This window comes from Cavia porcellus, unplaced genomic scaffold (assembly GCF_034190915.1).
Source record: "Cavia porcellus strain 051 isolate PalLab524CR breed Dunkin Hartley unplaced genomic scaffold, mCavPor4.1 scaffold_19, whole genome shotgun sequence".
Classification (NCBI taxonomy): domain Eukaryota; kingdom Metazoa; phylum Chordata; class Mammalia; order Rodentia; family Caviidae; genus Cavia; species Cavia porcellus.
Window position 1 is genome coordinate 17,127,709 of NW_026947502.1, and position 72,089 is coordinate 17,199,797.

The 72,089-nt window shown below is 35.3% G+C and overlaps 1 pseudogene; it reads left to right on the forward strand.

Annotated features, from left to right (window-relative positions):
- Positions 1 to 31,251: 31,251 nt before the first annotated feature.
- Positions 31,252 to 33,526, forward strand: LOC100734364 (cullin-1-like; annotated as a pseudogene).
- The last annotated feature ends 38,563 nt before the right edge of the window (positions 33,527 to 72,089 follow it).

Genomic DNA, 72,089 nt, shown 5'->3' on the forward strand with positions numbered 1-72,089 from the left:
TATTGTAATTTTTCCTTCTTTTCATCATCTATTAATTCATAACCAATACCTCCAATTCCAACACCACACAATTTGATTCCCCTTTACTATATTTACAATTCTGTTTTCTCACATCATTAGAAGCAATGATGTCCATTAGCTTTATTGTGGTGCTAATTAATCTGTAATGATATAAACAATCTTAGTCACTACTGTGCCCCCTGCTGGCCTAGCTGGCCTCCTCACCTCTTTTAGGGTCTGAATCCCTGTGTAGTGCAAATTCTTAGGGAAAATCTCCTTCAGCTGCTCAGATGCAAATGCCTTGTTCTGATACAACTAATGGTTTTAGAACTCAATGTTTCTCTAGGTGGGAAGAAAGAAAATAGGACTAAAGCAAGGGTGAAGAAAAAGAAGAAAGGTATGCAGAAGAGCTATCTGCATTTATGTCAGCAGATGACTTCCTCTCCCAGCATTTTATTATTTTTTCCCTATTCTGCTATGCTCTCATGCATTTAAATCAAGTTAGTCATACACATTGTCTCATCAGAGAGCTGTGATATTTAGGGTACATATAAAATAATTGTGGCCACATATGTGCCATACTAGTAATGGTTCTATGTTGTTATATTTTATATTTCTACATTCATAGATGTAGAGAATTATAGAGTCAAAATTCAACTAATGCACCATATTCATTTTTAATGTGTAACAGTGGTAATTTCTCATTTATCCCAAGGTTATAAGGTTGCGGATGATTTAATATAATACAAAGTAGAATATCAGACACTGTCTAGTCACTTTTTCTCCTTGCTGAAATAAAATGCTTGATATATACAAAATTAAAGGAGGGGTCAAGAATTTAGCTCAGTGGTTCAAGCACTTGCTTGGAAAATTCAGGGTCATCACTAGTACAAAAAAAAAAGTTAAAGGAGGGAAAGTTTATGGTTTTCTGGGTTTAGAGTTTGTAGAGGTTTCAGATCCTAGTTGGCTGAGTCCGAGGCAGGGTGATATTGCAGAGAAGAAACAGATTATGGCAGGCAGAAGGCAGGAAGGCAGCAAAACAACAAAGTAACAAGCAGTAAGCAACAAACGACAGCAACCTGCTTTCTGTCCCTTATATTCTATTTGGGCTACACTCAAAGAGGGTGGTACTCACATGCAGGGTGGGCCTTCCCATTATGCGTACCCAAGAATATGCCAAGCCAACGAGTGGATAATTTAGTGATCACTCATCTTAATCTCAGAATTAGATACTCCAGATCAAGTCACTTTTAAAGAGCACCAACTATGACTCCAGTTGAGAGGCCATCTAGGCACAATGTATATAATTAACTTTAGGAAAATATAACATGCTTATATTCAAATGAGATATCATTTAATACTTTAGTTATTTAGTTGGAAGAAAATCCTTCATATGTCTCTTGGATTTCAGAAAGTTTTATGAAAAAAAGAATTACTATTAAAAATTACTATTTAAAAATTACTATTAAAAATTACTATTTAAAAAAATTACTATTCCAAACTATGTTTAAGAATTTTTGTGTAGAAAATAGCCTTGGAAGATAAAATCTCACAGAACAGACAAAAGGTATCCCTAGTAATGGGAGAAATATCTCACCTCAAGGAAAAAGTTGGAAAAGTTTCCCAGAGGATTCCTTATAAAATTGGGTTTTCCAAAACATGAGGTTTCTCAGAATTCATCCTCTGCCTCATGCTTCTGGCACTAGCAAGCTCGGGACAAAAGGAGCCAATGGAAACATGAAGTTCACTCGACCAGCTGAGCTGTGAGTAGTGGTGTTGGTCTCTGACCCCAAAAGTATCATGTCTTCTGCCAGTCTCTGAAAACAATGTTTTAACCTGCAAGTAAGCTAAAACCTCATGTCTTTTATTAGTTATTAGTTTTTAATAATTTTATACCACTTTTTGTCTTTTATCCTATCCTCAATTCTCCCACTGCAAATTTGCAAATTTTCTTACACAAAATCATGGAAAAATATATTCATTGGACTTACTAATACTTTTTGATTCTGTTTTTTTTCAAAGATCTATTTATTGGAAAACCAAAATACAGCTGACAGGATGTATATATATATATATATATATATATATATATATATATATGTTTCAATCTGCTTTAGCACACAGAAATATACATTTTATAGAATGAGAAATTCTTTTAGAGCCAGGATTATCATATTTTCTCTGTATTGTAGGCAGCTTTGCTCTTTATCATACTACTGCCCTTCCCGGACAGCCTGAGTGCTTGTCTTATAGGAATTGCTTGTAGCTTAGCAAGCTTTCTTTAGGAGATTCAAACTTCCAGTGAAGGGCTTTACAGAGCCCAAGAACAACTACTATTTCAAATGCTCGAGCTCATCTTATTTGAAAATTAAAGCTTCCCTAGTACCTTCAAGTGAAGATTTCTAGATTCTAACAAGATCACAATACTTGTAATCCATTCTTCCTACAAGAGACTCCCATGAATTCTAGAGACTGAAAAGATCCAGGCAGAAACCGCATACTTCAAGTTGTTATAACATAACTGTAGCATTACATACATCAAGACATGGACTTATTCATTAATCCAAGACCTTCAGCAAGCTAATTCCACACATTACACATTCTTAAATATATATTTCAGTCTGTTGGCATACAAATGAGAAACGTAGTTAACCACTTACTGAAAAGTGGAAAGTGGCTGTTTTAATGCAGACATAGTATTGGTTTTCATTAGTCCTAATGGATCACATGTCATATATCTTCATGAGAATAATCCCACATTCTCACATCCTTGGGAAGAAAGAATGTCTTCTTTCCAAATTTATATTCTATCCTTCACCACCTGAAGGTTCTCATTTATTTGGTGACTCAACAAATTTACACTAAAATTTCTCCATACCCATTTTAAGTCCTGAGAGCTAGAATGCTGCATATGACAGATTCATATTCTTCTGGATTTACAGCTGTGCAGGCTAACAATTACCAACAGCAAAATAATAACTTTCATAAGTGTGCATGTCAAGGATGTGTGACAAGGATGAGTGAACGAATTTTTAGATTATAAAAGCTCTTTTTGGAGAAGTCAGCTGTGGGTATGGATCATTGTTTAAGAGATTTTATGGTCCACATGAGCTTTCAAGATCATAACCTGTTCACCTTTCTAGCCACCCCTCTTATACTCCTACATTCATCTCTAACCCACCTTACCCACTTGCAAAACAATAATCAAATGTATTTAGAAAACTATTGTGACATTTGTGTTGTATAGCACGTCAGATCTGAGATGTAAACTATTGTTTAGGAAATCTGTGCAGGAAAACTTTTAACATTAGTACTTAGAGAAGAAAAATGATGCAAAAGAATCAGACTTAGACAGGAGGAAAGACTGAACTCTGATAGAATCTAAATAAAGGCTTCTGTCAACGAGATAAGTGCTCTAAAGCTGAGGGATCCTTCAACATTAGGCTGAGTTTGATAGAGGGGTTAGCTTTTGGTACCCATAGTTATACAGTCATTAGATGAATGGAGTCTGTTCTAGGAAAGGACTACAGTCATGAGCAAGAAACTCTTCTGGAATGAAAGACTCCCCAGAGAATGCTGTTAGTGGAGCTTTGTCTGCTGGCAGCACTTCCAGCAGCCAGGGAAATAAATCCTTTATTTCTAAGAACAGACATGGGTGGTGCATCATGGAATGCACTGCTTTCTTATCTCTCTTGCATGAAGAGCTGTTTTCTCTGCCTCATATCGTTCACTCTTCTGCAGTCTTAAAAGAAATGTCTTTCTCTTGCAAGTTTCTCTTGATAGACCCTTCTGTATAGGACCTTACGGTTTTTTTTCGTGCTGTAGCACTTATAATAATGCATTCTAGTTGTTTAACTCTCTATACTTTTACCCTGTACTGTATTTTATATTTTGTGCCATTGAGGATATGAGCAATTCATTATTATATCATTAATGCCTCACCTCATTGCTGCTACAAAACACAATATTGATAAATACTGAGCTCCAAAGACAGTCGTGTCGTTTAAATTCCATTTATTTAAAAGCTACCTGTGTGGCTTTGGTGATGTTAATCTCCCTGATGCTTTTCTCCTTTATAACTAAAATGAGAATAACTCATACCAGTAAAGGGTCGTATGAGTCTGTTCTCCAATAGATGCCAAAAATATTCTAATTTCTTTTTTCTTCTACTTCCTTGTGAATACGATCCAAAGTGTCTTCACACTTTTTTGTGAGTCTACATGAAGAATATTTTTTCTCATAACATAGAAAAATGTAATATTGTCAGTTGAAGAATGTGGAGTATGCAGTATGCACGTAATATTTCACATTAATTCTAAGAAGCAACTACTTTAATAGGGTAGAATAACAAAATTAGAAGAAAATTGGATAAAAGCATTATAACACTAGGTCTCATATAATCTTTGTGAAGTCTGTTTATTGCTGCCAACTAGGGGACCATGATGTATATTATAAGTGTAAAGTTTCCAAATAACTTTAAATTCGTGAATATATATATATATATATATATATATATATCTTCAGGGATTCAAAAATGGCACAATTCTTTTTTATTTCATTCACAGATGTTCAGGCTAACAAGTTACGTGGATTCTAGCTTCTGGAACAATATAACTTACAGTCTCATCACAGCTATGCTATGGCAAATCAGGTTTTGTGCAGGATTTATGTTAGAAATAGTATATTTTATGCCCTGTACCTGAGCCTTGTCCTGTGGTGGACACCATCTCAGAGGTTTCATAGCTGGGTCTGAGTCTGTCTCACTAAATGTCACTGAATGACAAAAAATAAGTCTCCTGCTTTTCTTCTCTGTGTTGTTCTGCTCCAGCTGTCTTCGGAACAGCTCTCCTCCAGCTCTGAGACCATCCATTCTTCGCACATGCCTGGTCCACGAGATTAATGGCAGAGCAGCTTCTCACATCAGTAGGCTGGCTGTGCTCCAGACTTTCACCACGACTCATCATTTTTCTCTTCAAGGACCAGGGAATGCTGTCACCAATAGTAATGAGGCTGCCCAAGGAGCCGGACACAATTCAAGGTCTAGGGGTTTCTGTGTGAATAGCTGTGCAGGAAGCATTTCCTGAGCATGCTGTGATTTCCTTTCCTGCAAGACTCTCAGTGCTGTCCTTTCAGCTTCGTTATAGTTACACATTTCACCGTCACTTTTTAGTAAGTTTCTTACTGGATAACGTAGAAAAGTCTTTAGACTGACATCAAAGCCCTTTAAATTTGACTTCACTAATCCTTTAGGTTGTGTCTGCGCTCTCAGACCACTTGGTTCAAACAAGGTGTCCTTATGTTTCACTCTACTTTATCATTTCTTACCTACACTTCTTATCTCCTGGTTAACTATTTGTTGACACAGAAAACAAAGTTATTTTTTAAAATCATGAGTTAGATCGTGTAATTTTTCTCCAAAAAGCCTCTGTTAAATTCTTTCATCAGTCAAGTAAAAAAAAAAAAAAACCTAAACAAATGCCTTTGCTCACAAACCCCTCTTGTATTCTACATTCCTTCAGACTTTTTATAGCTTTAATTACTCTTTAATATATTTCTATTTTAATGTTTTGTATTTACTTTTCTTTTTATCCAATTGTTTTTTTCCCTTAAATTATACTTTTATGATTTTTTTCCCTTACTCAATTTTTGAGTCACAATTAAAATGCTTCCCCTGGTGGAGCAGGATTTGTTAACGTTTCCACCTACTCCTTTTCAGTACTCATACCAGGTTAACAAGTCACTGCATAAATGGAACCTGATTTAGGGAGGGAATATGACCTTGAACAAGGAAATTTCTGGATCAAGCAATTTCCACCAAGTGCTGTCACGTTCCATGCTGGTCCCTCTCCCTATCTCAATTGTAATTTTCTAGTCAGGTCTTTAAAAATATCTTTTGTGTGACTCATAGCTCCATCTTATTTTACATATTAACATACTATCATGTTTACATTTCTATCTCTAGCATACAGCTCTAGGCTTAGCCTTGGTGTAAATTGTTAGAATGACTACATAGAAGAATACACAGTTTAAAATACCCTTTTCTTTTGTGTATTTTCTCTGGCTTTCTATTTTCTGTGCCTGCCATTCCCTCTCCTTTCTGCACTCTTAGCCTGAATTTTCTTCTAATTTCACCCAGTTTCTCCTTTTTATTATTACTTGTAGGGCATATTCATGATGAGACTGACTTCCTATAGGCTCTTAAAGTGGGTGTTTTCAGTGGCAAATAAATTTGGAACTTATATAACATATTACTATTTTCATAAAACAGAAGTTTAAGATATTCTGGTGCAATAACATTCTTTTCCACATCTTCAATTTCTTCTGTCTCTGAAGTTGATAACTGTTTATTGAATCTGGATAAATAATATTAATTGCATATACATTTGTAATGAAATTACAGTCACAGTCAGTCTTTCCTGAATAATCTTTTTAGATATTATTAATCATGTTTTATTCTCTCTTAGGAATCAAATAAATTAGTTCTATAAGAAATTACATTTAATCAATTAAAATGTGTTCATATTCTGGTGTTGAATCAGTCATAAATGACTACAAGCTTCTAATGTTCTGAATTATGAGTAACTGGAAATTTTACCGTGGTCTGTAACAAAAAACATAATGTTTTTAACAACTGTATATAACATAAAATGATTTCTAAATAAATCAAAAAATCTTAAAATTTGACATAATAATATTAATATTGCTGATTCTTTACAACTTCCACTTCTCTTAAGGTCAATAAAGAGAAAATCTCTATGTACTAAATGATCATAATATTCCAGTAATGTCTCTTGAATCTTTGTAACATTAACCTTTATTGTTGATATTAATTTAAAAATGTGTTCTGTTTAAGGTTGGCTTTTTTTGATGGACAGGACATGTCTTGCAATTGTAAAGTGGAAACAATTGTATAATGGAAACTATAGTTCAGAAGTAACCCAAATAAAACAAAAGTACATGTGTAACACTCAGCACAGATACTGATAACACTGAAAATTCTACAAACTAAGCTACTTTTAATATTATTATTTATCCTAGAAAAGAATTTAGGTTGGTTGAAATGCAAATAAAATACTCCATAAGTACTATAATTATATAGCTGATGAATATAGAGAGGGAAGAAAGGCTTTCCATGCCATTTGAAAAGTCAGTGATCTCATGGAGGACATATGTACAAGCATACACACATTATATTCACCCTGATAGGCTTTGTATAGATATTATACATCTGGAAAAGAATATCTGGACTATCTGGAAAATATTAACTGAGTGGTGGGCAAGGATCAATATGACTTGAACTCCATTTCATCTATCTCTGCGTTTTGTCTTCCTCATAGTATGAAATAGTTGGTCAAATTTTTTCCATTGTTAGATTAAATACTTGAGCATAATGACATGAAGTAATATAACCAAAATTTCATTCAAGTGGAAAAGAAACATTCTAATACATTTCCCCCATTTCATTAATGTCTTTCAGTAGACAATGGCAACTGGAAATTTTGCTTTCTAGGATAAGTTTTAGGTCCATAGTGGCATGTGAAAGATACTATTCAAAACATAAGGCAAATCTAAGTTTCTTTTGGGAGATCTGACTGAGGAAATTTGTCAATATTTTATGTTCTCATCATAAGACAGGTAGAGATATTAAAGAACTTGACCTATATGCTGAAAAAACTTTGACAGTCATAAAATAGACAAGAGTACCTATAACATGCATCACCATTGCCAACACATTACGATTTGTATTGCAAAAATTGAAGCAATCTCTTTGTCATTACTATGTTCTGATGTTGGTATTGGTTATTATGTCTTGACAAGAAATAAGACTATCATTTTATAACTGTCAAAATATGTCTCATTTATTTTATTTTGTCCATTAACTCTGCAGTATATGCTTATTCCAATTTACCCAAACTTATCTTGTAATTACCAAAACCAAACATTACACAAATTTGATACAGAAAAGTTTGCCATTCTTATGAAGAGTAAGAAACAGTTTGCTAGAAGGCCAATCTTGATAAAATCAGTTCTGGAAATATTAACTGAATCAGAAAGATTCAAGCCTATCTACACAGTTTTTTAAGGGAGTCAGAACCTTTATCATATCATAACTAACATGATATGTTCAATGGTATAGAAAAAAGACAGCACATCAATTTTTACGGAAGACATCTTACTATTCAGTTGAATTCAATTAAATTGATAATCAATGTTAACAATTATTCTACTTTCTTATATGCTGAATATTGTGATAAGCAGCTGATATATTTTATTTCACCCTTTCTGTAAATGTATGACAAACTATGATATTTGAATATAACTTACAGAATTAAGGGAATTATTTCTAAAATACTAAGACTAAGACATTAGACACATGAAAAAGTTCATACAATGTGTAGCATAAAGACACCCATTACACCAAAATTTGTTCTATTAAATAACTATAACACTAACAGGTAAGAAAAAATGGCACACAGACTATTTTTATATCAGAACCATACAAAAAGAAAATGTCAAATGGTGCTTGAAATTAACTAAACTAAAAGGCAGAGAATAACTGCTTCATTCATTCCTGAATCTCTTCTCAGTAATAAGAGATATGAAGATATCTCTGGAAATAATAAAGTTTCCCCTATCATTTTATCATTAAATATAAAAGGCAACAAAGCATACTATGGACATAGGTATTTCTAGGCCATGTAGTTAAAATTGTTAGCCTTCCATTTTTTAGTTTTTGTTTTGTAATAGTATTACTGTTCAAGTCAGAAAAAAAGGTTGCCCTTGCCATGTAATGCATACTATATTTTAATTTATTAATGATTCTCTTTGATGACATATCTTCTGAAGTATTAGTTGTTTAACTATTAGATATTGAATACAATCTATTATTATTATTATTATTAATTATTATTATTTTAGGTTGGACACGGTACACGATTTAAAACCACAGTACAAGGTGATCTACAATGGTTACCATGATGTCTCTTGTTATCTTCAATATAATTGCCCATATCATGAGGCACAATAAAATTGAACATAGCAGTACAGAGCAAAATCAATAAAAACAAAACATTGGAGACATTATAGGACTTCAGAAGAGGGTAACAGACAAACTAGCATGGGTAGCATAGTGAATCTTATTGTTTTCAGAGTAGTTGCCTATACTCTCAGATTTGATACTATCAAGTATAACAGATTCAAATAAAATCAGTCAAGGCAAGACAACGAATGCACAACACAGATTCAAATAAAATCAGTCAAAACAAGACAGTGAAAGTACTACAGGGCTTCAGATTAAGTTAATAGGAAGTTAAAAATGGTTACCGTAATACTACTATCCTGCTATCTTTGGAATAGCTGTCTATGCCCTCAAATCTAGTACAAGTAGACCAACTGGAACAGAATATAATCACACTAAACAGAGTCATGAAAACAATATAGGTTTCAAATCATGATAAAAGATTAACAATGGCCACCGCCTTCCCTTTTTAGACAATTCCTCCCTTTCACTTTTACAGGGTACATTGTACATTTTGTATCCCACTAACTCCTTTAGTTTTTAGGTTAGAAAGGCAACCCACTCTTTACCTAAGTTTTTCTGAACCTTTTTACCTCTGAGCTTCATCTCAAGTTGTATTCATTTATCTACAAGAGCCTCAAGGTTTTCCTTCCTTACAGATGAGTAGTTCTCCATTGTACAAAAGTGTTTCAACTTTCCAACCAATCTGCAGCTGATGGGTGAGCTACTCCCACTTTTTTCTAGTTCCCCATCACATAGAGCATTATTTTCTCATCTGTGACTTTCAGTCCATAAACCCACTTTCAGGTTAATTATATTTTTTATATAGAGCATCTTGATGGACCTTATCTCCTAATCCACTCTGCATGGGTTTCTTTTTATTAGTATATCAAGGCCATCTTCTCTGCCTCATCTTTGCCATGCTATTTTTCTGCTGTTGGTTGTCTACTTTTCCCCTTCATTCCATTGTCTACCCCATTCAGTGAACCCCCTCTGCCACTGTTCCTGAAACCATGGATTTTATTTTTCTCTCTTTCTAGAATAACCTTCAGTATTTTTTGTAGACTTGGATTGGTGGTCACAAACTCCATCAGTTCCTCTTTGTCATGGAAGCATCTTGTTTCACCATTAATTTTGAGAGATAGTTTTGTAGGGTACATCAATCTGGGATGGAGACCATTTTCTTTCAGGGCTTGGAATACTTCACTCCAAGCTCTTCTTGATTTGATGCCTTGTGTTGAGAATTCTGCTGTGATTCTCATGTGTTTTTCTTTATAGGTGATCCATTTCTTTTCTCTGATAACTTTTAATATTCTGTTCTTGTGTCAAATTTATGGGATCTTGATTATTATATGTCTGAGTATACATCTATTTTGGTTATAGCTGGCTGGAGTTCTATATGCCTCATATATCTGAATATCATTTCCTTTCCCTTTGCTTGGGAAGTTTTCTTTAATTATTTCTGTAAATAGCCTTTGTATTTCATTTGTGTTTACCCTGCTTCTTCACTCATATTTTTATTCTTAAGTTATAGTTCCACTGTCATCTTCCAGCCTTTGTATTGTTACTTCTTGATTCCTTGTTATTTTTAAGAGATATTTCCTTTTGCAAACCTGTCTTCAAGGTTTGACAGTCTATTTTTAGTTTCTTTCAAACAGTTTTGCCAGCTTTCAATGGAGATTTTAATTTCCTGGTAGTCTCTTTAAATCTGTTTCATGTATTCTAATTATTTTTATATTCTTCATTGAAGTTTTACCTCCTTTTTCTATGCTTCTCTATTCTTCCATCTGTGTTTTCTTGAGAGGTTCTTAGCATGTCTTTTATTATTTTTCTTATATGTTCCTTTACTTGTATTAGTATTTCTGTTTTGAGTTCTTTTATAATGTCACAAAAAGATATTTCTTTATTTCAGACACTGCAAGTGTGCAAACCCTCCCCCCCTTCCGTGTTTACCTCTCCTGGGCCAGTACTGTTTGGGTTGGAGGCTGGAGACTTCATTTTGTTTCTTCCTCTTGTCATGTTTCCGGTTTCTTCCAGACAAGTAGACAGTGGGAGTAACCAGCACTTCCTGTATTGGTTAAATTTACTCTGAAGTATACTGCCTAGGGATTGCTGCCCTCCCCAGTCTGCTGGTGTCACACTGAAATACAAGCAGGGGTGGGGCAGGCTGACCACTCCCTTCTGAGCTGGTCAAATATTGGGAGTTTTCACCGTGTTAGTGTGTGCCAGGAGAATGGGACCAGTTAGGGATAGCTTTAGGGAAACCTCATATTGGTTGCACACAGGGGCGGGCTTCAGTCCAAGCAATTCTTACCAATCTTCTCTGCACTAGGAGTGGCTGACTGAAGCCCCTACAGTTCTGGTTTCAGGCTTATCCTGAGCGACTTCAAAATGTCACCCAGCCAACTGCCCACTCCCATGGGAGGACTGAGATCCCTGCACTCACTATGAGCTGGTGCAAATCTCTGAGCCAGTGTTGTTCTCCACTCTGCTGCTCCCCTCCACAACCACATCTTTGGCTATTGGATCACGCACAGTTGTGGGACTCAGTCCAAGTAGTTCTCACCAATCTTTTCTGCATCAGGAGTGACTGACTGAAGCCACTTCTGGTGCTGGGCTTCTCCTGCCTGACTCCAAAATGTTACCCAATTGCCCTCTTCCATGGGAGGACTGAGTTCCCTGCCCAAGCCAGTACTGTTCTCCACTCTGCCACTCCCCTCCATAACCTCATCCTTCTACTGAGGCCCTTGGGCTCTCGAACCCCTAACTTCATCACAGCCATGCATCTTTGGATTCCATGCGTTTCTTACACAGTGGGACCAGCTCCAGTGAGAGCACATCTGGCTACAGCCTTCCATCCACATTTTTCTTTTATTTTACTTTTTCTTTTTTTTCACTTTAGCTTCTTCCTGGGTAAAGAGGATCCATCTCCTTCCATCTCCAGGATGCTATATTCCAGCATCTGAGCTGTTTCTCTGAGAGGCTCTTTACTTTGCTGCTTATTGATCTGCCATCTTCCCAGCTCTCTGAATTCTCTACAATTTATTTTTGAAAAGACAAATCGCCAAGTTGAAGGGCAGGATATTTTCTTTACAAATGATTTATTTTCTTGGTCATACAGTAGATACAGAAAGCTGAGCCATGTTCTTCAACGAAATTCAGAAGCAGAAAATAAAGCATGCTTCTGTAGTAGAGTAGTAATATTTCCTTTGTGGCTCACAATTCCATGTTGGAGTTTGTCTTAGTTATTTTTCTTTCTGCTGAGAGAAGCAGAGGAGAAAGTTTGTGGAGGGCAGAAGACAGCAAAGCAATAAAGACAAGACAAGCCTCTTTCTGTCCCTTACATTGCATCCAGGCTCTCAGGTATAGGACAGTGCCAAATCAATCAATGGATGGATTTAGTAGTCGCTGAGCCTTAATCCTAGCAGCCTTAATCACAGCATTGAGCTTCGAATGAATCACATACTTTAGATCCAGCCATTTCTGAAAAAAAAAAACCCACCTATCACTTCAGGAGGCTTTGGGGGGACATCTATACCCAAACAATAGCAGAATAATTTTAGAGCTAATTCACCATGAATATTTCGGAGAAAAAAAAAAAAAAACAACTAGATTCCTGACTAAATAAATCTGCACAGTGCATTTACCATTTACCTCATTTTTTCTTGAACTTTTACAAAATTCATATAACATAGATGGCAAAATTCTCAATAACAGTTTACAATCTGAAGCAACAAGAAGATGGAAATTGAGTTGTGAGTATTTACCAGTTTCAAAAAAAAATGCATCTTAAACTGTATATGGGAAAATAATTATCCAGTTTACATGGCAGAACTTCAAATGGCTTAGTGATTGATTATACTAGGTAAGGGAGTGTTATAGAGAGGATTGCTCAGAAACCTGTTTAAAGTAATCTGAGTCCCAAATGCTAAATCAGTGAAAAATGTTTATTGGTGATAATATAAACGCTGGTAGTTGAAAGACAACACAAGATGGGATATGGAGCCAAATTTCTTGAAACTAAGACTCAATCTGCATATTATGAATAGAACTTTACCTCTTCAGTTACATTGCAGTAAAATATACTTAAAACACTGTCTATTGTTTATAACACAGATGGTTTTGAGCATTGAATGAATTGGTATTTATAAAGTAATCAGATAATATCTACATACAAAAAGTAAAATGTAAATATTTATAGCAAATTTTGTCTTCTTAATCTAAACAAAATTATAGTATAGCTGCAATATTATAATGGATATATATATATATATATATAATAGATAACAAGAATGTGACCTAAAAGATAATTTTCTATAGTGAATGAAGCACTTCTAAATGAGATAAACCAAAGATAAACAACATAAGTATGTTTTTTGGAAACATAGTGGTCTCTGTAATCTGTAACCATATAAGAAAATATTTCAGAGTAATTCTCTAGGGATCAAACAGTGGAAATAGGGGATTATTGGGTATATACTAAAATAAGAATTTTTAAATAGTATCTCTTTAAACACAGTAAAACATAACTTTGGTAAAATTACTTAGACACTATAAACAGGTATATATTGTTCTTAAAAATAAGCAGCCTTGGTAATATTCAACCTCATATTCTAATATGATTGTCTACTATGTTGATTATTGGCCTGGAATTGAAATTACCTTGCTACTTCCTGGCCCTGCTTTGATTTGTAGGACTTTTAGCATCACAGTTGCAGCAGTCAGAGTATAAATGTCATGATACATGTTTTCAGTTTTGCAATACACACAGTTATCTATACTCTCTTGTTTGAATTTTCAGGGTTTGAAAGCATTGTAGTAGCTTTTCAACAGTTTCCCAGGCATGGCATTAAAACATGATTATTTTAAGGGGGTATAAACTTCCTTCATACTTTTATTTCAGAAAATCTCATAGCCAATTAGATGATGGGTGAAATTACAATTACTTAAATTTAAAGGAAGGAGACAAGAACCACAGGAATATCAAGAAGTATGTGGCCAAGCATCTGTCTTTATGCTAAAAACATTATTATGACTAGGATCGTATTGCCTATGGTGATATTAATCATGTTAAGATAAAATATACTCAAATTATATAGAATGTGGAATTTAAAGTCTTAAGGAAAGGGAGATTGGTGGAGAGCATAAAGCAGTCACACCTCTCTCAAATAGTTTTAATTATTATAAGCAGAATAATAGAATAAATCAGCATCACAGACTGAAATCCAGAAGGAAGCAGGAACATACAAGAGAAGGGGAAGAGGGCTGGTGATATGACTCAGCAGGACAGTGCTTGCCTGGGAAGTGTGAAGTCCTGAGTTCGATTCTTGGTACCAAAAAAAAATAAGAGACGGGAAAGAGTACTGCCCCTGAGTATTGGCTTACTCTGGCCTGTGCACACCTATATCTGGCATAAGGGACATTTGAGTTCTTCAAGAAACTCCAAGAATCTAGAGTTTTATGTCAAAAATCCTTTTGAAACTTTGAAAGAAAGAGGGGAAAGAAGGAAGAAAAAAAACAGCATTGTGTGGTTTAGAAACCATCCAGCTCTCAACAACCCTTTTTCCTTAATCTTAGGTACAGTGAATCCTTAGAGAAGCTCCTCGCCATCAGCTTTAAGTATATCTTCACAGACTTGCAAGAGAGCAGTGAAGTATCCTCCTTCTCTGTCCCTTCCTCAAAGTGTGCTAACAGGACCTGGAAAGCAGAGGACCTGGAAGTCCCATTTCCATTTTCTGAAGACATGCAGAATTTGCCAAGTTAAACTGTATTTTACTCAGAATTCAAGAGTTCTAATTTTATTCTGTTTATAGCCCATCAGGTTAAGCCTTTCACTTATTAGTGGAAACACATGCAATTGAGAGACATATTTATATTGTCTTGCTGTAGAGGGAGGTACATTATTTACATTTATTCATTTCTAAATAAAGGTATTAAGAAAGCTAATTGTTTTCATGAAGAAGACTATTGTGGAATCTGAAAGAACAACCCATATATTAGCTACCTGCTACTTCCCTTATTCAGTGTCCTTACTGTCAGGTTGTTTTTTCCCAAGATCATTGACATATTGGAAAATTGATAATTTTATGTTTATTGTCTAATGTTTTCTATATATTATTGATACTTTATTAAGATAGATTAAAAGATAATAGTTATGTCCAATTCTTATTTATCACACTCTTTGTAAACTGAGTTACTTTTGAAACAACACGAACAATTGTGTTATCAATCAGTCTAGATTTTATTTTTCTCAATTCAGGTGGAAATCATGAATCAGCAAAACTGTACTGGAAGTCTTGATGTCAGGTGACATTAAGTAATGCTGGATATCAACAGTTGACACAGCCAGCTTGCACTGGACACCAAAAGTCAGCTCTACGAGGTGTTGTTCTCTGCCACTATTGGCCACCACCTTTTGATGCCAGCTTGTATTGGACAGCATGGGTCAGTTCTCCCAGGTACTGTTCTCTGTTGCTGGTCTTCATTAGCTCCAGAGATCTTTGGTGTTAAGAGATCAGTGTTTATGCTCTTCCCTTGGAAACAACTGTTATATCCACACTACTCAGCTAAAAAAAAAAAAAAAAAAAAACTTCCAAATGAATTCACAGGACATTCAGAAGGTGCACTGTCCAAGAAATAAGACACAAGCAGTTTCACAGAAATACCAAAGCAAGCTTTAACAAGACAATGTGCTACAGCACAGAAAGGGTCAGTACACAGAGAGTCCTCCTAAATTAGAATTTGCTGAGAGTTTTCTGGGGAGTCCTGCTTATATAGTAGCTGCAGATCTGTTTCAGGGAAGAGCTAAAATCATGCTATGGATGCTGGGTGTGCAAATAAGGAGCCTAGACACCTCTTCCTGATCTTTGTCACTTCAGCATGCCCTCCTCATTCCTCAGAAAGGCAATAATATTGTTTGCATGGTGGGAATGAAGGAGAGCACCGTGCTGTCTGGCTGGCTGAATCATGAGTGGAGTGGAGAATGTCGGTTTGATACCTGGGTGCGACACCCCTAGAAAGGAAAGAAGGATATTGAGGCAAATTGTCTCAGTCCATTATGGCACAAGAGCAAGCAAAAGGAGGCAAGATAGAGAGACAGACAGCTGTGGAGAAGACACACATCCGTCTCCAACTGGCAAAGAAAAGAAGATCAAGTGTTTCTCATCTGTCTTGCTGCTTTGAAGATGAAAGGTAGTGGGTTATTTCAGTGCACACGCAGACTCTGAATCCTGTGGGAGAAGAGACCATATTTCACTCACTAGAGATTCAGCACTTAAGACCAGTATAGATTTCATACCTCTGGATTCACTGAAAGTTTACAAAAGAAGAAATCACGACTTCTGAGGGATCATCTGAGCTTCTTTATATACTCTAAGAAGCTATTCAAGTGACTAGAGAGATTTCTAACTTCTTCAGACTTTCCTTTAGCCCAATCAAAATCCAAAACCTACGGAAGGTTCAATCTAACATTATCTTTGTGAGCTACTCCAGATTCCCTTAGTTTGTGTTCTTTGTTGATATGCTGAATCTCAAAGAGAACTTATTTGTGAGGCTTCTTAGGCTTCTCTGGCTGGAGGACTGTCAGTGATACTAAAACCAACATCAACAACAGCATCTCATTATTTACTTTACTATTGTCACCATACTTTTGCTGGAAGAGTACAGCACATGCTTCCTACTCAGTACATTTGCTCTTGCTATTAATTCTGCCTGGAACACAATACACCTAATATCTTCAGGATTTCCTCACATATGCATAAAAATAATTTATAGGTAACAAAATCTTCCAAATTCATAGACTTGAATAGCAATATTTTATTCTCACTTATGAGTATATGCATTAGCTAAAGGTGAGATTAACTTAATCAGGCTTGATGGGGAGGGAGAGGATTGTGTTCTCTATTTCATGCTCCAGGCCCAGCAGGACAAGGCTCCTCATGATGAGGTGGGAGAATGCATGTTCTACATATTTTCATTGCATCACTCAAGTGAAAGAATCACAGATACCCAGAAGGAGCACTTCTCAAAGTGGAAGAGGAAACAAAGTGTGTGCCTCACCAGTATACTTTAGGTTCAACACTTCGTGTTTCCTCGCATCTTCTCTGAGGCAAGTAAGGTATGTCACTAAACTCAAAGTTGAGAATCAGGGAAATATACTCCCCAGTGATGGTGGGAATATCAAAGTTATGGAACCAAATATGTGGATACAAGAAGAAATGAAGAACTGATGTCCACAGCTTAGTCTGGCACAAGTTCCACACAAATGTGACTTTATGGAGATGGCTCTTTTTAACACTCTACCTAAAATCACAGCTGTTTCACTTCATCACTCCTCTTTGTGAGGCTGATTAAAATACTAACACTACCTGATCAACAAGGGTGAGAATATGTGGAATTCTGTGCATGTGTGTTTATTAGCTTATCCACCATTGCCCCAGCACCCTGTTTGCACGCACATGAGAATTTAAGCTCCAAGCAATGAAGAATATGCCTTGGTTGATTTATTTAATTTATTGCTCTAGCCTCAAGAAAGCATTTTCTTTTCATTTACTTCTTTGCTATCCATGGCTTCAGCTACCTCCTGTCACCTGTGGTCTGACAATATTAACATCTGCCTTGATTCTTTACAAGAAAGATCACATTAGCATAATTTTGTTACTGTCTGATGTTATAATTACCTTATTTTTAGTAGTGCTGATTATCAAGCACTCACTGAGCTTAATTTATAAATTAAAGTTGATCATTCATAGATCATAGGTGTGTATAGATATGATAAGTTTATTAATGTACAAAATTTTCCTACAAATGACTTAAATTAATGCTTTTATAACTTTAAAGAGTTAAATCACACTGTTTATTTCTGAGAGAAAAGTATTACAAAAATTTGGCAAGGTAGACAGGACAATGATATTTATTTATTAACCAATTTATTAATTAAAGCTTGGCTCAGGTTTTGTTTGTTCAACCTCGTTCCTATGTAAAAATTATAATGCATGTGATAGAGTATTGGTCTAAATTTAACAGGATGAAGAACTATGATTTGTGTATCATCTACATGTACAAAATGAAGTACATCCTAATAGTTTGTAACGGTACTAAAAAAAACAAAGATGAAATTTTTATACATGTTATTCATGCATGCCAAAACCATTAATAAAGCATTTGCTAGGTGTCAGACCCTGTGTTAGCCACCTAACATCTCACTGCAGAGACTTTTGAAAATTACAAATAGGTACACAGAAAGTGACATTATACATACAAAGATTTTCTCACTAAACTAATAGGCTACATGTAGGTAAAAATCAACAAGACAATTCAGATCTTTTCTATGCATTGCAGACTGAGAACAGGTTCATTTGTTAGTGCAATAAATTGCTAAGGGGAGTGGTATGGAAAATGCCTGCAGGACTGAGTGAAGCCCTGAGGATCGGATCATGCTTCTAGGTTCTACACAATTGACCTAATGGACATAGAATCTTCATTGGGTCTTTCCAAAAGTTACAACTTCTCATCTAGTTAAACAAAAATAATCTGAAAAATATCTTCGATTGAATGTGCAGGTATTAATCTGCTAATTTCTTTTAGGAGCAGAAGGAATGGGGACCCTATTATTTTGCCTTTCACAACAATACATTAGGAGAAATTCTGAAGGTTGCTAATATTTAGCCATATTTTTTGTTAAACTTACTGAAGGTAAAAAACACACTCTTTAAGTCCTTGATAGAACACTCTATTTACACCTGTTTTAGAAGAAAGAGAAGGAAGATCTCTTTTTTGGATGCTATATCTTCGTATTTGGAAAAAAAGATTATTTCCAAATTTATTTGAAATAGAGAACTTATAAAATCCTTTTCCTTCATGAGATTTTTCTATTAATAATTTGTGCTACAACAAAGACTATTTGAAGGTTAATTGACTAGGTAGAAACCATGTGCTTGGTATTCCTGGAACTTTATGACATTCATAGCTGTGTACATTTTTCTCAATATTTTGCTAGATGATCTGTGTAAAGATAATATCCTTGGAGTCCACTCTCAGGATTAGACAAATAACTCTGTAAATGTGTTTTGCTTCCTGATGCATCTCTTTTATGGCAAATTTCTTAATTTGAGTAAAGGTCCATTAATATTAGTCATTTGAATCTTTTAAAAATATTAACTACTTGTAGAAAAGTTAAACAGAAATAAATTTGTTTTCATAGGAATATTTACCAGAGCATGCATTTTCTAAAATTTACAATGTTAGAGACCCAGAAGAGTATATTGTCCATGATTATGTTCATATAAACTCTGAAATACTAAATTACAGTTTCTACTTAAATATCAAAAAAATCTGAAAATCAAGTGCTATTTGTTATTGTCCAGTAAGTTGGCAAAGATCAAAACCTAAAATGTGCTTAGAAAATAAATAAGAAAACTAGTCTGATAAATTAAATCTGGCTTGCTAAATTTAAAAAGCAAAACAAACAGATAAACAAACCCTGACTACCACAGAGCCACATTCAATCCCATTCTGATGTCTGTGAGTTCATTCTCATTACAATGGCAGAGGAAGAGAATGGTTACAGCAAAGAGCCTGGCTGCCAGAGCAAAAACACTCATCCTTCAGCCTTTTCTTGGAAAAAGATATGCTCATTCTTATTCTAGAAGACTACTATGTTTCAAAATCACATTCTTTTTCATCAAAAAACTCTTGTCAATTCTATCTCCTAAATAAATGAACAAATTGGTTTTTATTATTTCCTTTCACCTGTTATCTTGCCTACAGTCCTAATTTACTTCCTTAGTATACCTACCTGAATAATGCAATGTTTTCTTAACCAGTGCCCTCCATCTCTTTGTAATCAATTTACCTTCAATTTGTAATGTAGGGAGACATAGATCTAGCCACCTCTCCTCTTTCTAGTAGTTTAGAAAGTTTTCCGCTTTCATTAGTATCTTGTATAAGGCTCATCATAGTGTACCTTTACACTGGCATTGTTGAAGTTCTTACATGAACTCATGGCAACTTATTATTCATCTATCAGTGTTACATTTTTACTCTCTCTTGAATTTCCATGCATTATTTTCTCTATTAAAGATGCTTAACCAATCTCAATCTATCAGATGAAATGTCTCTCATATTTTAAGTACCTTCCAAAATGTCACATAGCCAACCTTTTCTAGCTATCTATGGTATAACTTGTTAAAATATTTAAGAAGTCTTTTCAAGGTTTTAGTCAAAAACATAATGTTATACAATTTTTATGCTCCACAGACTTTTCTGATTGCTGTGTGGAAATGAGAGTGGAAGCACGTAATTGGGGCATTATTAAATTATGTATTACCTTAATAAGGGTAATACTTGACAGTGTTTTATCTAGAATCAGTGAGGTAATACAAGTGAGATGATAAAATGACAACCTAGAGGTATCATAACTAAAAATTCTAATTAGTGATAGGTACATATGATAAAGAGTAGTCCTTAACACATCATGCTGAGATTATAAATTTGATCTGAGATAATTCTGTGGTTATTTTTCATTCAGTAGTACTCATGCGCCCAGAATGGTAGGTCTCTTACAAATTCATATTCAGGAGACAGAATGTGACAGCATAAGAAGGAAAAGGAGCATTTTCTGTATTGAGAGGCAGATGGCCTGAATGTATTCAGGACAAACCCATGGCATCATTCCTCCATTGCAGAGACTGACAACTAGTTTTTAAAGGGCCTTGTAGTAAATAATTTTGTCTTTGTGGACCTGACATAACCAGAGACCACCAGGGCACAACAAAGTCAACCGAAGTCCTAGGCCTTCAATCCATTCCTCACTAAAAACACACATCAAGTTTTCTTACGATGTCATCAGTGATTTAAAATCATTTTTGCTTAAACTCATAGCTCTCCATTTAGATGCAGAAGTGCCTAATAGGCAAATAAAAATGGAACAAAATTGACCTTCATTTTTGTATTCTTTATTACCATAAAATCTTGGAGTGATAGATAGATTTGATATGATATGATACAATAACAACAATAAAGATAGAAATATAAACTGTTGATGGAACTGGCTTCACTAGCTTTTAAATTTAACTCTCTGATTTCTTCCTTCAAGACTAGTGATCCTACCATGCCTGAGAGTCACTAAGTTAATTCTCAGAATTACAGGCACATCTGTTACCAGCTTTCACCCTGAGTTCCAGCCTTTCACTCAACTCCTTGGAGGTTGGCTGGAAGTCTTCAGCCATTGTCTGAAACCTGTAAATCACCTGGATTCAATGAAGAGAAGAGCTTGCATACCCTGTCCACTAACCAAGCCGAAATTCTTCCCTTAGTTTCTCTTATTTTCCAACTAAAAGTTTTATTTACAAACTCATATTGTTGCCTTAGTTTTTTTTTTTTTCATTTGCTGTATTATTTAGCTTTGTTTATTTTCTTTCAGTAGTGTGTGTTTTCAATACAGAACCATGAACCTCATCTGGGCGACTGGTACATGCATATAACTTATGTTGATCATGTTTCCATCCTTTCCCTTCCCTCTCTCTTTTGTTCTTCCACCCCATAAGCCCCATCATCAAAAGTTTGTCTTCTTGTTTCCTACCCTCTCTCATTTCATTCATTTATTTATTTCTATTTCAGATTTCTTGTATAAAAGAAACCTTTTGAAGTTTAATTTTCTATGTCTCACTTATTTCACTTAGCACTGTGATCACAAATTTTCCTGAAAATGACATGATTTCATCCTTCCTTGTGGTTGAATAATATACCGTGTTGTGTATAGAGCCCATTGTTTTAATGTTGATGAGCATCTAGGCAGTTTCCAGAACTTACTTGTTGTGAATTATACTGCTTTAAACACATGCACATCTGTGTCACTGTATGATGATGGCTGTGACCAACTATGTCCTTTCTAAAAAACTTTTACAACCGCCTGTGTCACTGGTTCTCCCCATCAAGGGATATCATCTATGTCCCCTCTGCCTGAACCTAAACACTCTGGTTCTTGAGTTACAGAGTAAGCCAACTTTGACTCTCCATGACTAATGAAATATTTAAAGTTATGTATCTTCTGATAGGATCTCTTTCAAGATATTTGCCCTTGTACCCTGGCTATAATAAGATGAGTAAGCTTGGATCACACTGAAAGTCTGACGCACAAAGGAATCAAGGCTCCTAGCTCTCAGATATGACTGAATCCAAACTGCTGTGTTGGGAGATATAGCGCAGTAGTACACAAGTGAAACAAATGGTAAGCAACTTATCTCAGATCCTGATCTGAGCCCGCAACAGATAAAAGTCTTACTCAACTATTACTGATATTGATAGAATCACAGAAGAAATGTAAACAAGTCATAATGAGATAAATTTCTTCCTCTAGGTCTATGGGGTCATATAACCAGAGAGACTCTATGCTAGCCAGGATTTTTAGGAGTATTTGCATTTGAACATTTATCATTTTATTTTAGAGCACATTTAATTTTATGTCAAAGTTGAGCAGAAGTATCCTTTCTCTCTGTATGCATACTATCCATCATTGTAACATTTGGTTAATTTTGGATTCTGAAAGATAAATTAGTATTTTTAAAAAGTTGGTTCCTATAGAAACAAGCTATGTTAAATTATTGAACATACATATTTTAAGCACATTTGTACCAAAACATCAATAAATTATGCATAAGCTTAATGGATTTCACAAAATTATATATATATATATATATATATATATATATATATTATGATAGTATCTAGATCTTGTTAAAATGAACAAACTAACCAATCAATAAACTAGGGTATCCTTCAGGTAACCCCTACCCCAAATAACCACTAAGCTGACTAATTATACCAAGGTTAATAATGACTGGTTTGAAGTATACACTAAATGGATCCTCTTATTTTTCTCTACCCAGATATAGTTTATTCATTTGCGTAGTAGTACAGTATTCCACTGTATGCATATATCATCATTTACAAAGATGTAATGTGCGTACATCTGTATAGGGTATGTTATGGTAATACATGTTTGTAATGCATCATAAAAATTGGGTGACCAGCATGTCATCTCTTCAAACACTGACCACTTTTATATGTTGAGAATTTTGTACTGTCTTCATAGCCATCCTAAAATACTTTATGGATTGTTTTTAAGTAGAACCAAGTCCTCCTGTCTGTGTTTTAGTGTCACTCATTAAACTTAAGTTCTGCTTCCTGACCACTGTTTCACTCTGTTCATCTCTGACACTGACTTTTTAGTTTCTGCAATTGATTGAAAATGAGTACTTTTCTGTGCATGATCCATTTCATGTAACAAAATCTCTAGTCCATCCATGTTGCTGCTGCTAAATTTTTTTTATTCTTTTGTATAACATAATAAGATTCTATTCACAATGCATCCTTTCATGCACTGAGGGGTATGTAGGTTGATATTATAGTTTAACTGTTGCAAACAGTGCTGCAATAATGACAGCTGTATTTATTTTTCTTGCTGTAATGATTGTCTTGCTTTTGGATGTATGATCAATAGTGGAATTTGGTAGTTCAGAATTTGGTAGGTCAGTAGTGATATGGTCGTTCCATAGCTAGTTTTTTTAAGACTTTCCACATTTGTTTTCCATAATTTACATTTTTTTCAAAAGGATATATGTTTCTCTCTCTCTCGATCCTTGCCAGAACTTGTTATTTTATTTTATTTTTTTTGCTAACTGCTGTTCTATCAGGGGTGAAAAGATATCATTGTGGCTTTTATTTGCACTTCTCCTGATAAGATTGATCATATTTTTCATATACTTGTTGGCTAGTTATTTCTTGTTTTGAGAAGAATCTGTTTATCCCATTTTAAATGTCATATATATATATATATATATATATATTTGTTTGTTTATAGGTTTATTTATTGTGTTAATTTCTTGAGTTCCTTATATATTCTGCACACTAACTGCTTCTGTTAAGCTGTCCAGTAATATATCGATTAAAAGTGGTATAAAAGGGATATCTTTGTCTTGTTCCCAATATCAAAGGAAATGTTTCCAACTTTCTCCTAGTCAGCATGACACTGGCTGTGGCTCTTTCTTACATAATGTTCAGTATTGTCAACTGTGTTCTTTCATACCTAATTTGTTGAAAACATTTAACATGAATAGATCTGAGAGATGTTACTGAGTTTTTGCATATATTGAAATGATCACATAGCTGTTGTTCCTCATTCTATTGATGTGGTTTATCACTTTTATTATTTTGCATATGTTGAGCAACTTTTGAATCCCTGAGATAAGTTCCAGTAATAAGGATGTTTGATGTTTTATGAACGTTTTGAAGTGCTATTCAAATTTTTATGCATCTATGTTTATTAGGGGCATAAGTCCAAGTTTTTCTTTTCCTTCCTTTTTTTTTGTGCATGTCTTTCTCTGATTTTGGTGTCAAGTAATGCTGCCCTTGTAAAACATTAAACATTGTTATTTGATCATGCTAGTATGTACAAGCACACACACACACACACACACACACACACACATACACACACTGTATTCCTTGCAGTATGGGAGGCTGAGGCAGGAGGACTGCATGAGCAAGCCTAGGATATGTAACTAGTGATTTAATTGCTCTTTTTTTAAAATAAATGAGGCTTAAGATGTAGCTAGGTTTGATCTCTGAGGGGGGAGGTGGTGGAAAAGAGAAAATAGCCGTGTTGTTTCCATTTTAAATTTCTACAACTCTTAGAATAATTGGAAGTAATTAATCTTTAAATATTTCCTAAATTCAGCAGTAAAGCCTTCAAGACCTGAACAATTTTAGGTGGAGGATTTTCAGTTACTGCCTCCATGTCATTACTCACTACCTATCCGTTTTGACTCATTTTTAGGATGCTTTTATTCAGGGATTTTTAGCCACTTTTTAGGTTTTTTTAATAGAATAGACTTTTTCAGAGTAGTTTTTTAAAAAAAGATCTTTTATTTCAGTGATAAGAACTTTTCATGTCTCCCTTTGCTGGACATTTTCTTTTTTTCTTGGTTTGTCATGCTAAAAGTTTGTCAATTATTTTTTTATCTTCTCAAAGACTCTCTACTTTATTGATTCTTTGTATTTTTCTTTTTGAACAGTTGTTCTTTGATCTTCATATTTCTTTCCTTTCACAGTTTTGCGCTGGGTTTATTCCTGCTTTTTGAAGTCCCTGAGATGTAACGTTGAGGAGGTGGGCTTGACTGCTGCCTCGAGCCACCACATCCTCATTCCACAGTCCTCTCAATCCCCCAGCTGTCTTTTCTCTCTCCCCCATGCCCAGGTTACTCCATGTCCCCTCCCCTCCTTTGTACTTACACATTTCAGACCCTTTGAGCAGTGTTCCAGTTCTTGTTTCACCACAATTCCTTCCTTAATGTGTTTCCATCCTGAATATCCTACAACGTGAAAACCAGGCACAGAACAAATGCTACCGTCCAAATGCACAAAGTTGTCTCACATTCGTTATGGTGTCCATAGAAAAGGAATGTGTGATACATAAACAGGAAGAAAAATCATTCTGCCTAATCAGAAGTGCTGTCAAGGAGTATGTGATGACTGGTCTTTCTCTTAAGATACCTGTGCCGGATTGTTTCCTCTTAATAAACCTCAAATTTTCTCCACTGTTCTGTGAGGTTGATCAAATGACAACTGTCAGATATGAAAGGATATTAGGTACTGTTTTGGATTTTAAATGTCCAAAGACCCAGAAACCTGCTTTAGTCTGAAAAGATAAATTATGTCTCTGCTGAGACCTGAGTAAATTCCTTTTCTAGCCTAATATTGTCTATCACTTTTCACAGAAAGAGAAACCTAGATAAAACAACAAGAAATAATCAATTTACTGATTGGTATAATCTAAGTCAATCAGGGTGTTAGCTTTTATTTCTGGATTAAGGAATAGTCAGGGGGCTAAGGAGCATATAGTGAGTACATGGATTTGGAAGTTGTCTACATGTTGAAAAGTGTTTCATTTTCACTGATATTGAATATACCTTTGGACTGGAGATCTGTATCTAGGAGTAAATTTAAGAAAAATGAAACTGGTGTTCCTCTTCTGGATGATATGCACAGAAAGACTCATATACAGCAGGTATCTGCTCACTCACAAAAACTCTTGGGTTTTTCTTCAGCATCTTAGACTGAACGATTTTTGACTATCATTTGTTGCAGTCCTAATGCTTTAAGGCTAGAAGCAAATGTCTTTTAAATCCTATGTGATTAATAGTTCTCAATAGCATTTGTCATTTCCAAAGACCCCACATTTTGTTCCTCAAGGCAAACCTACCCCATACTGATCTGGAGAACAAATGAGGCATGTTGAATAAATAATATCTTAATGTGACTGAAATTCAGTAGTCCTCACTGCTGGAAAATAAACATTAGATTTGTGGATCAGAGACATGAGCTAAAATTTCACTTCATTTCTTTCTTGGTTGACTAAGTAAGGTAATGACATCAGTATGCTGATTTGATTAGTAATATATCTGGTCACCTAGTTGCCACATGGTTAAATGAAACCAGGGTTCTATACATTTCCTAAGAGAAACAAGAATAATTTTTTTTTTTTACTTTAAAGTATTCTGAGAAAGGTAACTTATCATCCCTCTTTAGCATTTGCAGGTCTTAATTCTATCCTTCTCAGCAAAATGTGTTTTGTAAGTGCTTAAGCTTAAGAACTATTCCTAACTTAAAAACTATATTTTCTCTTTCATGAGTGATCTTTGACCTTGAAGTGAATTGGAAACTATTCATTTACAGTTAAGCACCATAAAACCTCATCACAATATTATACACATCTGTCTCATGATATCACTTTAATGCAACTTATTTAAGTGCTGTAGGAAATGCTGGAAATAAAAATGAATTCCTTGGAACTGTTAGAGCATGTTTCCTTTTTATCTTTATCTATTAAATATCTTTGTTTTTAGACCATACTCATAAGTGAAATAAATCAATCTCGCATGTATGAATACCGAATAGCTTCCCTAATGTAAGTAATGATTCAAATATATGAAAATATGTGGCAATCATGATTCCCCATTATGTGGCCTTGAAGCCTTATAAAATTTTCACTTATTAATTAGAAAGGCTTTATTCCGGGCTTCTTGATATGGAAATATTTGAAGCTATAGTATATGAAGTTTTATCCAAATATCTCAAGGAAAAAGACAGACACTATGGTAACTATTATTCTTTAAAAAAATTATTTAGTTATTTCTTATGTTTATTTTAATTAAGGGAAAAATTTAAAAAATTAGGATATATAATAGTAACTCTTTTCGATTTCCTATTAACTTGTTTTGAAGTCCTGTAATGCTCCCACGATCTTGTTTTGACTGATTAGACTCTGTTCCATTCTGTGGGATAGTATCAGGTCCGAGGGTATAGGCAACTACTTTGAAGGCAGTAAGATTCACTAAGATGCCCATTCTGGTTTGACTATTGTCTCCTTTGGAAGTCCTGTAATGTTTACAATGTCTAAGTTTTATTGGTCTTGTTCTCTACTGTTTTGTCCAACTTTATAATATCTAATGAGATAGACAAATCTTTTTAAGGAAACAAGAGACAACGTTGATAACTATTGTTAATAACCGTATACTCTGTTCTACATCATGTGCTAAGTCTATCCTTGGTTTTCACTGACAGCTTTGTTCTGCCATATTTGACTTTATTCTCCCCCCCCAAAAAGTAATAAGAACTAAGGAGTAATAAAATCTAAAATGTGAAAAAAAAACATAATAGGAAATAATTTTCTACTGATATTGCAGAATGCTTAGATGCTCAAAAGAACAGAAGAAATCTTTAAGATCAGTGCCATCTGACAGTAATACATGGCCAGCTATATATATATATATATATATATATATATATATATATGAATAATATATGTAAATTTGCTTTTTTGTATAACTACATTATTTAAAGCAATAAAGAAAAATTTATTTTTAATGCTATATTTTATCTAACAAAAAATATCAAAGTTCTGTTTTGATGGGTAATAAACTATTAATAAGATATTAATGCTTTAAAGTCTACTATAAGTTTTACACTTTTGCTAACTTGGCCACTCATACACAAGAACAGATATCCGTATGTGACTGGTAGTCGACTACACGTATGGCAGTGCATCTCTACCATATTTGCATTTATTTTCCACAGCACAAACACATTGGAAAAATCTATTTTTTTTTATAATTATTCTTCATGTGTTCCTTCTAGTTGCTTTGCTTTGCTATTCTGTTTTAGTGACTGGTCATACACCTCCCTGACCCTTGCTTTATTTTCCTTCAGTCTACTAAGAGATATTACTAGATTTATGGTTTTGACAGCAAGGCATGAATTCCAGGAGACTTCAGTTCTTATAATTATTGACTTGGATTTGCTTCACAGCTTTCTTTTAATGGTAAGCATCTTTTTAAACCTGAGACAAAAGCTATGTTTACTATTTGCTATATAGGTGAACTTGGGAAAATTATTTTGAGTCTCTATATTTGAGGTTTCTTCTTCCTAATTTGAAAAATACTATTTTCTAATAAGATTGTTCTGAGAATTTTATGAGATGATCTTTATAGGTAGTACTGGAAGTGTCACATGGTGAGCAGTTACTGGACATAAACAGGCATGCTTGTATTATGGGTGTATTTTACTGACTGGATAACATGAGTTATCTGATTTATTCATTTCCTATTGTAATTAGAGATGATATAAAATTACTCCAGTTGCAATAAATAGAAACTACATTTATTCAAAGCATCCCTCTACTCAAATAGCAAAATCATATAAATCTTCTTAAAGACAACAATTGTCCTTCCATTAAAAAAAACCCAGATGTTTTCACTGACATCTTACAATATGACAAGATTTCAACCCAACTTCTGACCCTTTAACAGCATATCATAAGACTGAATATAACATTACTCTATTTCAGTGAAAGTAAAATAATTATTTTAAAATACATACAAATTCTTAATTAACCAATTTTGATTGAGTTGTAATGTTTTCTTGGTTATGCTAAAGTTTACAGTCCATTTTAATTAGATGTCTTAAAGAGTGTCTGATATTTTTATCTCTTTCTATCCGTGTCAGCCTTCTATTTACTTATTATCCATGAGGCACCCAGAGTTACCATTCAGAAGTACAAATAATATCATTTATATATCAGGGATCTCACATTACACTTAGAACACAATCCTACCACCCACAAAGGCCCAAAGGATATGGCCTTGTTTTTCCGAACATCTTTTATATCACTCACTACTGCTCCTCTAGCATACTTTTCCATACTGTTCTAATTTCTTCCTTTAAAATTGCATGCTTCAGCTTCAATTGACTACCTTTGCATGGAATATTCTCCTTTCTCTAATGGTTCTGCATTTATTTCAAATATTGATTCTTCAGAAAGGTCTCTCTGATCAGGGCACCTAAGACACAACCAAGGTAAAATATGAATTGTCCTCCATATCATTATTCCTGAACCTAATACTCTTCATCTCCTACAATTTCATTCTCACTTTTAAAAATTATCTTAGTTCTGTGCTGACTTTTTAAAGGAATTTGTCTCTTTCTGTCACTAGATACAAATCTACTAGGGAAAATTCCTATCTTACTCACCGTGAATCTCCTGTACTTATGATGGTGTCAGGAAGATATTTTTCAAAGAATTTTTGTTGAACAGTAAATAAATGCCTTACCTAAGAAAAAGTGCTGATCTGCGTGGTCTTATTTATACAGTATGAAATGGTCACCCCTCATGGAGTGAACAGTTTCAACCCAGGGCAGACCTAGCAAGCATGAAGTTACTGGTCACATCATATAGTTGCCTCCTGTTTTAGTAGCTTCTCTTATTGCTGGACAAAATACCTGATTCACAATCTAGAAACAGAGAGGTTTATTTTTGCTCCCAGTTCAGAGTTTCAGTCTATGCTCTGTAGGCTTAAACATAGAAAGAGATCGGTAGAGGGTCTAGGCAAAGAAAAGCTATTCCTATCATGGCAGTCAGGCAGCAGAGGGAAAGAAAGAGCCAGAAAGGAAAATGTAGCTTCCAGGTCAGGCCCCTCGTGACCCTCCTCTAACTACATCCCACCTTGCAGCAGCAAGTCAGTTGTAGCACCTCCAAATGCAATCACACTCCCCATGCCCTGATTTCAATAAAATGAGCCTTTTGGGGGAAATCTGACTATAAACCATAACACTTCCATACGACCAACTGAATATGGACCCTAGGGCTCTTGAAAGTGTAAGGCACTTGCTTTTTTACTGCCTGCTTCTAATATTTTCCTCTTTTACTCTTTCAAGGGTATCAGCTGTTTTAGATTTAATGGCTCTAAATGAGAACTGAACTGAAGAGGGCGGAGTAGACAAAATAATACAATAGAAGTAGAAAGACCAGATGTAGATCTAGAATGGAGACTACAGATCTTAATAAACAAAATAAAAAACAAACAAAAAAACTGAAATCTTTAGGATTTTTTTTCTAGAAGCTGGATATAAGAATAATGCCTATCTTAGGAGAGGTCCCAGCCCAAAGAGTGGCAGATGCATCAACCCAGCCTGCGGGGTACCCCAAGGCACAGATCTGTCTGCAATGAGATCTCATTCTCTATATTTAAAGGACATATGTTGTGGTTGATTGATTGTGTCAACTTGAGACAGTTAGAAGCTAACTAAATGGGTTTAGCAATTCTACACCCAAGGATATAGAATAAGACCCATCCTAGGATGGGTTATCACCTCGAGGTATAAAAGGGGAGGAGGAAGGACGAATCCATTCCATTCTTGGGAGAAGCTCCAGTCTTCACCTTTGGTTTGAACCTTGCCTCCTGGTTTTCAGTATAGACTCTTCAGCTTTCCAGTGTAGACTCATCAGCCTTTCATCACAGAGCCTTCGGCCTTCTGTAGCAGACCTATCAGCCTGCCAGTGGGGACTTGCACAAGACACTAAGGTGAACTCCAGACCTTGGATTGAATCCTTTGGCCTCCAGTGCATAGATATCCTCTGCACGCTTCCTCATCAGACTCTGTGACTGACTATCATAAGCCAATCTTGTTTCTGTATATCCCAGGTTATATCTGTTCTCTCTAGTAAAACCCTGACCAATGCAACATCCTTTCTGAGTTTCTGTGAATAAATTTGGGGTGATACTATATATTTTCACTTAATGGTTAATTAGCTTGAATTGGTCATGAATAAGGACTGTTATAGGTTCATGGTCTAACGAACAAGGATCGTTATACTGAACTTCAGAACATTACTCATAATGTCATCAAGCAAGAGTGAGAAACATGGACTGACACAGATTGGTATCAATCAGATCTGGAATGACATTCAAGCTGGAATCCAGCAAGTCTGTACCAGACAAAGTATGGCCAAGTTTCAATACATGGAACTCTACACCCATGTTTATAACTACTATACTGGTATACAGCAGCCCAACCAAGTCCAAGGAGCTGTGCTTCCTCCTCCTGAGTCAAAAAGCAGACAGACATCCAGAGGAGCCCAGTTTGTTGGCTTGAAATACACAAACAAAATAAGGAATTTTTGAAGATTTACTTGAAAAATCTTCTTAATGATGGAAAAGGTTTGAGAGATGAAAGTGTACTCAAGTTCCACACTCAGCAGTGAGAGGATTACTGATTTTCAAACAAAGTGCTGAATGGAGTTTGTGCCTACCTCAGTAGACACTGAGTTTGCTGTGAATGCCTGAAGGAAGAAAAGGAATGTATGAAATCTGTTCACTTGCATTGGAGAGATGGCTCAAGACATTGAATAAACAAATGGAAAAAATGCTGTTTTAAAGCTTATTGTAAAGGAAAGAAATGGTGAGACATCAATACAAGACTGATTAGTGAAGTTGTACAGTCTTAAGTGGAACTGGGGCTGAATGAAGATGATGCTTTTTCAAAGGGCCCTACATTAATATAATACACAGAGAGATTTCATACCAGAGACTACTGACCTCTTGCAGCAGAACTCAGGTACTGAATATGTGAGAAAGGCGGAGGCCTATCTGTGAGAGGAGCAGAGGCAAGTGGAAGTCTATCTGTACAAGAAGACACAGGATGATGGCCCAGAAGTGTAAGCAGACCCGCATGGAGAAGCACCTGGAAATTTCCACATGGTGTTCCAAAACTTGCTGGATGCTTACAAGAACAAAGATTTGGGACACAAGTATAATCTTGTATCTCGAATCCAGGATGGCCTGAGATAATTGAAAAAGTTGCTGGAGATGCACAGCAGGGTCTTGCAGCAATCAAAAAGTGTGGGGAAGCTGCTTTGAACAACCCCAAAATATGTACAGACAGTGCTGGATCTTCATAAAAGATATAACGCTCTGGGGATGTCAGCATTTAACAATGACACTGTCTGCATGGCTGTACTAGACAAGGCTCTCAGTTACTTTATCAGCAACAGTGAGGTCACCAAAATGGCCCAGTTGTCCAGTAAACCTCCTAAGTTGCTGGTTTGGCACTGTGATTCTTAATTGAAGAAAAGTTCCAAGAACACCCCCCCCCAAAAAAAAAAGAGGCAGAGCTAGAAGACATAATCAATTGATGGTTGCCTTTCAGTACATCAAGGACAGAGACGTGTTTCAGGAATTCTGTGCAAAGATGTTGGCCAAGAGACTGATGCACCAGAACAGGGCAAGTGATGATGCTGAGGGCAGCATAGTCTCTACAAGAAGCAGTCTTGTAGTTTTGAATATACCTCCCACCCTAGTGGATGTTCCAAGACATCAGTGTAACCAAAGACTTAAATGAGCAGTTCAAAAAGCACCTGACAAATTCAGAATCCTTGGACCTGGATTTTAGTATCTAGGTCCTGAGATCCAGATAGTGGCCCTTTCAGCAGTTGTGCACATTGACCATGCTATCTGAGCTGGTGCATAGTTATCAGCGATTCACAGTTTTTTATGCCAGCTGTTACTATGGCAGAAAGGTGACCTGTTTATATCAGCTGTCCAAAGGAGAACTAGTAACTAACTGTTTGAAAAACAGATACACTCTGCAGGTGTCCACATTCCAGAAGTCCATCCTGCTACAGTACAACTCAGAGGATGCCCATATGTGGAGCAGCTGACAGACAGCACTCAACATGGACATTTTGGCACAAGTCCTTCAGATTTTATTGAAGTCGAAATTATTGGCCTTGGAAGATGAAAACGCAAATGATGATGAGGTGGAATTGAAACCAGACACTTTAATAAAATTGTATCTCAGTTATAAAAATATGAGTCAATATCAATGTGCTGATGAAGATAGCACAGAAGCAGGAGCAGGAAACCATGCACAAAATCATAGAGGATGATTACAAACTCCTCATCAAGTTGATGCCATTGTGTACATCATAAAGACAAGGAAAGTCCTAAGCACCAGGAGCTGGCCACCATGTTCAAGTCGCAGGTCCCGGTGATGAAGAAATGCATCCACATTGTGATTGAGAAGGAGTATTTGGAGCCAGTGGATGGAGAGAAGGATATCTACAGCGTCCTGACCCATCCCTGGCTGAGGGTCTCAGCATGGCTGGCAGATTAGCTGGTGAGAGAGCAGGGACAGTGTGTCACTGCAGTTGCCTGCCACTCGCCAACATCCCTTTTTAACCTGAGACCAGGGATCACCATTGGCCTCAGCTTCCCAGCAGAACTGCTCAGGAGTGATACATTTCAAATCTGCATGTAGGGACACCTATACCATTGAATCTAATTAAGAACAGAGAGGCTGATCCTTCATGAGAAGTCTGTATGCTACTGCATCTAAATCAATACACTGGCCGTCTGCTGGAAACTGTCATCAGGCAGCGCCTGTACTATGGGCAGCACTTTGAGAGGACATCTGATTGGACCTATGTGTAATCTGCTATGGAAATCATTTGTGTAGTGTGTTTCATTTATTAATGTTTGAAAATAAAATTAAAGGATTTCTGTACAAAGAAAAAAAGAATGTCTCTCTCATAGATGTTGTAATGATGCAATTATATAGTCTATGTAAAGTGCCATTAGTCATTAGCAATCTATCAGAGGCAAATATTTCCTTTCTTTTCCTTTTTCTTTTCTTTTCTTTTTTCTTTTCCTTTCTTCTTTCTTTCTTTCTTTCATTCTTTCATTCTTTTCTTCCCTCCATCCTTCCCTACTTCTCTTCTTCCTTCCTTCTTTCTGAAATTTGTGTCTTACTGTGTTATCAAAGCTGGCCACAGCCTCCTGAGTAGCTGGGATCACAGACATCCACCACTGTACCTAGTTCTCTTGTATTCCTCTACCTTCTTTTACTCTGATTCTAATAGTTTTGACTTGAAAAATGTGTCTCAGTGGATTTAGGAACCAAGAGGCAGTGGATTTTATGGTAAATAGAACTATACATATAATCTAGCTGGGGCTTCAGTCTAGAAAATCCCCAGATAAAAGTGAAAGATAGCTTTATTTCTCTATGAACTTTAAACAAATAAATCTCCTTTTATATCTTCATCTGGAGGAGTAGTAACTTAGGCGAAGAGGATTTGGACATTCCATAGATGTCTCTCAAAAATAAATAGTAATTGATCAGTTCTGCACCATTTTGATAATCTTTGATAGTTACTTTTATAAAAACAAATGAATTAAAAGGACATCATTAAATTTCCATGTGTAAAACTTTTATCTTTGGTCTACAAAACAAAAAGAGAGAAAAGAGTTTTGATGAAAAAGAAGAGAGAAGTCCCCTTCCCCTGTTTTGCACTGGCCTTACACATGTGAACAAGCCTTCTACCATCAAGCTACACCCCTAACCCTTATTAAAGGCCCTTAAAATCTGGAGGAAATTATGAATTTAGGAAACACTGGAGGATAATTGCACAGTTCAAAGTCATCCCCAAATGTATATTCAAACCTATTTAGATTCATTTATTCCAAAAAAAGCCTTTATTTGTTAATAACAGCCCTTTTGTTATAACTTTGGGAGAGAGAGGATGCTACTTTAGCTTATCATCTTGAAACAGGCAATGTGGTAAAAGCTTCTTTGGGATTGAGAGCCTCTACTTGTCCTTGTTCTTCTCCCTAGGTTATATTTCCTAAGACATTTATGGGGTGTTAGCCAGAGTGCCACTGGACAGATTAGCCAAAGGTTTATATGCAAAGCTCTTTTTCTTTTTATGTATGTAAATTTCAGGAGAAAACTAATCATTCAAAGAGTCACTTCAATCACATGAAAAAGAGAGTAGGTTAGAAGGATAAACAATGATTAATGAGAACACGATCAGCCAAGAAAATAGGTTCTATTTTAATATGAAATTGCAGGAAAATTGCAAAATAAAAGCTCATCCCTTAAAATGGACAATTTGCCAGTGTACGTGAAATTACTACTAATTCTTTTTTAAATGTAGATTTCAAAGTATCCTTCTTTAAAGCTATGCATAAAAGACACTGACCTATCTTATTAAAATAAAAAATTGGGGGAAATAACATTAAAATTTTTTTAATTCCTTTTACATGATTCAGACGATTGACTATTCTTTAGTCTCCCAAGCCTGTGTTATAGCATCCTCTGTACTTTTCTTTTCTTTATTTTTCTATATAAATAATTGAACCCAAAGCCTTCACACTGAGCTACATCTTCAAAAAGGGTCTCGTGTTAATTTCCACAAGTTAAACCTTACCTTGTGATCCTCCTACCTCAGCCTCCCACATGCTAATGTTACAGGCTTGCAACCTCCCCCTCCAGCTTCCTGTAGACTTTATTGGCTCTCTGTGTAGTGACAGATGCATGCACAAATGATTCAGTCTATATTCTGTTTTAGCTCTTAGGGATTCCAGTATACAAACATTCATTGGCGCATAGCCTTCTATTATTTTGATCACCTTTAGACAATGAAACACCTTTGGCAATGTAATTAGTTTCCAAATTGTTGCAATACTCTTGGATTGTAGTAATGTAATATAGTAGTTAAGCCTATGGGGTTTAGCATCACATGGAACAACACTAGAACCTTGAAAGCAGCATTGTGATCTTCCTGAGGGTAACACACTGTCAGTTATTCCAATAAATATAGGGAGTATAAAAACTTCTAATTGGTTAAAAATGTGTAAAGGATTTATGAAATAATGTGAACAGTAGTTGGCACGCAGAGAAAATTCCACAAATAATAGTGTTATAAGAGAAAAATAAACATTGATGCATTATATATTTGCAAAGAAGTGGAAAATATACATATACATATTTCTGAATTTTGGTGGAACACACAGTTTTCTCCTTGCTAGCATCACTAATTTTCCCCTGAAATTTATAGAAATGACTAAATTCTATTCTATTGTGTCTATGTTGTTTCTTTCATTAAACATAATGCTTCTAACTCATATTCTTTTCAATTGCAATAGTTTTAAAATTCTCACTGTTTTTATATCTCTTTGAATGTTAATACTTCTATTTTGTTATTCATTGTTCTAAAACAGATAGTGCTCTTAGTCTGTGCCCCACCTTTTTCTGAGAAGTGGAAGGTTTTGGCATAGAGTGCAGTCCTTGAAAATGAGAAACAATCTGACTTTTGCTACTATTTGTCTGGCTATTTATTCCAATCTGGTCTCACTGTCCTCTCTCCAACATAGAGTGATTTCTGTCTTTATAGTTTCAACTATGTTGGGATCCAATTCACTCTGAATGTTAACTGTCTTAATTCTCCTCCATGTAGTTATCCTTATATCTGAAAACTAGTTAGGAATTGTTATGATTTGCTTTCAGTTGCCCCACCCCAAGCATCATGCAATCATGGATGTGGCTGAGTCCAGTGTTCCTGACTGGTTTGTTGTCTGGTTCTGGGATTGGTGGTGTGAGTGTTGTAACCATCCAGGGGCAAGGATGGCATACAGTATAAGGGTGGGAAGAAGGTGTGTCTTTTCTCTTTTGTTCTGTTCTTGCTTGTCATTTGCTGTGGCCATGAACAGTTGCCCTTCCCTGGCCTTGGAGCCAGCTGAGTATGGACTGAAACCTCTAAGAACTGTAAGAAATAAACTTTCCATTGCTTCACTTTGGGTATCAGGCATTTTGTCACAACAAGAGAAAAGTAACCAAGACAGAAATTGGTACCAGAAGAGTGGGATCATTGCTGGGAAGGTACCTGACCATGTGGCTCAAGGGCATTTGGGAATGGCTAGTGGGAAGAGTTTGGAAAGGTTCAGAGACAGCACCCGAAAGAGTGGCACTGGAATGCCTTAGGCTGCTCTGCATGTGAGATTCTGGTCAGAGCTCAAGAGACCAGAAGGCTGATAGAAAGCCTGCCAGTAAAGACTGGCTTTGGGAGGTTTTTGCTGGGAAAAAAGACTATATTGGTTGTTGGATTCCACACAATGTGTGTTATGGCTTGACAGAAAGTATATCTGCATTTTGCTCATGTCCAGAGACTTTGCCTGAGATTGAGATTAAGAACAGTAGACTAATTAACCTTGCAAAAGAAAGTACAAGGCAGTCTAATGTCAAGGCAGTGGCATGGCTATCATTTTAGGCTTTTAACCAGATTTATGTTGTGAATCAAGAGCAAAGAGCTAAGCAGGATGTTTTAAAATGTGAGTTTGACCAGAAAGCTGTGGACTGTAAAGATAGACCTGAGACCTCAATTGCTGAGAAGAAACAGAGAAATAAAAAAGATGGCCTGGGGGCATCCTGAGAAGAAGTGGGTCTCTACCCTTTGCATCCTCAAAACTGCAAAAGTGAAAGATTTTGCTCAGAGGAGAAAGCCGCAAAGTGTCGTGTTCCAGAGTGGCAATGGAGGCGATAGGAGGTTCCAAAATGGTGGTGGCTGCACCAGATTCCAGGATGGCAGCAACATAGAAAAGCTGTTCCTAACAATCAGGCTCAGAGAGGTCATCAATCCATGCACTCCACTCCAATAGGCAAGAGAGAGGAAAGCCTGGCTACTGCTCCAGATGGCAGTGGACATTGGCAGCATCCATGTGGCACTAGTTTTAGGTGAATTGAGAATGCACAAGTTCTGAGCTTAAGGCAGCTTCCATCCTGATTTCAGAAGGCCCCGGAGGCCAAACAATGCACCGCTGAGAGGACAGTATACGAGCTGTGAGTACAAAGCCAAAGGTACAGTGGAGACCAGAAGTTTGGAAAAGCCAGTAATATGGATCATCCAAAGAAAGCTGCAAAGACTGAGCAGAGTGGTTTTAAGAGAGAAGCTCTGGGAACCCAAACCTCTGGAAGTACCATGGGGATGAGTCACTCACCCCTTTTGGAGCTTGCCCGCAGACTGACTGCTTTCGATGCTGACTGTGGAACTCAAGGACTTAATGTTTTTGCTCTGTTGGATTTGAACCTGCTTTGGTTCCAATGCTTTGTATTCCCCTGTGTGTAACTTTTGGAATGGTAATGTTGATCTTGTGCCATGGTGTGTTGGAAGTGTTTAACTTTATTTTCGTTTGTACAGGGGCTTACAGCTAAGAGTTTGCCTTAAATCTTGGAAGAGACTTGGGACTTGGACTTTTCAGCAATGCTGAAACTGTTAAGACTTTCACAAGTCTTAGAGATAGACTAAATATCTTTTGTATAAAGATGTACAGGAGTCTTTGGGAGACCAGGGATGGAATACTATGATTTATTTTCAGATGGCACTCCCAGGCTCATACAATCATGGATGCAGCTGAGTCTGGTGCTGGGATTGGTGGTGTGAGCTGCACCCACCCAAGCATAGAGCCTGCATACAGTGTAAGGGCAGGAAGAAGGCGTGTCTTTCCTCTTTTGTTCTGTTCCTGCTTGCCATTTGCTGTGGCCATGAACAACTGGCCTGCCACACCATGCTGCCATGGAGCAAGCTGAGTATGGACTGAAACCTCCAAGAACTGTAAGAAATAAATCTTCCCTTGCTTCACTTTGGGCGTCAGGTATTTTGTCTAGAACAAAAGTAATTAATACAAGAATTATGTTTGAATTGAATCTGATGTCATTGTTTTAAAGATCCTATGCTCAGGCTCTCCATTTTACTGATGAAGAGATTGAAGCTCAGCTGATCCAAACCCTCAGAAGAAGGAAGATAGCAGGTTTAAACTCACATCAGTGCTTGCTAACACTGGAGCAATAATATCAGTTTTATTTAACACAGTTTATCTTAGTTTAATGTAACTTACTTGCCACTTCTTTCATGGTTTTTTCCCCCTGAAGTTTCCCCTTCATTAGACTACATGTCCATCGCCTGTCACAAATCCATTGCTGACCTCTCTGCCTTTATGTGACTCTCTGTGGCTACTTTTATCCATTAGAATGAGCTTGAAATACTCTTCAAAATCCAGCTCTATTTATAATCTAAGCTTAATGTTTGGCCATGATAAAGCTCAATATTTATTACTAAAATTCTTACTTTTACCTGTTTTCTCATATTTACCTTACCTGTGCATTCTGAAACAGTAAACAGCATTTATTATTCTGCATTATAAGGCAAAAATCTTAACAACAAAATTTTATTACTACAAGCTCTTCATTTTTAAGCACATGATAAATTAATAATAACTTGTATTATTGATTTTTGGGGCATCAGATATAGAAATGAGTATTTATCAGTCATTTGCATTCTAGAAAACCTCAATATTCATTTCTGATGGAAAAAAATCTAACCTTCCATGCCCAATGTTCTGCTTTTAACAATTACACAATAGGGGCTACTATTTAACATTTAAAATGCTATCTTAATATAATAAATGATTATATTAATGCTTAGTTTTTCCATAGAAGTGAAATTCATCTTACATTTTATTAACTGTTATTGACCAGATTAAGCACAAGTGATTTTTGTTGTTATATTAAATATAATTTGTAGATGACAATTTGCAGACTAAGCAGCACTATTGATAGTTTAGGATTGAGATCAGAAAGTTTGCATAGAATTCTTAAATACATTACTTTGGTAGCCCATCTAGTTTGGTTACAGTGGTCTTGTTAATTAATAATGTAATATTGCAACAAACAATCTTGGAATTTAGGCAAAATATGCATAATTTCTGTCTGCAGGTTTCTTTCTTAATAAACACATGTTAATCTGTGCTTTTTGGTTATTCTCTAATTATTGTCACTGGTTTTGTCTTTAGATCATAACAGTATGTATTCTAAAATGTAAATATTAATTGGCAAACTTTAGCATCTTCAAGGCAGGTACTTAGCTATGGTTTGCAGCAATATTCACAGGTAATATAAATATGATAAAACATTTTGTGAGCCACCCAAGTGATTATTAGGAGGCAAAAGGCAAGAAGACACTGAAACACAGTATTTTGAAAAAGATGAAGAATCTACCTGCAGATATAAACCTAGAATGTCCCAAAGGGGAACTTAACAAGCTTAATCTAAGTTCGTGATAATCACAGATGAGAGTTTTGATCAGAGAAGATGAAGCTATTCCAGTGTCTTTCTGCTGATTGGTGTTTTCTTCTACTCATTCTTTTTCATAATTTTCCACTCATTCTACACACAGCTCTTTGCTTACTCTACCTAATAATTTCTTGGTTATTGTAGTTACCCTGACATTATTCACATATTATTTGTATCTAGATATTCCTGTGGCAAACAAAGTTATTAAGTAAGACATTAGGCTTCCAAGGACAAGGAAGATATGAATTAGTTCCAGAATTTGTTTCCAGAGTGATTAACACCAAAATTAAAGATTTTTAGGTTATATCTTTCTTCTTTTTGTTTTCTACCCCAGCTATCACTGAGTCTACCTTAGCGATCCCTTTGGAAGATATAAACACCTTCAAAGATCCCTCAGTTTTGGCTACTTTTCAAAGATAAAAAAAAGTTAACTGGATTGTAAAAAATATTCCTTTTACTGAATCACTTAGAATATGGATTCTCTTGTGATGAGTGAACATTTCAGGGATCAGTATAAGTCAGAGCTGATTTTTTTTTTTTGTCACTAGATTTAAATCCAGTTGACCTCACGCCTACAGAGTGATCAGGCTGCTGCTGAATATGACATAGGAAATAAATTTATGTTTCAGTGGAAAAATTATTCTTACTTTTTAAATAAAACCTTTTAGCCTGCCCTCAGTCTTATTCTATAGGATTTATGAAGTGATACATAAAGGAGTATTTCTCAATTTCCAAGAGAACAAGGAAGCTTAATTACTGACATGTCAAGTATGCTAAATTGAGGAAGTATTTTTAAAGAAACTAACTTAGAAACATTTAAAGAATCTATATTCATATGATTTAGGTAAATCTTTGTCAGAAGAGGTGAATTGAAAAGTTTTGTATAATAAAAATGCTATTCATTCCCTGATATGTAGATGACAGGCCTAATAAATGCTATTTTTAAAAATGTTTTGGTTATTTTTCTAAACCCTTCTGAAACTCCTACTTAATATTTCAGCTCATTAAATGTATGAATATGTTTTAACTAAACTGAACTAATATTCTGACAAATTTTATTTCATCAGAAATTATGCTTTATAATATTTCAAATTGAATATAATTTCTAAAAGTTTTAGATAATTTAAAATATTTGACTAAAAGTGATTGGTAATCATTAGATCATTGTTTTCATTATATCATTTCTAACTAAGAATAAAAACTGGAACACTGACAATTAATCATCATTTGAAGTTTATATGCTTCTGTTTCCTTTTATCTTTTTTTATGATGTTGGAGAAAAACATTTTTGGGCTCAAATATTATGGTTTTATTATTTTACCTTTTTATGCCAGTTTGGGAAACTACAAAAAGATTCTTGGTATGGAAAGTCTATATATGTATAAAAGAAGGTAATTTTAATTACCTATATTTGTCCTTTCTATGCATAAAATAATATTAAATACAATTGGATATTCTCACTCTTCAAATGTTTATATTCATCAAGCCTTAAAAATCTCAAAGGAATGTTCATGTGTATAGTGATAATTAGTGATATATACCATATCGAAAATTGAAACTAAGCAATTTATTAGATTTAGTTATTGTTTCACTGGAAGTTATGAATAAAAGCATTCTATGAATGCATAATGCATAAATAACATTTTATTAAATATTATGAAGTTAGTTTTGAGTTCACAGCCACCTAAAGATCTGTACTGTTAGAAGATTTATTTTCCAGAATATAGAAGAATATAAAAGATAAAATGGAAAATTGATATTATTGAATTTCATTCCATGTAGCTAAAAAGCTCTCAAATACATCAGATATCAACAAACTTACTTAATTTTCATGGCTTGATTTTTTGTTTGCTGTTTATTACAAAAAGGATCATTTTCTTTTATTATGTTTTCTACTAAAATAGCAAACTTTTATGTATTTATGAAAACTTTACATTGTAATAATTTTATTATGTCACTGACTAGGAATGGTTCTCAATTATGAATGACCTAAAATTACTTATAACTTCATTATTTATACCTATCTTCTATGTTGTTGTCACTTTTAAGTATGTAGCAAATATCATTTATTAGGTATTTATAGTATTATATTTCATGACAAATTTGATTTTGTCCTTCCAGATTCAAATCTTTAGTCAAAAGCAAAATGAAATTACCAGGATGTATTTTATACCTAAAAATTCTTTGAAATTTATCAGAGGTACACTAATAAATCACAAGATTTTTTTTATCTTCATAGACCAATTCCAGAATTACTGCATTTGATTCCTAAGTTTCATTGGAAAAACTGTCAAATGGGACAGCTGCTCCTCCCTGTATGGGTTTAATTTATGCTATAAAACGTTATTAAATAACTTTTAAACATGGAGGGTTCCATACAAATTTTCTAATTGTTAGTCAATGACACTGTCTCTTTCTCTGAAGACAGCATTGATACATTCTTATTAAAGGAATATACATATATATTTATATCAGATATATCTCTATATATCTGCACTTATCTATCTTCATACACAATTTTTATTTATAACATTTTCTTCATTTTATAATACATATATGTATATATAAATCTTGAAATATTCTTGGAGTATATTCTGTGTTCTTAGAAATATTCTTAACTGTTATGCTTTTATAAACATCTTGTCAGAAGCTTTTCTCCTTGGTCTTATTATCTTTTAATTCACATCAATTACATTAGTGTAATTTCTTTGTGCCCTGAATCATTGTTGCCACCAATTTTCATCAGATTTTCACCATTGCAACTCATCTGTAATAAATTCACGACAACCATCTTGAATCTCTATTATCTACAGATAACTTTTTGAAACTCTGACCTTTCTCTGAATGTTCGATAATCAACTAGCCAGAATTCTTTCTATACTCAAAAAAGGACTGTCTTAGAGTCCTATAGAAAAGGAAACAATAAGTACGTACAACAATTGTTACTTTGAAGGACAGAATATTGAGTATAGGTCTTTGAATTTGGATAGCATCATGTAGAAACTTAAACACCATGTAGTTTCTGGATCAGAATTTTCTACAGTTGAAAGAAAGATCTACCAGACTGTTGTCTTAAGAATTAGTGGAACAACAACTAAGTAATAGGGCTGAATGAATTCATGAGAAGTGACTATAGATATATATTTTACATGCCTAAAATGTTAATACATTAAGTATATGTTTTAGTCTATATATGGAACACATAGACATTTATCTGTTACATGACTATTGTATTGTACTGATTGTAAAACAAAATTGTATCAATGTATCTAAATACATAGTACCTGATAAATGTGTACAGTTATTATGCATAAGTTAAAATAAGTGAAAGTAAAAATACTTCAATAATTCAATAGATCATATAGGTAAACTGAAGAGAAAACTAAGTTGATATATATTATATTCATGTGAACACACACACACACACATATATCCATACCTATACATACCTATATATTATATATACCCTTTTGAGTATCTCTAAGTACGTCAGAGTTCCACTGCTGATAGTGATGTGATGAAGATTATAAGCTATTGAAATGAATCACTATATCTTTCTCTTATTTTTATTTTCTCATTTCAATGAGACAGCCTTGTTTAAGGACACCAAACTTTTCCCACCCATATGATGGTGTTCTATTCACACTGATAGCTTCTTTTTTTTGTCTATTTTCCTCCATAACAAAATCTTCTCAATAGTCATGTCTCCTGTCTCTTAACCTACTGTCCTTTAAGTTCAGGAGGAGTTATTTTTTTGGAAGATCTCCCTACACATACTGGCATCTCTGGCACAATCATTGGTGACCTTCTGGGTTTAGATTCAATGACTTAAAATGAAGATTTTGGAATCTGACACAACTGAATTCAAATTCTTGGTCTTCCATTTACTCTGTGAGTGAGAAATTTCTTACATATTTAGTTTACTTAACAAGGCTGAAATACAAAAAGTGTGTTTGTATGTGTGTGTGTAAAAAATATATACGTGCATAAAGCTATATGGTGATGATTATTGAAACAGATGGATAAGGAGGGAAGACTAACAATACTGGTTATTAATAAAATATGAAAATAAAATATGAAACTACTATACTTGAAATTATGTAGTAGCAAAATAGGTTTGCAGAGGAAAATAAATGAAAACAAGTTTGTATTTGATTCAAGAGTAATTTTAAATTGGAAAAAAAATGCAACCAACTATTCCGCTCAGAAAAACGAATAGCTAGATTATGAATTTTCCTAATGATAGAAACTGGGATGCTGAGATGTTGTGTAAGATGCTTGAGATGCTGACCTGAAGCTTGTACAGTGAAATTAGACATTTCTAGAGTGTTTTGTAAAATTATTTTGGACTGATAATAAAAGCAGCAAATGAAATGAAAGTTTTGGTATGGAAATCACTCAGCTTTCCGGGTTCTTGTATCCCTGTGGCACAGAGTAATAAATCAGCTGCAATGGCCTGGCATCATTCATGGCCCTAAGGGAGACCCAAGCTCTTTTGAGCTTTATTATGTGTGCTCCTGACCGGGAGGGAACCTTTTGTGACAATATTGTGTGAGTGCCCCTGGTAATGTGTTGCTTTTTCTCATTAACCTGTTGTCTGCCTGCAGAGCTCAGGAAGTCATCTCTAGACCACTGGATTAGTTCATTTCTTTGAGAAATGATAACATCAAAACCAAAGGTTTTAAAATTTTAATGTAAAATTTTTGGCTACATTTTTAGGAAAACAATTGCTGGTGTAGACATATAAATTAAACATTTTTAATAATACAGATATCCCTGTGCTACACATACACAGGACTTCTGGGAGTGTATTTAAGAAACAAGGAAAGTTGGTGGGCAATAGGAATGGTACTGAAGAAGACGGAACAGGTTGTGGGGGAATTTGTTTATTCAGTGACTTTGTTAATTTCAAATTTTATACCATAAGCATCTATTATTTTTGAACTAAATAAGCAGTGTAGTAACACAAAGTAGGTTTCAATGGTGAGGTTGCCCATAATCCCCGTACTCTAAGAGGATAACAAAAGAATTGATAATTTGAGCCCAGCTTGAACAACCTACCAATTTAAAAACACCCTATCTCAAAATTAAAAAAAAAAAAGCAAAAAAGCTCAGTATATAGCTCAGTGTGAGAGCCCTGGGTTTAATCCCCAATGTCACAAAAGTAGATAACAAATAACAGAATAATAAAAAAGCATCCATAATATTTTGGACATAAAGAAAACTGCTAAAAAATGTATTGATCACTTTTTACGTACTAAATTCACATGTGCTTATTCTGTAAATATACACATAGGTGTGTAATATGTATAAATTTCATGCAGTTCCTTCACTCTTACTTTTTGAATACTTTGATATGAAGCATTTGACAACAGAAGACAAGGAATCTCACAAAATATTTATAACCCTGGTATATTACTCAGTTTTTCTTCACTTTAAGAAAGTACCTGAGACAATCAACTTTGGAAAGGTTTGTTATGGCTCAAGGTGTTGGTAATTCCAGCCCAACACTGGGTAGAACAATTTCTGTAGTCCTCTGCTGGGCAGGCAAATGGCAAAGGTGGGATGGGTGAGCATAATAGGGTAAATTGCTCATCTCATGTTTAGGAAGCAAAAGAGAGAGACAGGTTCTGGTCCTAAGTTACAGTGGAGGGACTTGTCCCATTGATGCAAGGACTTCCACAAGGTTTATCCTCCTAAAGCTTCAGAGTGATTCTCACCAGTTACCCTGAAATGCTATTGCATGACATCTGTGTTCCTTGAAGACATGGACCTTAGGGACCATCCAAACTATAGCAACCATTTTGGAGTTTGAGTAGCACTGATAGAAAAAAGAAGAAAAGTGTGGCACAGAAGGAAAACGCACGCCATCAGTTAACTGAATTTCAATCACAACAGGATTAAACTGGAGGCCAGTCAAATGCATTTATATCATGGTCATCTACCAGGGAATCTTAATTCTCTGGACCTTCAAGACTTATAAAATTCTGAAAAGCAAAAACAATCCACAGAGTAGGTGTCCAGGGCTGGTATTCATGGTCGTCGTAATAATGGAGAGTTATGAACAGGGAGATTCAGGTCAACTTCAACTACCTTGACGCATATTCATCACCATTCTCTGTGGTTTGAAATTTCTAGTGTCTCACATCTCTCTGCTACTCTCATCTGGCTGCACCTGAGCAGTGGGGGCTTCTCAGGACCCGACTGTAATGGAAATAGGACTGGAGAACAGATGAAACTTACTTAGGCCTGATGTTGTGTCTACATTTACGGTCTAGAAAAATTAGCTTCTTCGTCATTTACATACTATCATCTTATGTGACTTTGGTGCTGGTTCTTCTGTCTTTTGACAAGGGACCATTGAGTATGGATCAGCACAGTGAAAAAGCAACAAGAGAGAGCAAACCATCAGATGGAGGAGCAGTTCCTGGCAACCCATAACTAAGACCCAGTCCTGTGTTTAAATTGCAGAATCTCCAAAAAAGTACTATTGGGAGTTGAATGCTGGATGCTGAATCTATAAATTTCCTAAATGTAACATTAGATTATAAGATTATTATAATACAAAAAATAGTATCAGCCTATTGAAATCATTTTCAGCAATAAGGAACTTGTTAGTAAACAGAAACAATATGACGTAGAGTGAGTTTTTTAAATTTTTAGTGCTTCAGTTTTTTCATTACTAGACCATATATAAAACAGCCAGGAATTCTGAGAAACAAATATACTATTTAAGACAGGGTTTTGCACAGAAATTGGCACATGATATTGTAATTTTTGTGTGGTCTAGACAATGTCTACTGGTAACTTTCTAAACTTCTATGTAGTACAGCTTCTTTTTGAGACCTGACCTCTTTTATAAATGCAATATATCCTGTTTCCCTCCATCACCAGTCCAAAGACGAAAGCTAAATAATTTAATTCTGATCCAAAACAAAGCAGTAAGTTCATCATAAAAACCAACTGAAAACCCAGTTCTTCTCACCTTTAGTTTCCAACAGTATACACCACCCAAACCTGTTTTCATCTGTCCAGCAGCTCAAGAACTAAAGAGTCACCCAGCCAGCTGCATCCTATCATATCAGGGTAACTTTTTCATATTCCATCTTCTTACAGAGACTTATTTTTACCTGAGATCTTCTTGAAATGTCTTCATGAAATAGAAATTAATTTTAGTTTACATTCATCAGTTCATTTAATAAATAGGTTTAGTGTCTAAAAGCACCCACTGCTGGGCTGACTAATTAAAGCAAAATATAATGAGAACCATAAATCCTCTGCAACAAGATCAATAATAAAATTGCAATAGTCAACTTTCTTCTTTGCCAAAGTTCACAGAAAATCCTCTTACAGTTCAACGCTACTCAAATTGTCTATTCTCAGAATAAACATTATATCCATAGTGGGCTCTTGATGGAGCATAACAGGATCATATTTGACACTCCTTGGATTTGGCATCAGCCGTCACAGATTAATTTGATACTCATAAGCATTATTCGTTTGTCACTATTGTTTCTAAATTACAGAAAGTCAGAGGTCAACAAATATTCTGTACTTTGGAATTCAATCAAAATAAACTCCATGGGGTATATTAACCAAATTGCAACCCCATGATCTTCAATTACATTGTACTGTCGGTAATAATAGCCCCAACATCATATGTACATATCTCATATAATATTTTATTTATTATTTATCAACCACTACAAAGACCACATTTCACTGCAGATAAATCATCCATATTTAATTTGTGACTTTTTTATACTTAATGTACAAAGGAATTGAGTAGGAATCTGGAAATAAAAGATAAACTTTCTACTTAAAAGAATAATTATTACATTGTTTTTTTATTTTATCCTATAAAATATCTCTTTTTTCTAAAACTATCTTGTCTTTCATATATCAACAAGAAAATGATACATGCATTAATACAAACTAAATTATGAATCATGGTACTCTGATTATTTTATGAAAGGTAAAAACATTCTTCAAGAGATTGCTGATCCAGAGGTATAAATATATATTTCATTACACTTTTCATACACATAAATGATAATCTTTCTTCTGAAAAATCATTTCCTATGACACCGAAAATAACTGGGAAAAATTTAAATTACTCAAAGCTATGGTCTAGGTCTCCTATTTTATTTTAATATACTTTCTACAGCACATATTAAAGGCAAGCACTACAAGAAAAATATTTCACAATTGTATACAAACCACAATGATGAAAGAAAAGCTAAGATTTGTTGTCTACAAAACACAAAAATTTAATGCTTATTATCTTTTTTTTTGTTTTGTTTTGTTTTGTTTTAATTTTATTTAAGGAGAAAAATAAAAAACAGAAAAAGGGTACAAGTTATACAGAATTTCAAAAAAAATAAACAGTAGGAAATCACTAGTTAATACATTACATATTGTTATCTTAGAAATAGTTGTTCAAATTACAAAATTAAAGCATATAAAGTGGACATTCAAAAACAGTGAGACTGTAAACAGTTCTGTTCAATGATCCAACAAAAACTCAGTAATGTGGTTATCTATCTTATACGCTTAAGTATACATACAGTTATATCCTTTAGAGCACTTTCTTTTCCTCTCTTTTTTACAATGACAATTACACATTTTGAGTTTTATTACTCCCACAATTCTTATTACTTTTTTGGAAGAGAATAAAACCAATTGTGACATAACAAAACAGAGTCAAATCAAAAGGATAATGTAAAAACAGAATACAAGGTCATCAACAATGGTTACCATAATGCCTCTTGTTATCTTAAAAAGAATTGCCTATATCATCAGTTTTAATAAAATTGAACAGAACAGTACAGAACAAAACCAATAAAACTAAAACATTAGAGACATTACAGGACTTCAAAAGAAGATAATAGTCAAACCAGAATGGGCATCGTAGTGAGTCTTACTATCTTCACAGTTGTTGCCTATACTCTCAAACTTGGTACTATCAAGCAAAACAGAATAGAGTAAAATCAGTCAAAACAAAATGGTGAGAGAAATACAGGGTTTCAAATCAAGTTAATAGGAAATCAAAGTGGGTTAATATAATATATCCTGCTATTTTTTATTTATTTTTCCCTTTATTAAAGAGATAAAAATAACAAAATAAATAATAAAAAAGATATTGAGATAAAAGAGGACATAACAACAAAACAGCACAGGTCAGAACATAACCATTTAAGCAAAATAGTGTTTCACCACAAGATATCCCAACATAAAAGTAGTTACCAAAGGGTCTCTTTCCTTGAAATCTTTGAGTATAACTTCGTATTCTGTAGCATCAAACATATCAAGACAATGTAAAACCATTCAAGAGAATGACAGTATTACAGAGTATTTAGAACGAACTAACAGAAAATGAATAATTTTCTGTTACAAATCTGTCTTCCAGTTCAGATAATCTATCCTTAGTTTCCTTCAAGCTGCTATGGCAGGTTTCAATAGAGTTTTTAGTTTCCTGGTAATCTTTTTGAACCTGCTTCATGTATTCTACATTTTTTCTATTTTCTCCATCAAACAATTCTCCCCTTTTTTTCTGTTCTTCTATTCCATCATCTATTTTTTCTTGGGAGGTGCTTAGAATTTCTTTAACTATTCTACTTATATCTTGCTTTACTTGGTTAAATACTTCACTTTTTGAACTCGTCTATGAGGTCCTGGAGATACCACTTCATGTCTATTAGTGCTGTGCCTGATATTGCATGTTTTCTGTCCTCATTCTCCTTTGTATTTACCTTTCCTGGATAGGTGTTCTCAGGACTGGGGACTGAGGACCCTTTCTTGTTGCTCCCTCTTCCCATACTTTTTGTTCCTTCCATGAAAGCATATATAGGAGGCCCAGTTTCTTTCTTTGTTGGTTACAGTTTGTTTGAATCTCACCGGCTAGGAGTTCCCACCTACTGCAGTGTACTAGGGAGACACAGACCTGGGCAGCCTCTGCTGGGCCCGCCCCTGCAAGGCAGTCAACCTGCTGAAGGCTTCACTGCATTAGGATGTACTGCCAGGCACAGGGACCTGGTTTGGGTTAGCCGATGGGTCTTAGTCCATGGCATCACCCATATCAATTGCTCACCACCAATCCTACTGGAGAGGAGAATATGTAACTGAAGTCACTGCAGTGTCCTGTTCCAGCTAGTCTGCCTGATCCCAGAATGTCCACTGTTGGAGCCTCGTAGTCTATGGAAGGGTCCCTGTTCCTCTCACTCAATGCAGGTTACCCCACCCCACTCAATGCAGAGCTCCCCACCAGCTCTGCTCTCAATTCGCTTTGCCAATTCCCACTCTCAGAGCTTTCACATCTCTATCCCTGCTGTGTTGATTCAGATGCAACAGTGGCAGCAGGAAATTCAAGCGGCAGTTTCCAGAGGTGAGGGTTCCAGCTTCAGCACCGAGACTTCAGCTGTTCCAATCTTAGCACCAGAATTGCATTTCCAATTGTTTTCTCTCGCTTAGTTCGATCCTGGGTCGGCAGGGTATATCTCCCCCTGCTTAGAACTCCCCACACCGCACCATTCCTGGAATCTAAGCTGGCTATCTCCAATGCTTATTACCTTAAACAAATGTGCATTATGATGTTATTTTAGAAGACTTTAATATAATTTTATTAAATGACACGAATTTGCAATATTATAATAGTGTACTATAAATATAGTATGTTGCATAGCATATAGCCTAAAGGCTAGAATTCTAATAGCTGAGATAATACCAAAAATTTTCTAATTTGGTAGAATGCTTTTCTGAATGCATTGTTTCTTAACAAAAAGTTTTTAAAAACTGGAGGAGCAGACAGAAGCTAGTTACTTAAGATGCAGTCATAAAATATCTCTTTTCTTAAACATAGAATAAACTACAAATGATAGAAGAGCAAAGGAAACCTTTTAGGGATATAGAAACATATGTGAGCCACACACCACTGTTATTAAATTTCCTTGATTCATGAACTTATTTTTTTTCATGATTCTGGCCCCAAACTGAATTGGACAAAAATCTAATCAAATTCAATAGTTGGTTTCACGACTGACCTTATGGGAAAACTTGATTCAAGTCTCATCCAGCATGGTTTGGGACCACAATCATGGAAAGAATTAAGTTCATGAACCAAAGTGCTGCTTATCATTCTAAATAAATAAGTCCGAAGAAATGCCATAGTAAATGTTCAGGGTTAAATACCTATGCTTTTTAAGGTGAAATACTGGTATAAAAAACAGCACAATGAACAGAATGTAACTTCAATCATCAGAATATTGGAACCAATGTCTTGAGGTGCATTTTCAACAGTTGAAGTATCTGATCTGCTGTATTAGTTAAGGTGCATGCACTGGGAAGCAAATGAGACAGCTCGGGTAGCTGCAGACAGCAGCATGTTCCAGGACTTCTCTGGATGACCTTGAATGGACTCTGCTTTCCTTTTTCTCACTTGCAGTGCTTTTACAACAACATTCAATATTCAATGTCCTGAGTAGAGACAAAATGGTCAGAGTAACCCAGGCTCTGTTCATGTCCCCTCTAAAAAACAAAATGTCCTTCTGAATGCTAGTACCATGCAATTTATAGCTCCTTTTAAAAAACCTGTATGAAGCTATTTCCAAGAGATCCCAGCTGCAGTGCAAGTGGGGCACACACAAAGCTCCATCTACCAGAGCAGCTTTTCTGAGCCTTCGTAACTGGCATTTTCTAAATCCTAGGCTTCTGTAGTCATTTGCTGCCTATCTGGATTAAGTTTAGCACGCTCTCTGTAACTCGTGGGTGGTGTTCTGTTTCACCAATTAAAGGTAAGTCAGGAACCAGAGGGCAAGGGTCCTGTTTCACCAGGCTGCCACAGAGGTCCACATTCGGTTTGCCGGAACCCCAGCTTCCTGAGCAAACAGCAAAGACAGTACTCCCTATATCTGACTCAAAGGGAAAATGTCAGCCTGTCGATACGTGGGCCAGACTGGGAGCTGGATGAGTTGTGACAAACTAATGATAGTTCATGGCACATGCAAATGTGAATGAAATAACTTCATCAATTGACACAAAGACAAAGGACCATGGAATTGAGAGGACAGCACAGAATCCTCATGTTGTTGGTTAGTAATATGATTTCTCACACTCAAAGCCAAAACTTGTAGAAGCACACACTCAGAACTCATGGCACCTGGGTGGGATCAAAAAGCATTCAGATGATCCCTGAGGCATGGAGATGGAAAAAATGCAAGTAACTTTTGGTTTCTCCAGAAGGGAAAGCACTGTGTCTCCAGAGACAGCTATGAAGAAAACACCTGGGAGCTTTTCGCAGCTTGGTTAGTGTGTTTGATAAAGGAGCAATGCAGACACAAGCCATCATGCATTTTTGTGCAGCTACAGATTAGGCCAAGTCTTCAAGTACCCAGCAGAGAGCAATGACCTTTCACTCCCATCAATTTAAGAGGGGAAAAGAGGGAAATTTTTTTGATGAAATCAGAAAAGTCTGATATAAAGATGGTGATCTTCTGTGTTTACCTGGCAATAGATGGAAACTTCAGGCTATTTCAAGAACAAATGATTATGATTCTCATTCTTGAGTTCACCAGGGACAAACACATTTTGTCTGCTTATAGCATAGAACATCACTGTCTCCTTAAAAATTAGGCTATATTCAGCTAAGAATTTTACCCATAATAATGAGAAATGTCTACTTCTTCTTGCCATATAAACTACCCAAGCCCCAATGGATGATTCAAATAATACTGCATACTAAGTAGATAGCAAGACATTTGTTAATTTGGGACTTGCTACAGGTAAACATGGTGCAAATCTCCCTTTTACAATGCAGTATTCAATCTTGGATGCTCAGGAAGAGTTCCAAAACATGAATACTAGCAACACACTATTACATCCTAAGTACCAAGGCCAAATGGGTGGGAAGTCAAAGAAATATCCCAGATATAATAAAATAAACTGCTTGGCCTTGGTGATACCCACTAATAAAATGAGGCCTCAAATATGATAGACTGATTTGTACCTCTCCCAAGACAGCATATGTCCCACCTGTTTGCTATTTTGGTCCCTTTAGTCAAAGTGTCTAACAAAGCTAACAACTTAAAAAGAAGCTGTATGAAGAAGCAGACACCAAAAAAGATTCAGCAAACCATGGTCCTGGCCCTGTCATTGGGATTTTTAGATCATCTACCCTTGTGGATCTACCGGAGTGCAGAGCTTCCACAGACAGTGGGACCACTTGAAACATCTTCTTTCACTTGTTCTATCAACTTCTTGCCTAGATGATTAGGTCCCAGGGCTAGATAACTGCTTTGCTCAGCTCTGATCAACCTGTTTGCGGCAGTGGTAGTGTCCCCCTTGGGCCTAATGAAATGCATTCCTGTTACGGTTCCAGGATGTCAGTGCTGGTGCTATTGATTTGACAAGATAGTCTCTGCTTCTTCCTAGGGAAACTGATCAGTATGCTCAATGGACTGGCTTTGGATGCCTGGGTCAGGTGTCCACTGCACAATCATTCTCTGGCTTTCCTGGGAGTTACCCATTCTCCCCTTTGTCACACCATTCTCAAGAATATGCTGGATATACAACATCTTGAGATAGGAAAAACTGGCTAGAATTGTTGAGGCCCTATTCTAATTCCTCCTAGAAACAGGTGTCCGTCAACTTTTTAGCTTAGTGGGTTATGGTTTTCTCCTGGTATAAAGTTCAGGATAGATCACTTTCTAGGGTTCTTCAGCTGTACTGTCAGCAGATCATGTTCAGACAAACTAAAGACTCCATTCTCCATGGAGAAGATTTCTTCCACCCCAAGGGAGTGGCTTACTCTTCTTGTTATGCTTCATTATTTCTTTGCTGCCTGCTTGTAAGTAATAAGTCCAGTTTCTGCAACTTAGGTGTATATCCACACACCCTGCCCCATTGGATTGTGACTTTAGTAAGCAAGGCACGGTGAACCTGCTTCACATATGGGTAACTATTTGAGTTCTCAAAGCTTATAGGAATATGTAGGCTTACAAAACAAAGACGTAAGTTAGGGACAGCTATAAAACAGAAAGCACAGACTGTTTCTGTTCAGTGGGAAGAGTTTGACCCCAACTTCTGTAGCTGATGTAGTGAACAAACTGCTAAAATTACCCCACCATATCTTTGCATTTTTCAATAAAAATTAAACATTTCAATTTATTTTTTACTGACCTGATCCTTTCAGGTGACAGGCAGAGAGGACCTAATATCCCATTAGCTTCTGGATTAGAACATGCAGTGCATCTTTTCACTGACGTTACATAAAATGCAAAATTTATCACTAAAGAAAATAGGAAAAAAAATGTTCTACAGATTTTATTAAAGTATGTGTTTATGTTCACTTTATCTAGGCATGACTGTAAGAATACTTTTCCTATATTCCATATAGAGATGATTGTACAATAATGTTCTGAAGTTATATAACTTGCTTATCATCATTTTTAACATCAAGACTATAGTTCTCATAGGAATAGGTATCTGTCTCTCTGTTCAATGCTTTACTGCCAACATCTGGACCAAATATTGAAATCTATAAGTAATCAATAATTATTTGTTGAATGAATCAATAATAAGCAATAAAACACTATAAAATGAGAAAAAATTATTTTCCCATTTGTCTTAGTTACTTTTTACTCATTGCTGAGACTAAATACATGAAGCCCAAAGTTGGGAAAGGAAAGGTTTATTTCTTACAGTTTTTGGAAGTTTCAGTCCATACTCAGTTGGCTCCAAGGCAGGTGGGCATGGCTGGGCTGCAGTTCATGGCGGCTGCAAACAGCAAGCAGAAACCAGCAAAAGAGCTAGACATACCTTCTTCCTGCCATTATATCACATCCTGGCTCCACACCTATGTGGGTGTAGCACTGACACCATCAGTCTAAGCACTAGACAATGAATCAATCACAAATGCACAATGCAAACTCGTGAGGCCTGGGGGCCACAGACATAAACCATGACACCATTTCTTTGCCCAATTCAATCCTTTTGAGTCATTTATAATACAAACTTGGGACCTGTTTGCATCAAATAAGAGTTAGCAAATGGAAATCTTAATGAAAGAGAAGATGGACATTTTTTGAGTTGAGCTTTGCAGATTTAAAAGGTTTAGGTGAATATTTCCTTTGTAAAAATTGAATCTTTGGCCTACTTTCTCTGGTCATCAGGATGCAGTGTTCTGGAGTTAATAACGAGCTTGTGATGAAAATAAATCCACTGTGAAGCAGCTGTTTCCTCCTAGTCCCTCTGCAAATATTTCAAGCTTCCAGAGGGCATTTTTTGGAAACACCAATGGAATATGTGATATGTAAACTGAAATTACTGAGGCGCTGTTTCATTGAGAAGTTCCTAACATAATTCAATAGAAAGAGGTAAAAGAAAACAACAAAGTTTTGACAAAAGTGATGGTAATTATTATGACTAAATGTCAGAATGCTATTCAATATGTTCAACTTTTTCCCTTTACAACTAGATGTGGGGAGGATAATTAGATGGCAATAATCACAATTAGATTCCAATAATTGAGGATTATATTGTATGTCTTAAAACTTCTGATTCTCTCTTACCAGTTTCAGGTTCATCGATGCAGGAGGGCTTGCCTAAATTTTCAAGATGATCTACCTTCTCTGCTTTCATTATGTACAAAATTTATTTTTAAATTGAGCATATTTTTATATTGAATGTATTCATCTATATGCCTTATTCAAAAGGTAGCCATCCAAAAGCAGAAACTACATCTTATTTATCCTCCAGCAGCAAGCTCGGCACCATGTTCTGCACAATGTCACGGCAAAAACATTTTTATTGACATACTAACTGATCTACAGTAAGTAATAATTGCTAAAAAACCAAAGCTAAATCACATTTCTATGTTCTGAAACATAGTGTGTTAACAAAACCACCTTTATCCCTGATCTGGAATAAAATTTCCTTTTTAATATATATTTTATATGTATATCAGTTTCAAAAATAGCAATATACAATTCCCTACAAGGAGCATTTCTTGAATATAAGGAGAAAATCTAGCCAAGAGTAGCAGCGCACATTGTGAACCTAGTACTAAGGGAGGCTGGGTTAGGAGGACTGAAGTTTGAGCCCAGCCTGGGCAACTTAGAGATTTGGCCAGAGCCTGTCTCAAAATAGAAACCAAAACCACAAAGGGCTGAGGAGGTAGTTTAGTCCAAAGTTCCTGGATTCAATCTCCAATATTAAAGAGAAAAAGGAGCAGAGGAATAGGAAGAAGGGAAAATTGAGATATACTAATATGGTTATTATCTCTCCTTTTTAAAGTGGTAGCCAAAGAAGTCAGGCAATAAGAAGAAGTGTGTGAGGGAGATCATGAATATTAAAGAGATCATTTCAGGCCTTTTCCAGTTTGGTTTAGAAACCAATGGGTAAAGCCTAATTAGACCTTGATTATGTCCCATTCCTTTAGGTCTGTTTTAACAGAACTTTCAGAATTTCCCAGAACTCCCCCCCCCCCCGCCCTGTTTTTTTCCTCAGAGGTCTTTAGGTTACCAGGAATTTCTTCCAAGGTCTAGTCTTACCAACAGGAAAGTTTGCATACCTTTCAAATTTCTGAATATTAGCCTTAGGTACGCTAGGGCTAATTTTCTACTGAGGTAGAATTCAGGAATATTTTGCTATCAAAGGCATTTTTTTCTTAAATTTTCACTTCTTGAGACACAGTTGCTTAAAAAATAAGGCAATAAAATTTCTGTTGAGATTCAATAGAACAGTAAATCTCAGAGGGAAAAGTATGATAGAGTTTCATAATATCCATTGTGCCAAAAATTGCTTTAATGTTTAAGCATTTAATTGCCCTTAAAACAATATTTGTTACATTTAGTAGAGAAAATAAATGTAAACAATAAATATACTCATAATTTAAAAGATTTCTCTCCCATGATTTTTACCTACTCTATGAAATGTGTAAAAATATACTGAAATTCATAGTAATTCTTACATATTTCATGTATTCCTTGTTACACGTCAAATTAAACAGAAACCAATAGTTCATCTTGCTAAAGAGTGTTTCTTTTACCCTATGTACCGAATTCCCTGGGTTCCATACTGAGGGTAACAATGGAATACTTTTTTTCTTTTGTTCTGTGTTGTGGTTTGCATCAAGATTCTCCCTACAAAGGACTCCTGCACCAATACTTGGGGTATCTGAAGATAACTGGATCATTTGGGTCATGTAGAGGAGAAGAGAATTTGACTTTGATTAGTAAAGGCAGGTCACTGGGGACTTGATATGAAAGGGTCCATAACCCTCCCTCTGGGTCCTTCTTGCTGTGCTTCTTGGCAGCCTTGAAATGAGCAATTTTCCTCTGTCCAGGGCCTGCCACCAGACTTTTTCTGTGTTTAAGTCTGTACAACATGTACAAAAACTCAGCAGTGGACCAAAATAAACCTCACCTTCATTGCATCGCAGGTGTCAAGTATTTTGTGCAAGTGTTGAAAAAAGTAATCAAGATACTTTATGTTAAACATGAAGAAGGCAAGGTAACTAAACTATCATTTCAGTCTGCTAGGAATTGAGATTGTTGGTTTCCAGAGAACAGTATAGCATTTTTTGGTAGATATAAAATTTAAATTATTTTTGTAATATTCATTTTTACAATAGTTCATATTTTCTTTGTAACTTTTTACAATCTGGGAACTCTATTGATATTAATCCATATTATTATACCTTACTTTTTTCAATTATGCATATTTTACAACATTAATGTGACATGATTGATATGCCAAACTTGGTAGGAAGAACATAAAATGTAGCAGATGAGAATTCCCATTGGATACAAGTTTCTGTAAAAAAATAAAAATGTGTTTATCCAGCAAAATAATGAAGATGATGAATTCAGAAACACGCCTAGAGTTAAATTATAACTAACAGCAGAACAGGTAAACTATATAAGATGTTTGGTATAAAAGGTAAATTAATAAGAAAAGATACAAATTAAATCAAAGGAAAGCTACTAATGATTGCCTGGGCAATGAAAGATATTCTCTTTTTTATATTAATATTTTTAGAGAACTGGGAAATAATATCTGACACTTATTATTTGGAGCTTAATATATGATTGTGGAGTATAGGTGATAAAATAAAAATAACTCCTAATATATTCTTGAAATTTTTATTAAAAAAGTTTACTTATGAATTGTAGCACTTTTCTTTTATATGACTTTATTTTTATTGAAAATATCACATATTCTTACTGTGCATGAAAAGTAATACAAAGTATATAATATTAACAAAGTATATAATATTGAGTGAAAAACTAAAAATTTAATGTGGCCAGAATCTGGATTTTGGTAAGGACTTCTAATATTTGAAAAGATCTCTCCAGCAAGTTTCCATTTGTCTTGCTCACTTTGAGATTCCTCTTTGTTTCTTACACCCTATCAGAAAGATCTGTGCTCTGTCCTTACAAATTACAGACCAAATCTGGTCACTTCCATTCACAGGTGCTAGGACAAGTCGTTTGATTTTTCAGGTTAGCTTAATACAATAACCGTGTGAATACTCTGCTCCTCCTACACTTGGTTCTGCTCCATCAGCACAGGACGATGTTTTCAGCATTCTAGTCAGACCAGGCCATTCTTCTTACACCTTTCTATTTCCCAGAACTCCACCCATGGAAACTACTGTTGCAACCAGTCTCCTACCATTCTGTACTCAGCTCAAAGCATACTGGCCTTCCTGTCCAGTGCACCAAGTTCATTCATCCTCAAAACTCTCTCAATCTCTTCTGTCCTACATGATCCTCTCTAGGAAACCTGGAAAACAATGTTCTTAACTTTACCCAGGTTCCATTCAAAGGTTTTTCCATAAGGGCAGCTTTCACTATGTAGAGTTCAAAATTATCCTACCACATACACTTGGAATGTTATCGTTTCCTTTTAGACCTATTCATTACTACTTACCCATAACAGTTTTTTTTTTTTAATTTTGCTTTTAATTTGCTGTTCATCTGTTGTATTGGGGTGTAGGCAAAACATGAGAAAAAGAATTTAGTTTGTCCTGGTCAGAATGTCAAGCACCTAACAGCCACGCTTGGCACCTAGGAAATCTATAAATATTCATGAAATAAATTTCAATGAATAATGCTTTGAATAATTTTTTTTCTGGTTTTGTGTTTAAGCTTAAGATACTATCAGCTCTTTGTAAAAGTGCTCTTTGTTCTAAATTTTAAGGGATTAGTGGAAACTCAGTTAAGGTTGGGGATTTTGAAAACTTGTTGAGCATTATGTTGGCAAGTTAGTATCCAAGATAAATGACAAGGTAGCTTGCAAATGCCATCAGCCAATTCTGACACACACATTTTCTCTCTGGTTTATGCAATTTTAAATTGACTGTTTCTTGAGAAAGAGTCACTCTATGTGTTTCAAAATTTCAGTTTATACATATTGAGGACCAATAATGCATGCTCCATTTTATACAGTAAGAAACTATCTCTTTAACTGCTGAATTTGTTTGCCAGAAAGTCATTGGTTTCAAAACTTAATTCAAACACTTTCTAGAAATGTGATCTTAAAAATGTTACTTAACCTTTCAAAGTATTAATTTAATTTATATAAAACATAAATAATAATGTATCTATATGGCATAGTTAAGGAATGAGTTAATCATCCAATCAACAAAAACAGCAGGATTCACAGTAAGACAGAAGATATGAGATGTCTGAAGAGTCCGCATCTCAAATGGCATACATAATTCTAGCTGAGAGTTTTGGAGCTAAACTTTAGAATATTCTAAATGATACATTAGTACCTAATATATTTTGGAGCTGTTTCAAAGTTAAAGTTATTGAAATATTACAAACACTTATCGTGATGAGGATTATTTCATAATAATCATAATAATAACTGACAACACTTTCCAAGTGTACTTATTAGAATATAGGTAAATGTGTATAACAATTTAAAGAACATGGGCACATGGTAACATCACAGAACCCTGACAAATACCCAGGGTTACTAATGCTAGAATCACAGCAATTTAGATTCAAAACTCAGATCATGCTTTTACAGTTGTGTGACCTTGAACAAGGTCTTTGAAATATTCAGACTATCAAGCTAAGTGAGTTTCCCATTGCTTGAGTGGCCTCAGAATAACAGTGACTGTTGTGATTCATATTCATTTAATGCTTGCTCTGGATCAAGATTTCTGCTAAATACTCTGAATTGTAATCTCCAATCAATACAAATGACCTATCAGGATATTGTTATCATTTCTATCTCACTTTAAAGATGATAAAATTATATTTATTTCTTTACATTCTATAAATTAGCAAATGTTCAGGCTTTTATTTAAATCTGTATTGCTCTGACTTCACTGTGCTTGTTAACATAATGTTGAGTGATTTCCTAATTTTTAAGTACCTTACTATTTTACAAACATAGGTTGCTTGAGAAATTCAATAAGTAAGCAGTGAAAGTAGAATTTTCATTATTCAACTGAAAGTGAGGGCGCTCTAGACCCAGCTTTCTCAGATTAATAGATCTCTTGAGGTGGACCCCCAGGAACAAGAAAGACTTATTCTACATTTTGAATAATGCTTCCTTTAAGGCAATCCTTAACTCTTTAGCTCACTGTACCATATTGGCAATTCACAATTAAATTATTAAATTAATTTCAAATAAAATTAATCTTAAGATTGATTAATAATTTTCATTTAAACAAATTAAATTGTTGACATTGTATTAAAAATCTTTAAGTATAAAATTATTTGGTTTTTATTAAAATTAGATATAATACAATATCTAGTTCCCCAATCACATTGACCAAAGTCTGGGTATTCAATGGCATAGGTGCTGGTGATGATTGTTATCAGATATCACAGATGTTCAGCCCTTTAATCATCACAGTCATTTATGCTAAACAATACTGCTTCTGAGCAAAATGGATTCAATAACTATCCATTCCAGGTAAAGTCCAACATCTTTATTGTACCATTTCTGGTCTCATATCACCTGGCCCCTGTCTAGTTCTTTGACTTCTCAGCAGTGTTGGTCATCTCCTAAAGACTAGACATGCCAGCCCTCTGCACATGTTTCTAATACAGTAAGTTCAGTCGGGACCTTGTGTTTGTTGTTTCATCTGTCTGTTCTTCCCTTAGAACATCACGTGGCTCCCTTGCCCTTTTCCTGCAAATGCCAGCTCAAATACTGGCTGCTCAAAGGTGTCTTTCTTAAATATTCCATCTAAACTTACCTTTCTACTGCCTCAGTACTTGTCCAGTGTATGATTTGTTACTTCTTGAATTTACTGTTTTTTTCAAGTCTCTCTTACTTGTTTGCTTAAATGTTTATGGCTCTCATTTTTGAAATGTAAACTCTAGTTATTGAAGAAGTTTGAATGTCTGGTTCCTAGGTGTATAACTCAGCTCTTAAATTTAATGCTTATAATAAATAATTGTTACTAAATATGTGGAATAATTTTAGAAATAGAGAAATTAAACCTGAGAGGGATTAAGCAAGTTCCTCCATATGAAAAAATGAGAAAAATATGTTTTTAAATACAAACGGTTTTTTATTCTGGGCCTGTCATGATGTGGTCAAGAACTGCAAGACTCAAAGGGAAGGACACATAAAGATGATGCTGAGGAGATACTTTGCAAAACATATTTGCCAAGACTGCAAGTCAGGTTGTTCCATGTAGAATGAGAATCACCCATACAGCTCACTAGATCCAAAGAGTGAGGCAGCAATTACAGCTCTAGACATTTATGTGTACAGTGAACATTTAGCCTACATTGGAATGCTATCACTTGCTATCCATCCAGGTAACCCCAGCCTCAAAGATAGGAGAAAGCACCTGCCACTGGATTAGAGGATAATTCAATTAACAGCGAGCAAATCAAGTAGGAGCCGGAAGAGACTTCACGAGGCCAATCAAAGAACTACGGTACAGAGAGACAACAGTAGATCAGAGATATTTCCTGAGAAAAATTAATCCCATCAGCCAGCAGAACAAATGGAGGGTCAGAATGAATGAAAGGGAGTTTCTAGCAGGCCCTGAGCACAGCTGGCAGCAGCGAGAGGGGCTGGCAGGATGAGAGGAAGGAACAGCAAATCAAACTGTCTACCAGGCTGATTAGACAAATGGTGGGTTCTGACAGTGCAGGCTGGAGATTCAATTGCAGGGGGATCAGAGGGATGGGAAAGGCAAGACAGAGCAAGGTCGATCAGGGGTCTGGGGACAGGGAAGCTGACTGGGCACGAGTTTGATCAGCCAGCTCTGACAGCCCATCAGACAGTGAAGGGAGCCAACTACTGCAGCAGCAAGGAGGGCTGAGAGGATGAAACAGTTCATAAAGGCAACCCATCTGAGTGTCAGGAAAGCTAATCAGAGCTGACAGCCGTTCTGCAGAGCAAGAGGTGTGGCTAGCCTGAGTCTGAAGCCTGTGCCTTTGGCCAAGGGTTTATTTTTCACACCACAAGGATAGCACGCAGCTCAGCTGCAGTTCGTACTGTCCCAAGGCTCAGGGGATTGGGGTTTGAAGACTTCTTGACAAACTGAAGCAGAGAGGCCGAGTCCCAGCTTCTATCAATAGAGAGAAACCTCATCCAGAAACTGAAATTTCCTCCCTTTTCAGGCTGGGCTTATCAGGCAGACAAATATTCAGGAGCCGTTCCACTTTTTTACCCCTTCTTTATGTTTGATAAGATGTAAATTCAGCATTTTTGGAAAATTTTTATGAAGGATTTAAATGTAAATGGTTAAATCAAAGGGGGCATATTTTAAATGCATCAAAAATATCTGATTTTTGTTCTGTAACCGTCAGGAACACTGACTTTATGTATTTAAGGATTGTTTTCTTCTTCTTACCCACATCAAATCACCACACATTCTTTCTTTTATAACATATTCACAGACACAAACTTAAATACAATAAAATTACACTCTTGGAAGTAAATTGTGCAATGAATTTTGGTTTTGGAAGGGTTATTTGAGACAGGGTCTAGCTGTGTAGTTCAGGTTGGCCTTGAACTAGCTTATTTAGCCCACGCTGGCCGAGAATTCACAGTGATCTATCTGCCCCAGCTTCACAAGTGCTGGGATTATAGGCATGTGCTAGCACACTAGGCCACAATGGGCTTTCTTAGAGGAGAAAATACATGTAACACTTAATAAACATATTATTTCTATTGATTGCTCTCTGGCTTCCTTCTAATGTGAGCCCAGTTCACCAGCTCTTATTCACAAGAGTAGCTGCTTGGCTATAATCTGTATGTTCCTCATTTGTGTCAACAAAGAATCTAAAGATGTATGCTATTATTATTATTATTATTATTATTATTATAGTAACTTTTTCTGAGTGTCATGATATTTCTTCAAAGAACTGTTCACATCCACACTTTACTGATAAATGAGGCTCACAGAGGTTAGTAAGTTTAACCGAGGGCACATTGGGAAGTAGGTCAGAAGAAACGCAGCTGCCACCTGATTCCCCACTGAGTTACACTACAATTGTGTTTTAAGCAAAATTAAGAGATGCAAGATGAAATTGTGAATAGGATTTTACAATTCTGTCTACTTTTGTTCTCTGCAAGTAATAGATAAAAGAAGCTTTTTACAAAGGCTTAAAATGTCTCTGTATTATTACAAAGCAATCTGCAGCATTCAGCATGCAGCAGGTGAAAATCTGAGAAGTTAGATTGCCCTTTGGTGGTTGTTACAGCAGGTGTGAAATGAACTTGTCCTTTATCATATCCCTCTCTGACCTCTTGCATTAATTGGATAAAGATTTGGACCAAGGAAAAAATTTAAAATGTTCTTTTAACATATAGTTTATTCAATATTAACTGAGATTGAAATTAATTAATTAATTACATTAATTAAAATAATGTGGTACTAGAACAAGAATAGAAAGGTTGATTAATGAAACAAAATAAATATTTGGATTCAAATATAGGACCTAAATTAATATGAAAATGACATTTCACATCATCAAGGGAAAGACAAATTTCCAAATAATCCTGATGAATTTCTGATTGTTGGAAAACCAAAATAAAACAATAAGGTTCTTGTGTTACAAAAATTGCCAAAATGAATTCCAGAGAGATTAATTTAATAGAATGTATGTTATATTATGTTTTGGTCAACATAAAAGATCTTTAATGAGATTGCCACTCAGTATAATACTTTTGTTTTTCAGATGTCCAACATATCTTGTTAATTTTACATAAAGATCGATTAATGATGAGATCAATTAAAAACAAAAAAGAGTTTCCATAAAATGTGGTATGTACTTATAAAACACTGTAATATCTCTGCACATAATTTGAGCTGAAAAGGTGATATGGTACTGTGTAACTCAAAAATTAAATCAACATTAAAAATAGAAAAATACATGGAATATATAACCATGGAAATGAACGTACGCTACTGGAGGTTAGAAGCACTTTGGGTGGTACTATCAATCATATTGCAGCTACAAGTATTTAGTACCTTGTGTTTAGTCGACCTATAATACATATATGATGGTGTCAGTTTTGGCGATTTTGAAATCACCCCATAATTCTCCAAAGTTAGCTTGTAAACTCTTTATATCATGATGGTTCTCTTTAGCAATGCTTAAGTAATGTTTAAAAACTAACCTTTTACTCAAATAGATTTTACTTTCCTAAGTGGTATATAAGTCTCAATGCATATGTAATTGATTTATATTACATTATATTATATCATATTATATTACATTATTATGTGTTTCTAGTCAGCGTAAACGAATTCATCAGAATGACTAAATACAAGTGAGAAACACCAGGTGCTTCTCTCATCTCTTCAATCTGTCCTTCTCAACAACTGTAAGGAGAACTTTTTCCTGTATTAAGTTATAGAGAATCTTTTATTAGTCCAAGCTTAGATGAAAGTGAGATTTCAAATTCAGTATTATTCTATTACATTATACATGATATTTCAGAAAAGTAATACATTTATCTGCCTGCCCTTTCGCTACCAGATGGAAGAAAAAGAATCATTCCTTGTAGTTACATGATATTAAACACAATGATCATTTTGGTCAGTGCTTTAAAATTCAAAGAAAAACATGTAGGAGGCATACTTTGGAGAAAGTCAACAACAATAACAAAGAATCCTAGTAATAGACTAAACAACATCAGCATATGGCTATAAGTTATTTGCATGTGTTTATGGATACATGTTCAAAATAAGAGCTATCTATATTACCACAATCAGCATATCTTTGTTCCTGAGAAAATAGTAAAGAAGCATTCTAGTTTCAAAGGCATGTACACCACTCTTAGTCCAATTATAATATCTCTATCAAGTTTATACAGAAATATGGCTTTAAGTCATATACAGTATTTGTCCACTGGTTGAGAGATGGACTTTGTGTTACTGTATCACTTTAAGGAAAAGCTACTGTTAAAAATATTTAAATTAAATGCAGAATGACCTAAGCCATCAATAAGGCTCTGGGTTTCATGAAATCAGGAGCACTTTCAAAACGTATCAATAATCAGAATAACTGTATAGATCAACCACTATGGAGTCACCATGGCTAGTCATCTTTACTGAGTCACCAGTGGGAATTTCATCATTTCTAGGTTCACCATAAGCAGTTCACCTTGGGAAAATCTAGGACTCTCATCAGGGATATATAAAAAATTCTCCAACAAAGAAAGCTTTGTAAACATCATTTCTCAGTGAGATCAGTATTTATGAGCAATGTGTCCATTTCTTCAGGAATATTAAACATTCAAATAATATGATTTGGTAATCTAACCTTGGTTATATTTACTCAGGACCAAGTTACTCTTTAATGTTATACCCAGAAACATTTCTGAAAAGGACAGTTCATTATCAAATTTTTCAGTTTAGTCTTGTTGGCTATTAATATTATTGTTCACTGTTGAGGTGGCATTGTGTTGGTGAAGCTGTTGTTTTCTAATGTTGATATTTAGGAACATAATGGGAGAGCATAGTTCAGGGAAAACTTGAGTGATTCTAAGGTGGAATACAAATTCTCATTAAACCAAACAAAATGATTCACTGGGTATGCAAAATGAAAATCTGTAGTTAATAGAATATTGTCAGCAGAAGGTACAGGCCCAGATAGTTATGTTTTGGAAGTTATAAGAGCATCAGATATTAGATTGATTGTAGAAAGGTAAATAGTATTAAGAACTGATTGCAATATTCAAAATGCAACAAAAGTAGCTATGGTAATGGAAGTGGATAATAATGGTACTATAAGACAAGAGGTTGCCAATGTTGACCTAGTGAAATGAAAAGAGTATGCAAATCTTTCCTCAGTTTGTGGAACCCAAATCTTTATATCCCTGTGCATACTATTGTATGCACAGGGGTCACTAAGGGATCACGCAATGTGCCATTTGTGGAGGAAATAAGATACAGCCCTCACTTTCCAAGAAGCTGATGGTTTATATAAATTAATATATAGAAAATGAAAATGAATATTAGCAAATAGAAGTACAGAGAAGAGGAAGAGTTACTGAAAATTGAAATTGTGATATCTGAGTTTTGACTGAAAATAAAAGTTAAGGTTTTGTAGTAATTAAGTATGAAGAAGTAAGAATTATTCAATACTGAACGTAGGGAGCTGTTTCAGGCAGGAGGATCTCTCTGAGAACTGCATATTCTATGTTGGCCATCAATCTTCCTTATCATTTGCTTGAATTCTTAATTTCTCAACCTACAGTTGCTACAACATCCAGGGAGCTGGAAAGGTGGTGCTTACTCAATAAATAATGATTACTATTATAGTGGAATAGTACAGATTGACTGATGGTGGGGATCAGGAAGTCTTGCTTTCTGAGTTTCCTAGTTCAGGACCTGAATTATGTCATTTAAATTCACTAGGCATGTTTCCTTAACTGCATAGGAAAGATAATAATACTGACACACACATTATATGAACTAAGTGCAGTTACTCACATAAAAGTCAGCTCTTAATACATAAAGAGCACATAAAATTCAATTTTTATTATCAGGGAAGACAAAACAATATGCAGTTATACAAAAGAAGAAAATGGGAAGTAAATGAAGTGATAATAATTCATCCACATTATTATTACAGGTCAAATTTGGCAAAAGTTATTTCTTTATCCCCAGATAGTCATTGAGTTCAGATGTGATTCAAGGGAGCTGGTGTAGACAGAGGTCAGGTCAAGTGCTTCAGGGCAAGAGTGGATGAACTGCTAGCAAGAACCTGAGTAGAAATGTCCCGCATCTTAGGCAAGCTTTGAGTTCACACAGAGCCAGCTGAGGTTTTAATTCACTAAATGTGGGCACAAAACTCTAGCATGTGGGTTTCCTATGTGTCTGTCACAAGAGCACTGATACAGCTCCTTATCTCCTGCATTATATTTCTTACATGGGCATTCTATTGTATCTTTTGAAATTATAGCAGTGTCTCTAGTCTTTCAATAAATGATTCAGAATACAACATTTAAAAAAATTTTAAATTCTTGTTTAAAAATTGCGTTCCAGCAGGGTTGCTAGAAATCACTATAAGATAATGAAAATTTTATGAGAAACAAATCCAAGTTTTTCAGGTAGTTTAGTAAAGAAATGTTTGACTGGATCATCTAGGAAAATGCTTTCCTTTCCTAAAATAATCCACCCATTAAATATTATATTCACTGTTTTGCACTCAGTGCTTAACAAATTATATTTTGTGCTAATTGACATGAAATCCAGGGACTTTCTTTGCTTCTCTTCTTATCAGGCCAACCTGCTGATTCAACAAACGATTCATTCTTTCTCATAGAATTTAGACTAGCAGAAATATGAGAAAATCTTTCTTCTCATATTAGCTCATATCTAGAAATACTAGCATTTTCTTCACATCTAGAATCCCTTGATAGCTTTAATTCCTCAGTAAATAGTAGGGGCAAAAATGACTAACAGCCAGTATAACTGTGTTTATACAAGTAGATTATTATATTTGCTATAGTTTGCATATAAATTTGGACCTTCACACTGAACTACATCCCCAGTTCATTTTACTTTTTGTTTGGAGACAGGATCTCATGAAGTCACTAAACTGCTGAGACTGGGCTTGATCTTGCAACCCTGCTGCTTCCACCTCTCAGAGGGCTTGCACTCCATGCCAAGCTATGCTTTGGATTTTGAATGTCCCAAAAGGCTCATGTGTCAAGGACTTTGAGGTGCTATGGTGAATTTGTGAAACCTTTAAGAGGAAGTTAGGTCATGAAGGGTGCTCTTAAAGTGGATGTTGGAATGCAGACCTCCCCATCTTTCTGTCTCCCCACATCGTTTCCTATAATCTCCATGAGGTGAGCAACCTCTATCACATACTTCTGCCATGAGGTTGTGTTTTGGCACAGACCCAAAAGGACCATAAATTTAAACCTTTGAAAATTAAGATGAAATAAATATTCTCTCCTTGTAAGTTTATTTCTTCAGGTATTTGGTACAGTAATAAGAAACTGACACCAAGATCAAAAACTCATTAACCTAAAATAATATTTATTATAACTATAACAATTATAATGTGACCCTGGCTAAGTATTTGAACTCTATAGATACTCAGTTATCAAATGTTTATTGGTCACATGTCATGTTCTATAATCTAAAACTGTTCTCCCTTATGCTCTATATCCTATAAAAATGGGCATAACATTAAAAAGTTAAATGTAGATACCTGAGGCAACATAAAGGTGCAGTTCAATAATAAATTATATGACAAATTAGAAATCTGTTTGTCTACCCATTTTCTCAAACATGTACCTTATATTCGAATAAATGTCTCTTAGCTCAGAAAGGGAGAAATGCCAGGCAGTCATTTTCTGAAATTTTTGTTGCTAATAACAAGACACAGGAGCCTAAACTCTCCATGATGCATTAATTGGATGAATCAGCCCTAGAGTCCCAGGCTCAGGGGATAATATTTTCTTTCTAGTGCAAATGCAAAAGTTCCTAGTTCAGGGACAACAGGGTAGTATGCCAAGCCAGAGAACCGATGCAACAATGCTGTGGGGCCAGGACAGAATAAACATGGTGGCCGCAGGTTCTGCCCAACCAGGTCTTCACTAGATCAGGAAACATAGTTCCAAACTCTTTTTCTTCTTCAACAAGATTATCAGCTCTTCAAATTCTGTCAGTGTTTTTTTTTTTTTTTTTTTTGTCTATATAAATCAGCTACAGGTAATTTTCTATTGCTACAATTCCAACTCCTGATATAAAGGGAATATTTAAGTTGTAGGCGGTTTCAAGACATTCTTACATCTATGGAAGATGCTAAATTATAGCTATCATGGACAAAGGGGAAAACAAGGAAAGACCTCTCCTTTTCCCAACTTCAATCAATACTATCCCTCTGATCTTTGACACTTTCACTATAAGGCTCAGACATCAAATTGCTTTCAGGAGACCAAGTGTGTGCTCAGTAACAATTCAAAAGTGTGTTCTGAAGAAACTTATTTAGTGTGTCCCATGAATAAACTTTTCTTTGGTCAAATATACTTTGAGGATTCTATATACCATGTTTATTCTTGGAAATTCGCAAAACAGATAAACAGCTCTAGGAAGGAGAGTAGTAAAGAGATATTTGTCATGTTGTACGTAATACCTAAACTTCACCATTAAAGTTATTTTTCAAAGCATCATTAATAGTCTGCATAATTAGCATTCCACTGAAGCTTTTAGACATACAGCTGAAAGTCATGTGATCAAGTCATGTTATCATTGAACAGATAATTCTAGAAATATTCTGGGCATGGTGGTATACAACTTTAATCCCGACACTCTGGACGTTGAGGCAGAAGGATCACTAGGAGTTTGAGGCCAGCCTGGTTACAAAGTGAGTTTAAGATCAGCCTAAACTAGGTAGTGAAAATTTGTCTCAAAAAGACAAACAAAAACAAGCAAATGAACAAAGCAAAAAGAAAACAAATATGCTGCAAATGTGAGCAGGAAAAATGACATGTAAATGTGAAATACCTTACATGCTCCTTATAGTGTGGATTTGGGAACATTAAGATCTTTTTGAGAGCCTTAATTTCCTCTTTTGTAGAATACAGTTAATAGTTCCTTTTCCCTATAGTTGCAAAGGGTTACTGAAATAACGTATATAAAACTTACTGTGGTGACTGATACATAGGGAAATATGTGTTACTAATGTAAAAAAATTGAACTAATAAAAATTTAGATTGATGTGTGAAAATATCAAGGCACTGCTATTAGGTTCTCAATAAACAACACGATACATTATTTTTTTCTCTTTCAAAAAAACAAATTTGAGAAGTAGCATCATTAAAATAAACTAATCTCCTTGTTAGATTTTGAGCCTAGCAGGACTGAGGCTGTATCTCCTTTATTCTTTATTCTCCCCTTGACAGAGGACCTGAAATATACTATGCATTGTGCACTATGGAAATAGCTTACCATATTATTAACTTCTCAGACCACAGAATCAAGACCTTCCCTCTATGTTATTTACTTTGTGATATCTTCTTCAAAACAGTAAATTAGAAAAAGCTTTTTTCTATTATTTTACTACATTAATAAGCCTGGTTTTAATTTCACTTTTCAATCCAAATTTCCAATGATTAGCAAAAGACAAAGAAAGGAGAGTATCTTATTTTTGACTGAGTTGAGCCAACACATATTGGCATCTCAACAAGGTTGCAGACTGCAAATTTGATTCTGAAACATTTGAGGACTTTCCCATTAAGCAATTTTCTACTCTAAAATCCATATATACCAAATTGCTATTGACTTCAGGGCAGAATGACCTCACCAGCCTCAGAGAATTACTTTTTGTATATGGATTACAACCACACAAAACTCAGAAAAATTATCAAGCATACTAGTTTCTAGTAGAAAAGGAAAACCACTATTAAGAGAATACAATCACTCTAGACAGTGAAAATATTATTTTGTGACTTGAATTTTGGAAAATGCTAGATTTAATTTTTCACATTTGGTCTCTTTAATATTCCTGTGAGAATGCTAAGTACATTTATGATTCTTAATTTGTGGCTATTATAATTCTTTTAATCTAATTATTTCTTTATCTTTCAAGTATTAAACATAAAAAGATTTTTTTTCCAAAAGAAAGTATCTGAAAATTTCTATGTAAAAGACAGCTGGGAACTTTCCCCCTGGTCTCAGAAGAATGACCTCAATAACTAGTTTGGTCACCAAAGCCCTGTTTTGTCTGACATCATCTATAATACATTAGACTGTGCTCTATCACAGAGGTAAACAACACCAAAATGAAGGACTTAACACATGACTTAATCATGATGTAAAAGTTTTTTTATTTGTTTTAATTATTTCTCCTTTTTTTTTAAACATAAGTCCACCACAGGTCCATTTAACTTGTCTAGAAAATTGTTCTCTATTGTTCTCCAAATGGCTTCTTTGATCTAGGTTTTTTAGCTCCAAAGGCTTTGTCATATCAGTCTCCTCATCCATCAGAGGAGTAAAGAGGTGCTTGATAATTGCACACAAGCATGAATTGCCTCAGCCTATGTGAGGTTATCCACAGAGCTCACCCAACTGAAAAGAATGGGAACACATATGGGAGGACATGAACACTCGGGGAGTGAAACTGTCCCCTCTTATCTGTCCACCCTAACCCCTACCCTACTTGCAACTGTTGTCAGCTCTCAATTTCTTGCAATTTCTTCAAAACTCTTCGCTCTCTCTTCTCATAGGGAATCTGCACATCTTTTTTCTCTCATGGGAAATAATCTCTTTCATATGCTTATGCATATGTCTATCTATTTGATTTCCCTTTGTTGCAATCTGAGC